General features: G+C 52.2%; 2 protein-coding genes and 1 long non-coding RNA gene across 5 annotated transcripts in view; all 3 read right to left on the bottom strand.

The window, feature by feature from the left end:
* Nucleotides 1–30784: 30784 nt before the first annotated feature.
* nicn1 (nicolin 1) lies at nucleotides 30785–51755 on the bottom strand. 3 transcript variants are annotated; one of them, XM_030091992.1, is made up of 7 exons: nucleotides 51667–51755; nucleotides 40990–41124; nucleotides 40593–40772; nucleotides 38960–39073; nucleotides 38464–38532; nucleotides 37571–37675; nucleotides 30785–31353 (listed from the first exon to the last, which is right to left on the bottom strand). In XM_030091992.1, the coding sequence occupies exons 2-7, from the start codon at nucleotides 41119–41121 to the stop codon at nucleotides 31312–31314; spliced, it is 642 nt and encodes a 213-aa protein (XP_029947852.1). In that variant the 5' UTR covers nucleotides 41122–41124; nucleotides 51667–51755; the 3' UTR covers nucleotides 30785–31311. The 3 variants fall into 3 exon arrangements, with proteins under 3 accessions (XP_029947852.1, XP_029947851.1, XP_029947853.1); XM_030091991.1 differs by having other exon boundaries at nucleotides 51680–51749; XM_030091993.1 differs by having other exon boundaries at nucleotides 51615–51729.
* Nucleotides 47436–48406, bottom strand: LOC115388727 (uncharacterized). The gene is made up of 2 exons (XR_003931495.1): nucleotides 48199–48406; nucleotides 47436–47623 (listed from the first exon to the last, which is right to left on the bottom strand). It is a non-coding gene; the product is annotated as an uncharacterized LOC115388727 (long non-coding RNA).
* A 13182-nt stretch (nucleotides 51756–64937) lies between the features above and the next one.
* Nucleotides 64938–70429, bottom strand: part of LOC115388516 (dystroglycan-like) — a 31696-nt gene continuing 26204 nt past the window's right edge. The window contains exons 3-5 of the mRNA XM_030091677.1: nucleotides 68582–68592; nucleotides 67042–67448; nucleotides 64938–66950 (exon numbers count right to left, since the gene is read on the bottom strand). Coding sequence (XP_029947537.1) covers nucleotides 65064–66950; nucleotides 67042–67448; nucleotides 68582–68592 — 2305 coding nt within the window. The 3' untranslated portion in view covers nucleotides 64938–65063. The remainder of the gene's footprint in view (nucleotides 66951–67041; nucleotides 67449–68581; nucleotides 68593–70429) is intronic.

The raw sequence follows: 70429 nt of genomic DNA, 5'->3' as shown, positions 1-70429 counted from the left end.
TCTGAAAGTCGGCGATTTGTACGGCCTGCAGAGAAATCATGAACAGCAGAACAACCGTTCTGTCGGCGTTCCGTCTGCAGAACGGAGTCACCGCAGCGTCTGCCTCTGCAGCCCAGCGGAGGAGGTTGCCAGATCTGTCGATCCAGCCTGTGAAAAAATCTGAAACTTGTAGAAAGCAGCCCAAACCTCCATCTCGGTTGAAAATGCAGGTTAAAACCGTATTTGTATGATAAAAAACACGTCATGAACACATTGGTGTCTGTGGGGAGGGAGTTACCTCACATTAGAAGGGGCGGGGTTGGTGACGTAGGGGTGTGTTGCACTGTCGGTGGGGATAGATAGGCGGGAGTGTTCCGTCATGGCGGCTCCCTGGATGACAGCTGTCATGGTCGGTGCAAAGAATAAACCACGCTCAGTCCGAGTCCAGCGTCCGTCTCCTCCTTCCGCAACCTCCACATTGGTGACCCTGAACGTTTCGGCAGCATGTCTGTGGAGTCGGGTGACGGTGCCGGAGCGCAGGCTGCTCCCGCCGTGTTCGCCGCGGCGATCAAGCCGCCGGAGTTTTGGCAGCAGGATCCAGAGCCTTGGTTCCAACACATCGAGGCCCAGTTCCGGCTGAGAGGCATCACGGCTGACAACACGCGGTACTACTATGTGGTGGCGGCTCTGGATTCGTCCGCCACCCGTCATGTGATGGGGTTCCTGCGGGGTCCGCCGGCCCAGGGCAAGTACGCCGCCCTGAAAGCGCAGCTCCTTCGTCTGTTTCAGTTGTCGGACGCGGAGCGGGCGGACAGGCTTTTCTCCCTGAACGGCTTGGGAGACGGCAAGCCCTCGGAACTGATGGACAGCGTGTTGGCGCTGCTGGGATCCGGGGACACGTCGTTGTCGTTCATCCACCTGTTCCTGCGTCAGCTCCCGGCCGCGGTGCGCACCGCGTTGGCCACCTCGCCGTTGTTGCGCACGAAGGACTACCGGGGTCTGGCGGAGGAGGCCGACAGGATCCTGGTCGCGTCACGCGCTCGGCGTCCATGCTGCGTGCCCGCCGGAGCAACAGCGTCTGCTGGAGGAGGATGCACCTGCGGCGGCTGCCGCTGTTCGGGATCGGCGTGCTGAGGACAGAACGCTGTGTTTTTCACTGGCGATTCGGCTCCCGGGCGAGGCGCTGCACACCGCCGTGTGCGTTCCCGGTGCAGGGAAAAGGCGGACCCAGCGCTCATTAGCGGCTGTGAGCGCTGGGGATGTTGACAAGCTGCTGTTCGTTAAAGACACGGTTTCCGGACGGCGTTTCCTCGTGGACACGGGCGCACAGCGGAGCATTCTTCCCGCTTCCAGCACGGACAGAGCCAGCGGTGAGCACGGGCCGCAGCTGGATGCCGCGAACGGGACTCCGATCCGGACATTTGGCACCAGGTTTGCGACCGTGTGTTTTGACGGGCGGCGGTTCAGCTGGGACTTTGTGATGGCTGATGTAGCTGTTCCGATCCTTGGAGCAGATTTCCTGTGTGCGCAGGGATTGTTAGTTGACATTATTAACTGCCGCTTGGTGGACACGCTCTCCTTCTCCTCCTATTCCTGCACTTTGGGGAGGGGTGGATTGCTGTCCCTTGCTACTCGGTTGCCCCCCGGGGATGTGTACCAGCGGCTCCTGGCTGAGTTTCCGGACCTCACAGTCCCCACCTCCTCTGCCTCCCTCGTCAAACACGGAGCAGAACTTTACATCCCCACGGCCGTGCCGCCGGTTTATGCGCGCCCTCGCCAGCTGGATGCGGCTAAACTGGGGATTGCCAGGGAGGAGTTCGCCACTATGGAGCGTCTGGGGATTGTGCGACGCTCTGACAGCCCGTGGGCCTCACCCCTGCACCTGGTCCCGGAGTCGGATGGCAGCTGGAGGCCGTGTGGTGATTTTCGGCGTCTGGATAACATCACCCAGCACGATCGGTACCCCGTTCCGCACATCCAAGATTTCTCGGTCCACCTGGCGGGGAAAGTTATCTTTTCCAAGGTGGATTTAGTGAGGGGCTACCACCAGGTCCCAGTCCACCCCGGGGACGTGCCCAAGACTGCAGTGATCACCCCGTTTGGGCTTTTTGAGTTGCAGCGGATGCCGTTTGGTCTTAAAGGTGCAGCGCAAACCTTCCAGCGGCTGATGGACTCTGTGCTGTGGGGGCTGCCTTTCCTGTTTGTGTACCTGGATGACATCCTGGTGGCCAGCGCCTCGGCCGAGGAGCACCTGTTACACTTGCAGCGGCTCTTCGGGAGGCTTACGGAGCACGGACTGATTATTACCGTATTGGCCCGAATATAAGACGATGTTTTTTTCCAGAAATTGCGTCCTAAAAAGTGGGGTGGTGTTATAATCGCGGAGTTGCGGTAGATGGTCAATACACATCTGCGCCGCTAGATGGAGCCAAAGTATCACTGAGCAGAGAGCGAGTGGAGCGATGAAATGAGATCAAATGATCTGATGAAAAATGGCGGATCATCTGGAACAAAGGGGCTGAACGCTGGACAACTGAGCAAACAACAGAGGAGAAGTTATGATACCAACTTTAAACTGATGGTGATCAACGCAGCAGAGTCATCAAACTACTGCCAAGCCGCCAGGAGATCTGGTGGAGCAGAGCCTCGTTCTTATTGGAGAGCACAGAAAAAACACTACAGATGCTAACGCTATGAGAAAAGCTTTCTGTGGTCCTGAGAGACGCTTCAGAGAGACTGATAGAAGCAGTGTTGCCAACTCCCCAGTAAGGAAAGTCGCTATTGGCTGTCCTAAAAGTCGCTAGAAGTCGTTAGATGACGTCATCACCTAATTTGCATAATTGGCAATTTGCATGTAATTGTAATGGACGCTGTAGGAGAGAGGAATGACGTCGTGGGAGAAGCAAAAAGTGAGCTAAAAACACCCTAAATATGTTTAGAACTACAAATGAACTGACAAAAGTGTGAGAGTGAAGAAACATTTACATGTCCGTCCCGCTCTGTGGCCCAGGACGGGAGCAGCTGCGGATTTGCGCACGCTCGATTCATTTGAAGTGTGGAGGAGGAGCGGTGTGTGTCTGCTCTCTGCTCTGCCTGCAGCAGGGGGCGCTGCTGAGACTGACCGCTGTGAGCGCTTTGGGACGGGGGAGGGGCTCACGCAGCTCCCGCTGCTCATTGAGGACAGCAACGAGACGTCCTGTCACGTCTCCAGAGCACCAGAAAAAGTCGCTAAATTTGTTGCTAGTCGCTTTTTAAAAAAAAAAAGTCGCTAGAGGGGTCTGAAAAGTCGCTAAACATAGTGACAAAGTCGCTAAGTTGGCAACACTGGATAGAAGGGTGAGTGAATACGTCTCTGAAAGACGGAAAGACGGAATGTCCACCACCAGAGCCTGATTCAGCTGAAGGACCTGGACAGTTATTTACATCATTTATGCAGTTTGGACCCCTTGAGGTTCTTATTTGTTGCTTATTGTTTCTTATTTTGAGAAAGAGAATATATTTATTCAATACTGTAGTAATATTTTTTCATTTTATATCTCGTGAAATGTTATCTCAGTTGTGAGTTTTTGAGTTTATAATAATTGGATAATAAAAAGTTGTTTTATGAGCGACCTTACTGTCTTCAGCATTTTTTTTTTTTTTTTTCACAAAATGATCTTTGAAAACTCGGGGTCGTGTTATAATCGGAGTCGTCTTATATTCGGGCCAATACGGTAATCCGGCCAAATGCCAGTTCGGCCTCTCAGAAATTGAGTTCCTGGGTCATCACGTCTCCTCACGCGGGGTGGTTCCGTTACCCACGAAGGTGGAGGCGATCGCCGCTTTTCCTCGTCCTCGCACCATCAAGTCCCTGCAGGAGTTCCTGGGCATGGTGAACCTCTACAACCGCTTTATCGCGCATGCAGCTCACCTGATGCGCCCCCTGTATGAGGCTCTGAGGGGGGCGAATGCCAAGGACGACGTGGACTGGACCGCCGAGAGACTCCTGGCATTCCGGAGGGCCAAGGACGTGCTTTCCGACGCCGCTATGTTGGCGCATCCCTCACCGGCGGCTCCGGTCGCGCTCACCATAGACGCCTCGGATTACGCAGTGGGGGCGGTCTGTGAGCAGTGGGTGGGTGGAGCCTGGCGTCCCCTCGCGTTTTTCAGCAAGCAGCTGCGGGACAGTGTGAGGAAGTGCAGCACATTTGACCATGAGCTTTTAGCTCTTTTCCTCGCTACGCGCCACTTCCGGTTCCTGCTGGAGGGGCGGCGGTTCACCGCTTTTGTGGACCACAAGCCCCTCACCTTCGCTATGGCCAAGACCGCGCAGCCATGGTCTGCCAGGCAGCAGCGCCACCTCTCTGCTATTTTGGAGTTCAGGACGGGCGTTCGGCATGTGGCGGGCAAAAGCAACGCCGTCGCGGACTGCGTCTCTCGGGCCCCTGTGAACTCTGTGCAGCTGGGGGTGGATTATGCTGCCATGGCCGCCGACCAGCCAGCTGATGCGGAGGTCCAGGAGTACAGGACAGCTGCTACGGGGCTGAAGCTGCAGGACGTGGCGTTTCAGGACGGCGGCGCTTCGCTCCTCTGTGATGTCTCCACTGGTCAGCCCCGCCCTATGGTGCCTTCAGGCTGGCGCCGCCGGGTGTTTGATGCCATTCACACGCTGTCGCATCCTGGGGTGAAGGCGTCGGTGAAGCTGGTGGGGGCGAAGTTTGTCTGGCCGGGCCTCAGGAAGGACGTCAGGGCCTGGGCGGCCTCTTGTGTGGCGTGTCAGCGGGCCAAGGTTCATCGCCACACCAAGCCGTTCTCTGTGCCTGAGAGGAGATTTGACTACGTCCACCTGGACTTGGTGGGTCCGCTGCCCCCCTCTCAGGGCTTTACTCACCTCCTGATGATGGTGGACCGGACCACCAGGTGGCCGGAGGTGGTTCCGCTGGCTTCCACGACGGCGGCAGAGGTGGCACGGGCCTTCATTTCCACCTGTGGCCCGTTTCGGCACTCCGCTGGACGTCGCTTCGGACAGAGGTCCTCAGTTCACCTCCGAGCTCTGGACGGCGGTGGCGAGGGGCCTCGGGGTGAAGCTCCACCGCACCACGGTGTTTAACCCTCAGGCTAATGGGCTGTGCGAGCGTTTTCGCCGCTCTATGAAGACTGCCCTCCGTGCCTCCCTCACGGGCTGCAACTGGCTGGACCACCTGCCGTGGGTTCTGCTGGGTCTGCGCTCGGCCCCGAAGGAGGATCTGCAGGCATCCTCTGCAGAGCTGGTTCTGGGTCAACCCTAGTGGGTCCCCGGAGAATTTCTCCCGGATCCATCGGGGCCCTGGTCCGGGGCTGCCGGGCAGCCCAGTTTCATGAATGCCGGTCGGGGTTTTGGCCCGCTCCCTGCTCACCACTGCCTTCCCCGCTCCGATGTCCTGAAGACTTTGATGGCGGCTCGGTATGTGTTTGTTCGCCATGACGCCCACCGGGCCCCGCTGCGGACTCCTTATGACGGTCCGTTCCTCGTCCCGGAGGCAGGGCCCAAGAACTTTGTATTGGACATGGGTGGTAGGCCGGTCCGGGTTTCGGTGGATCGTCTGAAGCCTGCTCATGTTCTGCCGGAGGAGCCGATGGAGGTGGCGCTGCCCCCGAGACGAGGGCGTCCCCCCAAGCCGCCTGCCATCGTGGGGGCTCCTGCCCCTGTCGCCCCGCCGGCGGGTTCCTCATCCGCCGCTGTTGAGGTGCGCAGTCGGTTTGGCCGTGTGGTTAGACCGCCCTTAAGAGACTGATGTTGATGTAGTGGTAGGTTTTGTTTTTGTTCTCCCTTGGGGCGCACGCTCCCTTCTGAATGTTCGGGGGGGGGGGGGCGGGGGGTGTTGCACTGTCGGTGGGGATAGATAGGCGGGAGTGTTCCGTCATGGCGGCTCCCTGGATGACGGCTGTCACGGTCGGTGCAAAGAATAAATCACGCTCAGTCCGAGTCCAGCGTCCGTCTCCTCCTTCCGCAACCTCCACAACATAATCATAATCAACCCGTCCAACGTGTTCAAAAAGAAGCTTGCTTTGGCGGAAATCCCACCTAATCTGGCAACACGAAGCCACTCCGGTCAGCTGTTTTGTTCTGAGAACAGCATGACGTGCGCCGTGGTTTGGAAAGGGAGATCCTGATGGAACGCTCTGACTTGTAAACGGCGAACTCTCTGTCTGCTACAGCTTGGAAACCAGGTTTTCCTGTTTCCAAAACCAGATATTAGCTGCATGTAAACGTAGTCATAGAAACTCACACACACACACACACACACACACACGCTCAAACTCACACACACACACACACACACATAGAAACTCACACACACACACACACATACACATAGAAACTCACACACACACACAGACACACAAACACACACACAAACACACACAGACTCACACACACAAATACACACAGATTCACACACACAGACACACAGACACACACACTCACACAGACTGGAGGGTCTTCTGGGACCGTCTGCCAGCAGGGTTCTCAACTCCCAGGTCCTGAGGGACGCTGGGGACGTGGTCAGTGGACCGTGTCCTCCATGTCCTCCACCTCCATTGTTGAAGCCTCCAAGGAGGCGCTACGTCACCAGGGGAGGGGCTACGTCACCAGGGGAGGGGCTACGTCACCAGGGGAGGAGCTACGTCACCAGGGGAGGGGCTACGTCACCAGGGGAGGAGCTACGTCACCAGGGGAGGAGCTACATCACCAGGGGAGGAGCTACATCACCAGGGGAGGAGCTACGTCACCAGGGGAGGAGCTATGTCACCAGGGGAGGGGCTATGTCACCAGGAGAGGAGCTATGTCACCAGGGGAGGGGCTATGTCACCAGGGGAGGGGCTATGTCAGCAGGGGAGGGGCTGTCACCAGGGGGAGGAGCTATGTCACCAGGGGAGGGGCTATGTCACCAGGGGGAGGAGCTATGTCTCCAGGGGAGGGGCTGTCACCAGGGGGAGGAGCTGAGGAGGACCAGCTCCTCTTTAGGATCCTCCAGGGGGACAGGAAGTCTGGGGACAGGAAGTCTGGACGTCCTGCTCAGACGGCTGCCTCTGTGGTCCTGGATCAGCGGGTGAAGAGGGTCTTGTTCTCTGTGTTCTGCTGCTGTTCCTCAGTTCTCTGCGTTCTGTGTTCCAGAGCCTGCATCAACCAACACCTGATGAACAACAAGGACTGTTTCTTCTGCAAGGCGACCATCACTGGAGTGGAGGACTACAGCAAGAACTGACACACACTCTGGAACACACACTGACACACACACACACACACACACACTATAATACACATATTACAATACACACATTACTACACACTGACACACACACACACACACACACAAACACATTAACACACACACATTAATACACTCTAACATGCACACACACTCACTAACACAGAGGAACACTCACACACACTATAACACACACACACACACACACACACAGGAACAGTTGAAGTGTTTTTTTCTGTGATGAAGAATAAAACTGAACGGTGAGAAACTGCAGCTTCTCCTCCAGCTGTGTGTGTGTGTGTGTGTGTGTGTGTGTGTGTGTGTGTGTGTGTGTGTGTGTGTGTGTGTTATAGTGTGTATGAGTGTTCCTCTGTGTTAGTGAGTGTGTGTGCATGTTAGTGTATTAATGTGTGTGTGTTAATGTGTGTGTGTGTGTGAGTGTGTGTGTGAGTGAGAGCTGAGGACAGGACGTGTCTCCGGAGACAGCAGCTAAATGTGGAGACGAGAAGGACAGCGAGTATTTATAAAGCGGAGGTTCAGGTTTCAGCTGATCCAGGCTCCAGGGGTGTGTGTGTGTGAGTGTGTGTGTGTGTGTGTGTGTGTGTGTGTGTGTGTGTGAGTGAGTGAGTGACAGAGAGAGAGAGAGATGTTGAACAGTTTCATGTTTTTCATGTTTTCAGTTTTTCCTTCACTGAGATGTTCAGTTCTGAAAACACACACACACACACACACACACACACACACACACACACACACACACACACACACCCTGACGGGTCCTGGTGGTCCTCCTCCAGAGACCCGGGTCTTTTCTCTGCTGCCTGCTGGACAGAGTTCTGGTTCGAGCTCGGTGGACCGGTTGGTCTGGAAGCGCCTGACTCCCCCGGTCCAGACCCGGTCCCAGATCTGGTCCCAGACCTGGTCCCACACCCGGTCCTACACCCGGTCCCAGACCTGGTCCCACACCCGGTCCCACACCCATTCCCAGACCCGGTCCCAGACCTGGACCCAGCTGGAAGGGGGCCCGGTCGACCTGGTCTCAGGTCTGGGAGCGGCTGATGTTTGAAGGCAGCAGCTTTCGCTCGACCAGGACTTTAGCTTTAGCTTTAGCGTTAGCTTTAGCGTTAGCTTTAGCGTTAGCTTTAGCTGAGCCACTCAGGAACCTTTCAGTCCGCTGACGAAACCGGCTCCGTCGCTGCAGGGCAGCGCCGAGCCTCAGGGAACCGTGGAGGACGGACGCCACGGCGCCAAAACCCGGGAAGAACTGCAGAAGCCGGAGCGCCGGGTCAGAGGAGGACAGAGGACCCAGCAGGACCGGATCCACCAGAGACCAGGAGGAGGACAGAGGACCCAGCAGGACCGGATCCACCAGAGACCAGGAGGAGGACAGAGGACCCAGCAGGACCGGATCCACCAGAGACCAGGAGGAGGACAGAGGACCCAGCAGGACCGGATCCACCAGAGACCAGGAGGAGGACAGAGGACCCAGCAGGACCGGATCCACCAGAGACCAGGAGGAGGACAGAGGACCCAGCAGGACCGGATCCACCAGAGACCAGGAGGAGGACAGAGGACCCAGCAGGACCGGATCCACCAGAGACCAGGAGGAGGACAGAGGACCCAGCAGGACCGGATCCACCAGAGACCAGGGTGAAGCCAGGAGGAGCAGCTCAGCACAGGCCGACAGCGCCCTCTGCTGGTGACAACACGGCTCTACACCAACAGGAAGGGTCCCAGACCTGGACCCGGGACCTGTTCAGTCTCCACAGCCGCCGGTCAGGATGCAATGCCTCCATTTCTTTATCCCTCTCTTTCTTTAGCTCCATCTTTCCGCCTTACCTTCAAAATAAAGTGAAAATTTTGACTTTTTTTTTTTTTTTCAAGGTTCACTCATCGATGGCCTTACCTTCAAATCATAGGCGGATCTGGGAGGGGGGGGGGCTACTTGGGCTCAAGCCCCGGATGTTTTGTCAAGAGCCTCAGCCTTCTGGTCTGAGTGTAATGTGCAGTTCTGGAATTCACCAGAGAGGGGCAGCATGCGCTGGAGAGCAGCCAGCAGTCTGTCTGTCCAGAAGAAGAAGCTTCACGTCTGCGCGCGAGCCGCTGCTCCTTGACTCTACTGCTGACCAGAGTCCACTCATCAAGGATGTCTGAAGCTTTTTCAACAAGCGGACGTCGCCGCCAGCAGCAGCAGCAGCTGCTACACAGACTGATGTTCCCGGTTTGTGAAACTCTGATTTTGCTGGCTGGTTATCAGTATTATCCTTTAATACCAACAACACAACCGCACTGAAAATGAAAGACAGCAAGATCAATGTTACATTCCAGGATCAGACTAAAAACCCTTTATGAAATATGAATGAAAAGTATTACTAGCTAAATGATGAAAGTGTTCATTGTGCAGGAAAGTGCTCCCTGTCAGTACTTTGCCATTATATAGGATGTGTTTGGATTATTATACTGTATATTACTACTGCAGATGTTTAAGCTTGTCCTAATTTTAGCTAATATGTTTTGGGTGGTTCAATCAACAGTTAATCATGATGTATTTTCCAGCTAATCCAAGGGAGTTTAAAACAGTTCATTTATTTGAAGAAGAGGGAGAATTTTCTAATCTCATCAAGAAACATTTCAAACATTTAAGCTCAATATATCAGCATGTTTCATAGGTTTTATTTCTAAATATATTTATTTTAGTTCATGTGTGAGTGAAGAGGAAAAGACAGGAGATGACCCACATTTAACATTCCAAAAAAGGCATGACGAGACATGAGAACAGCTCTAAATATTGTATTTAAAGAGTAACAGAGACAGAAGAGAGGAAGGAGTGAAAGAGAAAGTGAGGGGAAATGAACAGGAAATCATAAAAAATGTGCAGAGAAAGCAAGAGAGCAGAGACGGGAGGATTGAAGACAGGACTTGAGGACAGGACAGAGCAGTAAAGGACAGCAGAGCTGCCAGCCAGCATCACAGATAGCCTGCAGTAAGGACATACTGTAAGGAATTTTATTTCTTTAGTTTATGATCAGTCTGAATAACTTTTGTATTTTAGATTTTTTTTCATTCAGTGGACATGAAGCATAAAACAATGACTTCAAGGCTGCTGGTGGTCAGACATTTGCATCATTAAAGGGTCTGATTTTTAAGTGTTCTCCGTGCCTTTCTCAGCTTTCAATTGGTGGTAAGTTGATGTAAAAAAAATAAAATAAAGATAGTTTAGTGTGTGTGGCACAAAAAATGCAGGAAAAAATAAATCAGCATCTGCACCCTCAGGGCTAAGCCCCTGATCTCCTAGAATCCTCGCTCCGCCCCTGCTTCAAATTCATTCATTTTCTACCACTTCTCCCTTTCTTTGTCGCGGGTGGCTGGAGCCCTGGACAGGTCTCCGGTCCGTCTCGGGGCGGGGTCACCCTGGACAGGTCTCCGGTCCGTCTCGGGGCGGGGTCACCCTGGACAGGTCTCCGGTCCGTCTCGGGGCGGGGTCACCCTGGACAGGTCTCCGGTCCGTCTCGGGGCGGGGTCACCCTGGACAGGTCTCCGGTCCGTCTCGGGGCGGGGTCACCCTGGACAGGTCTCCGGTCCGTCTCGGGGCGGGGTCACCCTGGACAGGTCTCCGGTCCGTCTCGGGGCTGACATCTACAGACAGACAACCACACTCACTCACTCATTCACACCTGGGGCCATTTTAGGGTGACCTGACATTCATGTTTTTGGACCGTGGGAGGAAGCTGGAGAACCCGTAGAGAACCCATGCACACACGGGGAGAACATGCAAACTCCACACAGAAAGGCCCCGAGCCCCGGCCGGTATTTGAACCCAGGACATTCTTGCTGTGAGGCAAGAGCGCTAACCACTGCAGCACCGTGTGGCCCTACCTTCAAGTTAAAGCGAAAATTCTGAATTTTTTTTAAGGTTTCACTCATCGATGGTCTTACCTCCAAAATAAAGCAAAAATAAATTTTTTTCTTTTTTTACATGTTTCACTCTGCGATGGTCTTACCTTCAAAATAAAGCGAAAATTTTGAAAAACGAAAGGACTCTCGGTCCAGTTTTCTCCCAAGTAAAATCAACAACCTGCCTTCTAGATCCCATCCCCACACCACTGTTTAAATCACTTCATGGATTCCTGGAGGAACAGATTTTAAACATCATGAACTGCTCTCTTCAGACGGGCGTCTTCCTCACTGCCTGTAAAACGGCGGTGGTGAAGCCCCTTCTGAAGAAGAGCGATCTAGACCCCAATGTTCTCAATAACTACAGACCAGCATCCAACTGACCGTTTTTAAGTAAAGTTTTAGAAAGACTGGTTTTTAACCAAGTCAATGACTTTTTAATGATCAATAACATTTTAGAAAGACATCAGTCTGGTTTAGAGTGAACCACAGTACCGAGACGACCTTTAAAGACTTTAAATGACATCAGGTGGAACTTGGATACTAAAAAGCTCACAGTGTTGGTTCTGCTGGACCTGAGTGCCGCCTTCGACTCAGTAGACCACCACATTTTAATAACTAGACTGAGTGACCTGGTGGGCCTCTCTGGTACTGTTCTGAACTGGTTCAGTTCTTTTCTCACAGATCGATGTTTTTATGTAAGTCTGGATACTTGTTCCTCAGAAACCCATGAAATCAGGTGTGGGGTTCCCCAAGGTTCGATTTTAGGTCCCATACTTTTTAATCTCTACATGCTTCCACTTGAGGACGTCATCAGGAGACACGGCATCAGTTTCCATAGCTACGCTGACGACACTCAGCTGTTCATCAATTTCCATAGTTACGCTGACGACACTCAGCTGTTCATCAGTTTCCATGGTTACGCTGACGACACTCAGCTGTTCATCGCCGTGTCTCCTGGTGACTCCGGGCCAATAGAAACCCTTTTTAACTGTATTTCAGACATCAAGTCATGGATGCAGTGAATTTCCTGCAGCTCCACCAGGACCAGACTGAGGTTTTAGTTTTCGGTCCTGAAGGTCAGAGAGAGAAACTTTTACCAAAATGATCAGATTTTAAACCAGAACAATCAGTGAAGAACCTGGGCCTGCTTTTTGACTCTGAGCTAAATTTTATTCCACACATTAAAAACATAACTAAGATTGGATTTTATCACCTTAAGAATAAAGCCGAGTCGCCCGTTTCTCTCTCAGGCCAGCAGGAGGCGCTAATGCAGCTTTTATCTCCTGTAGGTCAGATTACTGTAATGCCTTGCTCTCTGGTCTGAAACAAAAAAAGAACATTTCAAACCTCAAACTGTTACAAAACTCAGCCGCCGTGCTGACGAGGACCAGGGGGCGGAGCCACATTACACTGGTTTAAAGTCCTGATAGGACCAGGGGGCGGAGCCACATTACAGCGGTTTAACGGCCTGATAGGACCAGGGGGCGGAGTCACATTACAGCGGTTTAACGTCCTGATAGGACCAGGGGGCGGAGTCACATTACAGCGGTTTAACGGCCTGATAGGACCAGGGGGCGGAGCCACATTACAGCGGTTTAACGGCCTGATAGGACCAGGGGGCGGAGCCACATTACAGCGGTTTAACGGCCTGATAGGACCAGGGGGCGGAGCCACATTACAGCGGTTTAACGGCCTGACAGGACCAGGGGGCGGAGCCACATTACAGCGGTTTAACGGCCTGATAGGACCAGGGGGCGGAGCCACATTACAGCGGTTTAACATCCTGATAGGACCAGGGGGCGGAGCCACATTACAGTGGTTTAACGTCCTGATAGGACCAGGGGGCGGAGCCACATTACAGTGGTTTAACGTCCTGACAGGACCAGGGGGCGGAGCCACATTACAGTGGTTTAACGTCCTGATAGGACCAGGGGGCGGAGCCACATTACAGTGGTTTAACGTCCTGATAGGACCAGGGGGCGGAGCCACATTACAGTGGTTTAACGTCCTGATAGGACCAGGGGGCGGAGCCACATTACAGTGGTTTAACGTCCTGATAGGACCAGGGGGCGGAGCCACATTACAGTGGTTTAACGTCCTGATAGGACCAGGGGGCGGAGCCACATTACAGTGGTTTAACGGCCTGATAGGACCAGGGGGCGGAGCCACATTACAGTGGTTTAACGGCCTGATAGGACCAGGGGGCGGAGCCACATTACAGCGGTTTAACGTCCTGACAGGACCAGGGGGCGGAGCCACATTACGTCGGTTTAACGGCCTGATAGGACCAGGGGGCGGAGCCACATTACACTGGTTTAAAGTCCTGACAGGACCAGGGGGCGGAGCCACATTACAGCGGAGTCGCTCATTGGCTCCCTGTGGCTTCAGGGTGGATGTTAAAGTTCTCTCATCAGTCTCCAGATGTCTGAACGGCCTCGCTCCTTCTTATCCAGCTGATCTGGTTTTACCCTGTCCACCCTCGGGGCCCTGAGGTCCTCTGGCAACGGCTCACTGTGTTCCTAAAACCAGAACCAAGACCAGAACCAAGACCCCCCCACTACGGCCCCGCCTGGGGAACAGCCTGCTGGAGAACCTCAGGACCTCAGAACCTCAGGACCTCAGAGACCGTTGATATTTTTAAAGGCAGGTTAAAAACACACCTTTTTAATCAGGCTTTTAATTAACCTTTCATAGTTCTGATCTCCATCATTTTTATTTTTGGTCATTTTAATTTTTAATCTACTCGTCCTGTTGATTCATTCCAGTTTTATCAAGTACTTTTATTTTACTTTTCTACTTTATAATCTGATCTTTCTTATTTTCTATTAGCTTTGTATCATGTCTTTGTTTTTAGCTGCTTAACTGCAGAGTTTCCTAAGGGGGGGGCCTTCACACTGAGGGGGGGTCCTTCACTCTGAGGGGGGTCCTTCACTCTGGGGGGGCCCTTCACTCTGAGGGGGTCCTTCACTCTGGGGGGGTCCTTCGCTCTGAGGGGGGGTCCTTCACTCTGGGGGGCGGGGTCCTTCACTCTGGGGGGGGGGGGGGGCCTTCACTCTGAGGGGGTCCTTCACTCTGGGGGGAGGGGGGTCCTTCACTCTGAGGGGGTCCTTCACTCTGGGGGGGGTCCTTCACTCTGACGGGGGGCCTTCACTCTGGGGGGGTCCTTCACTCTGAGGGGGTCCTTCACTCTGGGGGGGGTCCTTCACTCTGAGGGGGTCCTTCACTCTGAGGGGGTCCTTAAGTCTGGGGGGGGGGTCCTTCACTCTGAGGAGGGGTCCTTCACTCTGGGGGGGTCCTTCACTCTGGGGGGGTCCTTCACTCTGAGGGGGGCCCTTCACTCTGGGGGGGGTCCTTCACTCTGGGGGGGGCCCTTCACTCTGAGGGGGGGTCCTTCACTCTGGGGGGATCCTTCACTCTGGGGGGGTCCTTCACTCTGAGGGGGGGTCCTTCACTCTGGGGGGAGCCTTCACTCTGGGGGGGTCCTTCACTCTGGGGGGGGCCCTTCACTCTGAGGGGGGGTCCTTCACTCTGGGGGGATCCTTCACTCTGGGGGGGTCCTTCACTCTGGGGGGGGCCCTTCACTCTGAGGGGGGGTCCTTCACTCTGGGGGGATCCTTCACTCTGGGGGGGTCCTTCACTCTGAGGGGGGGTCCTTCACTCTGGGGGGGTCCTTCACTCTGGGGGGGGTCCTTCACTCTGAGGGGGGGTCCTTCACTCTGGGGGGATCCTTCACTCTGGGGGGGTCCTTCACTCTGGGGGGGGCCCTTCACTCTGGGGGGGGTCCTTCACTCTGGGGGGGGCCCTTCACTCTGAGGGGGGGTCCTTCACTCTGGGGGGATCCTTCACTCTGGGGGGGTCCTTCACTCTGAGGGGGGGTCCTTCACTCTGGGGGGATCCTTCACTCTGGGGGGGTCCTTCACTCTGGGGGGGGGGGGGGGGTCCTTCACTCTGGGGGGGGGGGGGGTCCTTCACTCTGGGGGGGGGGGTCCTTCACTCTGAGGGGGTCCTTCACTCTGAGGGGGTCCTTCACTCTGGGGGGGGTCCTCCACACCAGGAATTGGTCCCGGTCCTCTGCTGGGGTCACTGCGCTCCAGTCCTCTGGTCCTCTGGCCTGGGGGTCTCCACGCCTCGGTGTGGTCTGGCGGGGTCGGGGGTCGGGCGCTGGAGTCCCGGTATTAATGACCTTCGCCTTCTCCTGGTGTGGACGGCCCCACTGGTGGTGTTTTCCCATGATGCTTAGTGCCATGCCATGTCTCCTGTGCCTTGCTTTGGGCAAAAATTGGGTGTATGTCTGTTTGTGTGTGTGTGTGTGTGTGGTGTATACTTATTGATGGTGTGGTTTTTATTCTTTTGTTTTTTTGACTGTTTTTTACTGTTCAGCACTTAGCGTTGTTTTTATTATCATGAAAAGTGCTCTACGAATAAAGTTTGATTGATTGAAAAACTTTGTTTCTCTCATGTTTCACTCATTGATGGTCTTACCATCGCCTTCCCTTCAACATAAAGCACAAATTTAAAATATTGTTTTTACACGTCACCCATTGATGGCCTTACCTTCAAAATGAAGCAAAAATTTAGATTTTTTTTTTTTTACATATTTCACTCAGCGATGGTCTTACTGCAGCATTACCTTCAAAATAAAGTGAAAATTTTGAAAAACTTTGTTTCTTTCATGTTTCACTCATGGATGGTCTTCCTGTGCCTTATGTTACCAGCCAGCAGGGTCCCTTTAAGAAATACGCTGTGAAGAAAACGTTTTGGATAAACTTTGGATTGGATGAATAAAGCAACAATTTTGACATATATTTCTTTAAAATATATTTTACTCAGTGATGGTCGAACTATAGCCGTACCTTCAAAATAAAGTGAAAATTAAAAAAAAAAAAATTAACATAGCTCACTCATCAATGGCATTACCTTGAAAAAAAAAGTTTTTCCAAAATGTTCGCTTTATTTTGAAGGGAGAACCAGGAAAACGGGTTCTTGGACCTTTCAGAGTCTTTGGGACTGCAAATCTGTGAGAAAATGCTTGATTAAAACATGTCGAAGCTCGCATGGGACGGATCTGTGTCCATGACTCAGAGAGAGAGAGAACTGATTACTCATCAAAAAGTTAATCTAGTTACTTTACTGATTACTTCAATATCAAAGTAACTAAGTTACTTTAAAAGTAACTTCGGTACTTTTTACTGATTTCCTCCCTTTGCTGCCTCAACATAAGAATAACAACTGGTTTAAATAATACTTTATTGAAAGTGCACGAACCTGAAACATGAACATGTTTTGTTTCTGTTTCATTGGCTTTACAACAAGAACTGGTGTAAAACACGCTACAGCTGCAGGCTGGTCTGACGTCACGAAACTGGAACTGTTTCGGAAAATAAGCTTTATGAGCGAGGCCGATCAAAGACACCGTAAACAGAGCCGTGCACGCCCGGAGAGGAGCCATCGAGGCGTTTCCTCTGGAGAAGCCGTCCAGCAGGCAGGACGGTCTGGCGCATGCGCGTTTTTCAAAAAGCGAGTAACAGACGTTTGGCTCGACTTTTCTAGAAAATCCTGTATTACACCTTTAACACACGTGATCCAGCGTTCTGTCCTCCCCTGGGAAACGTGACATGCGACGTCACTCCCAGATGCCAGAAAAACATTTTCCCTTAGAAATCCTCGTGTTGTAATGACTCTTGAGTCAAGTCAGTTAAATGTGCTGTTGTGTAGCAGACTTGAAATGATTGCTCACACTCCTCAGGATCGGCACGTTTATTCTAGAACAGAGAGGCAGAGGTCAGAAACGGCCACACACACACACACACACACACACACACACACACACACACACACACACACACACACAGGCAACGGTGAAAGTTCTCTCTCCTCATCAGAAGCCGTCTGGCTTTTGCTTTTTTTTTTTTAAGACAATATATGTACATTAAACAGCAAATAAACTCAGGATCAGTTGCTACATTTTCATCCACAATATGGCCAAGAAACTCGACACTCCTCCTGAGAAGCTGACACTTTTTTGGAGCCAGTTTTAGACCATGAGCACGTCGTCTACTGAAAACTGTCTCAAGCGTCCTGAGCGCCTCGCTTCATCTGGGGCATACACAAGCACATCGTCCAAGTAGCAGAGCAGCGTCAAGAAGTTCTGGTCACCAAATATGCCCATCATGAGGCGCATGAAGCTTGCAGGGCTGATACGTAGTCCTTGGGGGAGTCTGTTGAACTCATAAAGGCGTAGTGAAGGCTGTCAGCTTCTTGTCTTCGTCTGCCACGGCGATATTATAGAAACCGGAGATGAGATCCATTGCACTGAAAATGGCACTTCCTCCCAAGGCTGCCAGACAGTCTGACTGATGGGGCAAAGGATGAGCGTCCTGAGCTGTGCGTTTAACCAGCGGTGGTCCACACATATCCTGAGGTCCCCATTCTTTTTCCATACCAGCACTAGTGGGGATGCCCGCTCACTGCTGGCCTTACGAATGAGCTCACGCTCCTCCATCTCTGAGAGCACTTGGCGGAGTGTGTGGTACTGCCCATGTGGGACACGCCGGTACGGGAGTCGGAATGGCCGCTCATCAGACAAGTGGATGCGGTGCACGAAATCCTTAGCTAGCCCACAATCTATGTTTTTCCTTGAGAAAACTTCCTCGTACTTTTGGATCAGCTGCAGAAGTTGTGATTTCCATTCATCCGACACCTCGCATGAATCAATGTCCAGATCGTCCAAACCCATGTTGTGCAGACTGTTACGAAAACTGGAGTGATGAGGAGCAGAGGACCAAACCAAACTAAACTAAACAAAACTAAACTAAACTAAACTAAACTAAACTAAATTACACTAAACAAAATTAAACTAAACCAAACTAAATTAAACTAAACTAAACTATACTAACTAAATACTAGTTTAAACAGTTAAGTATCCACAAAGCTGCCCCAGGAGCTAGAATGCTGTGGGAAGTACGGTGCACTGAGCCCTGTCCTCTAATGTCTGAATGTTATTCCCTTTAGTCCGTTCATTGCTTTTCACCTGTTGTCCCCCCCTTCGAGGAGGAGTCTTCTCCAGTTTCAGTTGCTGACTCCACTATTACGAGGGCCTACGAACAAGCTCCGTCCGGACCGGGAGGACACTCCTGTCGGTCCTGCCCGCGGACTGGCTTCGGTTCTACTGCTGGGATCCGTGGTTCTTGTGCTGGACCGTCCAACGGACTGTCCTCAACATTGTCCTAGGCTTTACTTCTTATTGTCTCATGCTAGCTGTTGCCAAAGCTGTCCGTCCCTGGGAGAGGGATCCCTCCATACTGTGGTTCTCCCCAAGATCTCTTCTTTTCCCACTGGGTTTTTGGAGTTTTTTCTTGCCGGATGTGAGGGTCTAAGGCGGTGGTTGCCTCGTTTTGTCTCGTTACTGTAAATATTGACATATTACCATTATGCTTATTCACTGTTTTTACTTTTACCGACCAATGTAACATCTTGAAGCCCTCTGAGGCAACTGTTGTTGTGATACTGGGCTGTACAAAAATAAATTGATTGATTGATTGATTGATTGAGGAGCCCCAGTATTAACGGACCCTTCGTTATGCACCTTCTGACTGTTCACTTGGGCTGTTGGAGTTGTTTTTTGCTCTGGCGTTACATCCAGCTCCTCAACAGCAATGCAGGTGGACGCATCAGCCAGCTTGGTATGGCGCCTGAAGGTGACTGCTTTATCTGAGGTGTTCAAAACCCTGACAGGGACCCATCTGTCACCATTCATTGCCACTACAGACCTGCAGACAATGATGTCCTTCTTGTGGGTCTGTGCTTTGGATGGTTCTACTAGAATCGCACTGCCTTCAGAAAGGGGTGATGAAGCAGTCATTCACCCCAGACCAGGTGTTCTTGTCCTGGGAGTAGTGTCACTGCTCTTTCAAGCCTAACTGTACCGATGTGGTCTGGCATTGTGTCGCCTTTCCATCTGTTGATGCCAGATAACATGTTGAGAAACTGCATTATCTCGGGCATGTCTGTGGACTCGGGCTTGGTCAGGACCTGCCAGAAGTGGGGAGACTGCTTGAACTGCTTTAAGATGTGCTTAATAACATTTGTGCCAATAATCATCTGATCTTTCTGTCCAGGAACAACCAAGGCAGGCACACTGAACGTACAACCATACACTTCCATTTCCAGGTTGTAAATGCATTTGGGTTTGACTTGAAATCCTCCACAACCAACAAGTACAACATCATTGTTGGCACGATAAGTATGGCGTTATATTTGTGCCACAATTCCGAGGCGAGCAAAAGATGAAGAACGCGAGCGCACCTACAATTTTGTGCGCTCGCTCGACCCGCCTCTCTCTCGCTCTCTCAATCTGCCTCCTGCGCTCGCTCGAAGAGCCCTGTGCGCTCGCTCCACGGTGTGCGGTGTTAGAATTCTGCCACGCTGATTGGTTGCTGCGGCTCCAATCAGATTTTAGCATTCCGGAAGTATGTCCAGAGCCAACGAAGAATGAGATGTGACTCAAGTTGCGGTAGTAAATATGTGTTATTTTGAAGTTACCTGACCTTTTATTGTTTGTTTTTATTGTTTGGTGTCTACTCAGCTTGCTGAAAATTTTTACATATACTGAAAGGATTGTGACAAAATCCATACCAACATATATGTAGGAACTTAAAAACAGTTTGAGTTTATCAATGTGAAAATTGTCATTTCATATTTAAATGCTTATTTGTGTTTGAGATGCGAAGTGATTATTTACAGGTTAAAATATTCACAGATGATTAGGTACAGTTCATGTTGTGGTAATTACTTTTGAAAATATGTGTAATAAGTTAAGGTTAAAAATCCATATGGATCAGGTTTGTTGGGTGTTATGGAGTAAACTGAGGTTTTCTGGAAGTTTGCATATTTAATTGCCTGTTTAAAAAATTAAGTTTCGTTTTGTGTGTGGCTGTCCTGCATCAGACAGACAGTTGGGCAAGTGGAGTGGAGCCACAGTTTTTTTTTTTTACCTCTCTCTTTTTCTTTGTATCTCTGGATATTACCTTTGTTATTTCATTTATTTTTCTGGACGTAATGTTTTTGTAACACGACTTTGAAGTTTAAACAGTTTGAGTGAATCAAGAGGATTCTGGGTCAGGGGCCAAAAGTATAATCTGTTTTTCTGACCAAACCAACAAACGAAAATGGAAAAAATGGCTCAATTTTCCTTTTTTCGTTTTCAACCAAAAAACGAAAAAACGGTTTTTTCTTTCTCAATTCAAAACCAAAAACAAAACCAACACAAGAAAATTACAGCCGAATTTTGTTTTTTGGATTTCAATTTTTAGTTTTTTCGTTTCAGGTCTCAAAACGAAAAAACGGAAGCACGTGACCCCTGACGTCACGGGTCAAATGGCCTCCCTACCAAAATAAAAGCCTTACTAATAAATGGGCAATAAAAGATAAATTGCGTTAAATAGCGTTTTTATTTTTGCACAGCATTTATTGCATACACTGCTAGGCTTGTAATAATGTTAGAAAATAATAATAATTATTATTATTAACAACAATGCTTGTGGTGTAGCTACACAAAAGCCAAATTTAAAAAGTTGCATGTGGCATACAATGATGCCTTTAGGCTTCTAATGAAGGTCCCTCAGTGGACCAGTGCAAGCCGGTTGTTTGTGCAAAATAATGTCAGAACACTGAATGCTGTTATTAGAAATTTTATTTTTAAGTTTATTAAGCGACTCATGGACTCTGATGATAAAATTATTCAAGCTTCTGTCAAACCTGGGCAGAGCAGTGTCTGGTACAATTCTGTGCTCTGGAGACACTGGAGGGAGTGTTTATTTAGTTTATATGTGTCATGCTGTTTTTCTGTTTTGTTGCTGTCTTTAGTATTTGTGTGTAATTTTATGAACCATTTCGAGTCTGGAATAAAGAATAAAGAAAGAGGAGCATGCCACTGTTTGTCCATAGGAGCATATGAACATTGTAAGATCCTTACGTCCCGAACGCACTGGACACGGAAGCGTAGTGGAGGCACCGCACGCGCCGCGAAGTCTCCGCGCCGGCGCTTGGCTGTTCGTATTGGAGGCTATCTGCTGCCTGCGCTCTCTGCGCTGGTCACACATCGACTGCACTCGGCTGGATCTGTCTGCTCTCGGTTTTCCTCTGTCTCGCTCTGCCAGGATGGATGTGTGTGTTCTGGTGACCTGTGGAGAGACTTTTTCTCCTTCTGTCCTCTTTTTTTCTGCATCACGCGAATCTCTGTCGCTGTGTGTGTGTGTGTGTGTGTGTGTGTGTGTGTGTGTGTGTGTGTGTGTGTGTGTGTGTGCGCGTCTGTTTGTGTGTGTGTGTCCGTCTCTCTTGTGATTAGACCCAGTGACAGACGGACGAGCAACACCGTAACTAATCGTCATTTAATTTATTTTATTTTGAAAATTGACCGGATTCTCTTGCCTTTTCTGTTTCCGACTTCCTGTCTGGTCCGATCTGCTTGATCCAGCTTGACAGTTGCCGCTCTCGACGCTCGCGGTTCGCGTGAAAAATAGAACGAAGCGGAGCGGGCGTGCGGCGCCACTGTGCGCATTGTGTGCGGCCAGTCAGATAGGTTAACATGGGAGGCGATCAGAAGCGCCGTGCGCGGCGCTACCGTGTGCGCGGCGCTTCCGCGTCCAGTGCGTTCGGGCCGTCAGTCCCTCAACTGAGTACTGGATTTTCTTCTAAATTGGCTCACACTGCCATCTACTGGGCGAAAAAGGGAAACGTTTCTCATCAGCACATGCCATGCAGCTGACCTGTCACAAAGTTAAAATGACCCACGTATTTTATGATCAACAGACATGTCACACTTATCGAAAAGGTGAACACTCGAATTAGATGTATGCAGGCCAGGCAGCAGACCTGTAATCATTATTATTATTATAATTATTCTCATAGTAGTAGTAGTAGTAGTAGTAGTAGTGGTATTGTTGTTAATAATAATAATAATTATTATTATTATTATTTCCCAACATTATTACAAGCCTAGTAGTGTATGCAATAAATGCTGTGCAAAAATAAAAACGCTATTTAACGCAATTTATCTTTAATTGCCCATTTATTAGTAAGGCTTTTATTTTGGTAGGGAGTCCATTTGACCCGTGACGTCAGGGGTCACGTGCTTCCGTTTTTTCGTTTTGAGACCTGAAACAAAAAAACGAAAAATTGAAATCCAAAAAACAAAATTCGACCGTAATTTGCTTGTGTTGGTTTTGTTTTTGGTTTTGAATTGAGAAAGAAAAAACCGTTTTTTCGTTTTTTGGTTGAAAACGAAAAAAGGAAAATTGAGCCATTTTTTCCTTTTTCGTTTGTTGGTTTGGTCAGAAAAACAGATTATACTTTTGGCCCCTGACCATTCTGTGGAGTTTTTTGTATTTCATGTGTGGATTTCAGGAGGAGATAGGAGTGTCAAGCTTGGGCTTCATTATTCAGGAACCTACAATATATGTGTCCAATGTAACTGGTTCTTACCTCTTAACTGTCCGTGAATCTGATGATACCAAATAAAGCTGTTTTTCGAGTGGAACTGTTTCTTTGCATTTATCATTCAATTGGTAACCGACTAAACGGAAGGGCATATTTTTATTTGGCAGCTCAAATACAAGTCATGTAAAACATGTTACGACAAAACGTAAAAAGCAGTAGTTTTCATGAAAAAGAATACAGCTGTTCTTTAATACTGCACAGAAACATTTACAGTTTAGTCAAAAGGCACAACGGTGTCACTGATGTTCATCAGTGCACAGCACAGGTGCACAATTTTGTCATCATCATCATCGTCATCATCATCAATATGGCATATGTTGGTAGCCCTGTATAAAAACGAACATTCTCGTCATCATCTTTAATGTTTCTTCTCCAATTTCAGTAGCTGTCAGTTTGTTTTTTCATTCTAAATTCTCTGCAGTGAGAGAGTTGATCTCATCCTGCATGCCAGTGACCAGGATGCCAGTGAGATCAGGCCTGACACTCCTGATCAGTTCCATCCTCTTCTGGCTGCAGCTTATAGGTCTGCTCCTCCAGTGGTTCACAACCACTGGTCACACAGTCACTTCATGACATGTTCTGTAAAGCCACCAAACTCTCAGCAGCTTCTGAATCTTTCCTCCTTTTGTTGCGGCTTCTAGCACGTTCATCACGGGCCTGGGTTGCTGGAGGTGGTGCTGGGACCTTGTTGTGGCCCAGATCCACTAATGGCAACCAGTCAGTTGTGTCTGGGGGAAACAGGTCTGATGGATGTCCTGGAGTGGAAAGATTAAAAAAAAAAGAAAGACATTTAAAAAAAGTCAATCTCACAAAGCAGGTCATTACATTAACTACAATTTACATCGACTCTACCATATCAAATATGAGCAATAACCCTGGACATACTGTCTTGCAATCATGGTCACCTTTTAACTCCCATAATAAATCATAGTCACTTCATCATACACACATTCAGTTGCACTAAAACATACTCTACATATTTATATATACATTAAAGCTCCTTCTATATTTTAGATTTATGTTGTATTTAAAGTTAGGTATTTCCTCCTTTTAGATCAATATTGTATTATCCTATTATTATTCTTATTAAGATTTGCACTATTACTTATTCTTATTCCTTACACATTCCCTCACTGTTTTGCCCCTGTGTGTTCTTTGAGCCTCTGTAATGGTAAATTTCTCCATGGTCAGATAAATAAAGGCTATAGTATTCCACACACATCCACACACACTCACAGAATTGCTCAAAACCTTGAAGACTAAGAAATGCTGAATGCTGAATTTTATCCTTACAATACCAAACAATTTATATGATGCTTTGGGAGTTGATTTGTTATTTTGGGACAGATTTACTTACTTTACATTATAAACGTGTTGGCATGTGTTTGTCTCGTTGACACGGATAGGCTAACTTAGCATTGAACAGCTAATGTAATTCAAAATGTAAAGAAAAAAAACCGCTATTTGATTAAGTTTGCGGTAGCGTAATAATATAATGAAACAAACTACTTACTTGTGGCTGTGGTGGTAAACTTTCCGTTGTCTGTTGTCGAAATCAAAAGGTTTGCTGTTTATTTACGTTCTCTTCTTCTTCTTCGTTGGTTCAAGACGTACTTCCGGAATGCTAAAATCTGATTGGAGCAGCAGCAACCAATCAGCGTGGCAGAATTCTAACACTGCACACCGTGGAGCGAACGCACAGGGCTCTTCGAGCGAGCGCAGGAGGCAGATTGAGAGAGCGAGAGAGAGGCGGGTCGAGCGAGCGCACAAAATTGTAGGTGCGCTCGCGTTCTTCATCTTTTGCTCGCGTCGGAATTGTGGCACAAATATAACGCCATAGATAAGTCTCTGACGCTAATCCAGCACCCACAAGCATCTCTTCAGCCTCTTCACTTATAGTACATGGCATGGAGCCAGTATCCAACAGTGCTCGCAATAAAATCTTATTATTCACCTGTGCATCGGTGTAGAACAGGCTGTCTGCTTTGTCGAGGTGAACTATGTTCTGAAATAACACAACGGTGCCAGGCGGAGCAGATTTCAGGCTTTCAGCATAGACGGATTGTGCATCTTCATCCAAATGGAGGGATTCATCAACGCCACTCACACTGTCCCCTCCAAAGTGTGAGCATTTTAGTTTCCCTGAACAGGTGTGCTGCCATCATGCTGTGCTTTAGGGGCTTTGGGACAGTCCCTCCTCATGTGACCTTGCTCTAGACAGCCTCGACACCTCCTCTCCCTCATGCAGTGTGTGCGTGTTGAGTGAGAGTTGTTACCGCAGACCCGGCAGTGAGTGAATTGAGCTGAGGGGGGAAGCTGTGAACCAGAAGCATGAACAGGTTGGCTGGTGTGTTCCAACACTCTCTCCATACTCAACACACGTTCCAGAGCACCCGGGTCTGAAGCAGCTGCGTCAGTTGGCTTGGTTGGATTGGTAGGTGTGTACTTAGCTGTGTTGACTTGAGCATAATCAGTTTCTGGCTCTGACGGGCTAATGGCTGCAACAGCTGTAGCTACCTGAAGGAGAGGCTTTTTAATCTTTGTGCTTGGTTTTTCTGGTAAATATCTTTGTGCTTGGTTTTTCTGGTAAATGGTAAATGGACTACACTTGTATAGCGCTTTTTACCCTGCTTGACAGAGCCCAAAGCGCTTCACACTGCAATATCACATCAACCCTTTCACACCATACTGGGTGGTGGTAAGCTACTATTGTAGCCACAGCTGCCCTGGGGCAGACTGACGGAAGCGAGGCTGCCAATCTGCGCCATCGGCCCCTCCGACCACCACCAACCATTCACTCTCACAACTTTCATACGAGGCAAGGTGGGTGAAGTGTCTTGCCCAAGGACACAACGCCAGTTTTACGCCTGCGGGTGCAGGGATCGAACTGCCAACCTTCCGGTTATAAGACGACCCGCTCTACCAACTGAGCTACTGAACAGCTACTGTTCGGTGCTCTCTCTGGTGTTCATCAATGGCCTCTTGCACCTCTATGAATGACCACTTACTTATAGGCTTGCACCTGAATACACAGGCGAGACTGGGATCAGGGCAGTTTTTGATAAACATCATGGCTATTTCAGCATTGATACTGTCCATTCTTCCTCCCTGGAGTCTGAGGTGTCTGCTGTTTCTGCGGCTGTGTTTACTCTCACCCAGTAGTCGATGGGAGCTTCCTAAGCTGTTGGCTGGGTGGCACAGAAATCTGCCAGTGGAAGACAGGACCCAGGGGTGTCAGTAAAATAGCGTCTTAGGATGTTATAAATTGTCTCAGAAGTAACAGCTGCGCCTGATGTTAAGCTGCTTTTCAGTCCCACTTTGATAATACTTTTTGCTCTGCCAAAAAGATGGCTTAGCATCTCATCTTTCTGTTCAGTTGATGACAGACTTCTTTTGTTCAGGTACACTTCCATCATATCGATCCATTCCTGAGCAGAGTACTAGTCTCCTCCATCTCCACCGTACATGGGAGGCTCCTTTATGTCCGGTCTGACTATCAGCCTCATTTTTGAAAAGTCAATGGTTGATCCTGATGCTTCAACTCCAACCGAACTCGGCGATGGGAGCGGTGCTGGGGCAACTGGAGATTGGCTAACCAGCAGGCGACTGGCCATGGAGTCCCCTATCTGACTTCCGAGCTCACCTATGAGATCACGTAACTGCTGTGCAGTATTCTCATTGTTGGAGACAGGAGTGAAAAAATGGGTCTCGGGTGGAGGGGTGTCACTGACAGTGTTCCCCAAACAGTTCCCCACTAGTTAACACTCTACTGCCACTATGTACAGTCTGATCAGCATCCAACAAACCTCGCCCCCTTCCCCACAACTGGTGTGAAAATGTTAAATGTGTCCCTGCCTCTTCCTGCCATATCTCACTATACACATGAACTTACAGCAATATAGCGCATAAAAACACTTAAAACCACATGAAAATTCTCATGAAATACTCTCACTTTTAGCAAAACAAGTCACACAAAACCAACGTTCTATTTACATATTTACAGTGTATTTATGAGCAATAATTTAAGCAGCTAAATGGATCCACAGATCTACCAACTTGGCATCCCAGAAGTCACTTGCACACAGCTGAACCTCGGCGATCGGCGGCGGCTGACCAATGGATCCGGGTCACGGCACCAGTTTTATGTAGCAGACTTGAAATGATTGCTCACACTCCTCAGGATGGCACGTTTATTCTAGAACAGAGAGGCAGAGGTCAGAAACGGCGACACACACACACACACACACACACACACACACACACACACACACACACACACACACACACACACACACACCTTCCATTGACTCCCATTCATGTCTAACTCCTAACCCTGACCCTTACCCTAACCCTAACCCACACCACAACAAAGCCTAACCCTAAAGAAATGTTTTTGCACTTTTACTTTTTTCAGTAACAACAACATGGTCAAGAAAACACTGTTTCCCCTCATGAGGACCCAAGAAATGTCCCCACAAATGACATTGTGCCTGGTTTTCCTATGTTGAGGGGACATTTTGTCACACACACACACACACACACACACACACACACACACACACACACACACACACACACACACACACACACACAGGCAACGGGGAAAGTTCTCTCTCTCCAGGGACAGTCAGACCACCCCGCTCAATGGGGTCCAGTCAGTATCAGAGGATTTACGGTGTGAATGAAAGAATCTTCTCTCTAAACACTTTTAAACCTGCCAGTGATGGTTCCTTCATGAGCACTGGACCCAGACCAGTCCCGGCCCCGGTACAGTGATGGTTCCTTCATGAGCACTGGTCCCAGACCAGTCTCGGTCCGGTTCAGGACCTCTCAGGGTCGGAGCTGCTGGACGTACCGCTGACGGAGGCTCCCCGGGGCAGGATGGTGATGGCTCTGGGCCGGTCCCGGTTCCCCAGCGGTCCGAACCGATCCACAGGAAGTGACCCGTCTGGCCCGCCCTCCGGGGGGCACCGAGGAGGCCCCTCAGGAGGAGCAACCTGGAGGTCAGGGGTCAGGGGGGCTCCTGTCACTTCCTGCCTCTCCCCCCTGCTCCTCCTGCAGACTGGGAGGTGGGAGGAAGATGCTCTACCTGATGCCTTGCTCGGAGGCCAACAGCACCACGGCTCGGGCAGAGCGGGTTTTCAGCAGCAGGCGGAGGATCTGATCACGGTCTGACTGACGGGGGTCCAGAGGGACCTGCAGGGACTGAGAGACACACAGCCCACCTGGGGGGGACAGAGCACACGAGGGGGCGCCTCCTGTCCGCTCCTGGTCCCTGTCTGTCCGTCTCGTCGTGTCTCCAGTGGGGACGATGCCACCAGCTACAGAAGACTGTCTTCCTGGATCACCATGGCAACAGCAGCCACAACCATCTGGACTCCAGTCCAGCTCCACTTCCAATCCAGGTTCTCCCGGTCCTGGTCCCGTCCTGGTCCCAGTCCAGGTCTTCCTGGTCCTGGTCCCAGTCCAGGTCAAAGTCAAAGTCAAAGTCAAATTTATTTACATAGCACATTTTTACAACTTAAAAAAGCTGAAAGTGCTTCACAGTGAAACAGCAGCAGTAACAGCAGCAGTGGTGGGCCGTCAGGGCCTGCAAAGCCTTCTCTGCTGGCCTAAAAATTACCTGAATTACAGACTGATGTAAATTATATTTTGTCCATAAATAATTACTAAATGATTCCAAACGGTATGTTCCAGTTCCTTTCATAGTTCTCGCGTGGTCGCGCTGCTTCCAGACATGTTTTTTTCATATTAAATCATTTAACCAATCAGATTTCAGGCATCATCTGTTGCTAGGGTGAAAGAAATCTGCCGAGGCCTTCGCTGTCCGTTCCTGATGGCGCAGTGAAGTAAAGTGAAGCGTCAAACAGACAGCTGCTTCAACCAATCAGATTTCGAGTTGGCGACTCAGCGCCTTCTAGCTTCTAACAACAGCAGATCCAGGCCCTCTGATTTACATTCACCAAGAGATACAGTAGGTGGCGGTATGCACATAAGTTGTTGGTCGCCTACCTCAATTATTCCAAAGAAGAAGAACAAGAAGAAGCCCTGAAGAGAAATAAAACTTGCCAGAAATCCCACAGGGCAGCTGGACTTTCAGTCCTGGCTTTATGGAACTGAAACGCACAGATAATCTATATGACAGAGCAGTTGAACTCTTTTTGAGGAAGGAAATTAGGATGGATTTTGTTTACAAATAATCGGGATTTTGGTGAGTAAAATGTTCCTCTTTTCCTAAATAATATTGCTGTTTTATTAAGTTGTTGATGCTCATTGTATGTGCACAGATGTAGTAGGAGAATTGTGCTCTTCAGCAAAGGCATTTATTCTGGCTGCACAAGTATCTATCTGCTGTGCAACAACTCTTTATGTGCATATCTGCATAATAAGATTTTTTTTTGTAGACAAAATAGTTATTGAGAGGTGGATTGGTTCAGGTGGATCTGTTCTGAAGGCCTTAGTGTGAAATGCACGGTCCGCCACTGAACAGCAGCAGCAGGTACAAGGAGGTGCTCAGCTCGACTTCCGTCTAAACGCCAAGGAGGAGAGACGTGTCTTAAGCAGAGACATAAAGTGCAGTGAGGACTCTGCAGTCCTGACCTGGAGAGGCAGACTGTTCCAGAGACGGGGGCCGGCCACGGAGACGGCCCGGTCCCTCTGCTCTTCAGCTTCGTCCTCGGGACGTCCAGGAGCCACTGGGAGGACGGCCTGTCCTGGGAGGACGGCCTGTCCTGTGAGGACGGCCTGGGAGGATGACCTGGGAGGACGACCTGGGAGGACGACCTGGCGTCTCTGGCCGGAGTGGAGCAGTCAGCAGGTCACACAGATAAGACGGGGCCAGACCAGCAGGAGAGGCTGGTCTGTCGGTGATCCGCCTCAAACTTTGTGAGCGTGGACAGTTCCTCCGTCTGGTTCCGACGCGATCGCAGGTTCGACAGCGTCGTGGCGGTAACGGTTGCGGTAGCGGTAGCGGTTGCGGTAGCGGTTGCGGTTGCGGTAGCGGTAGCGGTTGCGGTAGCGGTAGCCGGCTGCCCCACCTCAGTCTGGTTCCTGTCCCTCCTCTGGATCCTCGTCTCCCTCCTGTTGGCGTTGGGTTGGGTTCGGGGAGCAGCTCGGGAGGTGTAGCTTCAGAGGACGGACGCTGCTGCGACCGGAGGCGCCGAGCTCCAGCAGACACCCGGGCCGGTCCTGAACCAAGTCCGTCTACGGGCCTCGGACTGGCGATCGCGGTCCAGACCGGCTGAACGAGGTGCCGTCGGGATCAATGTCCCCATTTACAAGAGTTTCACCAAACCCCAGCGTGCCGAGCGTCTGTCTCCACGGTGACGTGCCAGACCCATGACCGCAGCTTTGTAGCCTCAGAGTGGCCGTCCTGCTGAGCAGAGGAAACCGTCCCCGTCCTCATCCCTGTCCCCATCCCCGTCCCTGTCCTCCTTCTGGCTGAAACAGGTTTGTGTGGGACCCAGAGAAGACTGTCCCTAACGAAGACCTGGATGTGTCTCCTCAGCAGATCCTGAGGACGGTCCAGACCCGCCAGGCGGTGCCGAAGCCTGGAGCCACCAAGCTGTTGGTGAGGATGTGCGCCCCCTGTAGGACACCCGGGGTAACAGCCAGTGCTCTTCAGCGCCCCCCTCTGGTTTCATCCATTTCTACAACAAAGTCCAGCAGCTGACCGAGACTCAGGCTGCAGAGCTGGACTCTGGTCCCAGGCGGTCCTGGAGGACATCTGTCCAAAGATGTGATATGTAGCAGCCTCTGAATGTCCTCAGTGTCAGTGATGTCCACCATGATGTCCTCTGCGTACACAGGAAGGGGGAGTGGGGACGCGAGCCTCAGCTTGACCCCCGAGGCTCATACCTGACCCGAACCAGCAGCGGGTCACCGGATCCAGATACAGGATCCAGACCTGCCAGCTACTGCCCCCCTACTGCCCCCTTCTAATGCCCCTCCCCCCTAATGCCCCTCCCCCTCTAATGCCCCTCCCCCCTCTAAAGCCCCTCCCCCCTCTAAAGCCCCTCCCTCCATTGCCCCTCTCCACCCTAACAGGAGCGTTCCGTCCAGCATCGCTGGAAGTCGGGAAAACCCCAAACCCTGAACAGGAGGGGAAGGTCAAAGGTCAAGGCACTCCCTGCATGCTCTGGCTGAATCAGAACACAAAGAAACATCTTTCAGCTGAAGCCTTTATTTACCAGCCGAGTCATCTCCAGACCGCAGAACACAGAGAACACAGAGAACGCAGAACACCAGAGGAGAGAACGGAGGAGTGCTGCTCCCTGAGCGGCCTGCAGGGGGAGCCCTCACTCACCTCCGTTCTCCTCCTCACACCTGAGGAACAACTCCGGACACTTCACTGGAAGACAGGGGTTCTGGAGACGTTATTCGTGTGTGTGTGTGTGTGTGTGTGTGTGTGTGTGTGTGTGTGTGTGTGTGTGTGGGTGTGTGTGTGTGTGGGTGTGTGTGTGTAATGGCTTCTTAATGTTCTGGAGGCAACGTGTTCTCAACAGAACTCTTCATGGATCTATAGAGAACACTAACATGCTGCACTGCTGCCCCCTGCTGTCCACAGAGCAGACTGCAGCCAGGAGGAGGAGGAGAGGAGGAAGAGGAGGAGGAGGAAGAGGAGGAGGAGGAAGAGGAGGAGGAGGAGGAGGAGGAGGAGGAGGAGGAGGAGGAGGTGTGGTTCTCAGGTTCTCAGGTTCTCAGGTTCTCAGTCCAGACTCAGCAGGGAGACATCGTAGCGTCCGTCCACCTGGAGGAACAAGAACAGCTTTCAGTCTGGTTCCGTTTAGAAAAAGAATCAGGTTCTGGTTCTGCTCTGGGTCTGTGTGTGTGTTTGTGGTGAGTGTGTGAGGTGTGTGAGTGTGTGTGTGTGAGCTATGGTTGTGTGTGTGTGTGAGGTGAGTGTGTGTGTGTGTGTGTGTGTGTGTGTGTGTGTGTGTGTGTGTGTATGTGTTTGTGGTGAGTGTGTACAGTTACAGTGTGTGTGTGTTACAGTGTGTGTGTGTTACTGTGTGTGTGTTCCAGTGTGTGTGTGTGTGTTCCAGTGTGTGTGTGTGTGTGTGTGTGTGTTCCAGTGTGTGTTCCAGTGTGTGTGTTCCATTGTGTGCAGATGTGAACGTACTGATCACCGCCAAGGAAAAGGTTCTTGACCGCTGGGCAGAATACTTCAGTAGTATACTCACCCGCCCCTCGGTCATCAACGAAGAAGCGACCACAAGGCTGCCTCGGGTTCCAATCAAACACTTTCTTGAAGACACCCCCACCGAAGCGGAAGTGGAAAAAGCAGTGAAGCGCCTCTCGAGTGGAAAAGCACCTGGTGCTGATTCCACCCCTGCAGGAATCGACGCCTCTGGTGGCCCAACCTTGATCAGGAAGCTCACCGAGCTATTCCATTCCATGTGGAACCAGGAGAAAATCCAGCAGGAACTCAAGGATGCTTCTATCGGCCACTTGTACAAGCGTAAAGGAAACCGGCAGGCGTGTGACAACCACCGCGGCATCTCGCTACTCTCCGTTGCTGGGAAGATCTTGGCCAGAGTCATGCTGAACCGCCCGATTGACCACTTGGAGGATGGCCTATTACCTGAAAGTCAGCGCGGGTTCAGACAGGGTCGCAGCACTGTGGATATGATTTTTGCGGCACGTCAACTCCAGGAGAAGTGTCGGGAGCAGAATGTCAGCCTCTACACCACCTTCGTGGATCTGACTAAGGCTTTCAACACTGTCTGCTGGGAGGGAATCTGGAAGATCATGGCCAGGTTCGGTTGCCCTGCAAAGTTCATTTCCCTGGTCAGGCAGTTCCACGACGGCATGCTAGCGAGTGTACAGGACGATGGAGAGCACTCAGAGCCCTTCCCCGTCACAAACGGCGTGAAACAAGGATGTGTCCTTGCTCCGACACTCTTCAGTATGATGTTCTCGGCCATGCTGACGGACGCTTTTTGTGCGGGTGACATTGGAGTTAACTTCAGATTCCGAACTGATGGAAGCTGTTCAACCTACGGAGACGGGACGACATCGCCCGGGACTTTCTTTTTGCTGACGACTGCGCACTGGATGCTAGTACCCAGTCTGACATGCAGGAAACCATCAACTGGTTCGCCAAAGCCTGTGACGACTTCGGTCTGATGATCAGCACAAAGAAGACCGAAGTGATGCACCAGCCAGTTCCTGCAGTTCCCTACACAGAGCCAACCATCGCAGTCAACGGCGAGATGCTGACAGTGGCAGACAAGTTTGTTTACCTTGGCTTCGCTGTCACGAACCGTCAGCATCGATGAGGAGGTCTCGTACAAGATCGCCTGCGCCAGCTCGGCCTTTGGCAGACTCAGGGACAGAGTTTGGGAGAGACGAGGAATCAGCCTTCAGACCAAGTTAAAGGTGTACCGTGCAGTTGTTCTGCCCTCTCTACTGTACGCCTGTGAAACATGGACAGTGTACAGGCGGCACGCCAGACAGCTGAACTCCTTCCATATGCGATGCCTCCGTAACCTGCTGCACATCAAATGGCAGGACGGAGTGCCAGACAGAGGTGCTCCAGAGAGCCCAGATGGAGAGCGCTCAGGGAGGACACCCTGAAAGCTTCCCTGAAGTGCTGCAGTATCAACCCTGACACCTGGGAAGCAACTGCGCAAGACCGCTGTGCACGGCGCGCCGTGCTCAGCTCTGGAGGAGCAGGAGCAGAAACGCCAGCGACGCAAACGCAGAGCGATCGCCACCTCTCAGCCGGGCTCGCCCCCAGCACCTGCGGGTCACACTGGGCCAGACTTTGTTCGAGCGAGGATCAGACTGGTCAGCCGTCTTCACACTCACAAGACCCGGTGATCCCAGAAGTGGTGGTCGTCTTCACCAGCGAAGGACGAACATCTATCAGTTCCAGTGTGTGATCCAGTGTGTGTTCCAGTGTGTGTGTGTTCCAGTGTGTGTGTGTTACAGTGTGTGTTCCAGTATGAGATCCAGTGTGTGTGTTACAGTGTGTGTTCCAGCATGAGATCCAGTGTGTGTGTTACAGTGTGTGTTCCAGCATGAGATCCAGTGTGTGTGTTACAGTGTGTGATCCAGTGTGTGTGTTCCAGTGTGTGTGTTACAGTGTGTTCCAGTGTGTGATCCAGTGTGTGTGTAACAGTGTGTGTTCCAGTGTGTGTGTTCCAGTGTGTTCCAGTGTGTGTTCCAGTGTGTGTGTGTGTGTGTGTTCCAGTGTGTGTTCCAGTGTGTGATCCAGTGTGTGTGTTCCAGTGTGTTCCAGTGTGTGATCCAGTGTGTGTGTTCCAGTGTGTGTGTTCCAGTGTGTGATCCAGTGTGTGTGTTCCATTGTGTGTTCCAGTGTGTGATCCAGTGTGTGATCCATTGTGTGTGTTCCAGTGTGTGTGTTACAGTGTGTGTTCCAATGTGAGATCCAGTGTGTGTGTTACAGTGTGTGATCCAGTGTGTGTGTGTTACAGTGTGTGTGTTCCAGTGTGTGTGTTACAGTGTGTGTTCCAATGTGAGATCCAGTGTGTGTGTTACAGTGTGTGTGTGTTACAGTGTGTGTGTTCCATTGTGTGTGTGTTACAATGTGTGTTCCAGTGTGTGTTCCATTGTGAGTGTGTTCCAGTGTGTGTGTGTGTGTGTGTGTGTGTGTGTGTTCCAGTGTGTGATCCAGTGTGTGTGTTACAGTGTGTGTTACAGTGTGTGTTCCAGTGTGTGTGTGTTCCAGTGTGTGTTCCAGTGTGTGATCCAGTGCGTGTGTGTTCCAGTGTGTGTGTTCCAGTGTGTGATCCAGTGTGTGTTCCAGTGTGTGATCCATTGTGTGTGTTCCAGTGTGTGTGTGTTCCAGTGTGGGATCCAGTGTGGGATCCATTGTGTGTGTTCCAGTGTGTGTTCCAGTGTGTTTCAAGTTTATGTGTTCCATTGTGTGTGTGTTCCAGTGTGTGTTCCAGCGTGTGTGTTCCATTGTGTGTGTGTTGCAGTGTGTGTTCCAGTGTGTGTTACAGTGTGTGTGTTCCAGTGTGTGTTCCAGTGTGTGTGTGTGTGTTCCAGTGTGTGTGTTCCATTGTGTGTGTGTTACAGTGTGTGTTCCACTGTGTGTGTGTTCCAGTGTGTGTTACAGTGTGTGTGTTCCATTGTGTGTGTGTTAGTGTGTGTTCCATTGTGTGTGTGTTCCAGTGTGTGTGTTCCATTGTGTGTGTGTTCTAGTGTGTTGCATTGTGTGTGTTCCATTGTGTGTGTGTTACAGTGTGTGTTCCAGTGTGTGTGTTCCATAGTGTGTGTGTTCCAGTGTGTGTTCCAGTGTGTGTGTGTTCCAGTGTGTGTTCCAGTGTGTGCATGTTCCAGTGTGTGTTCCACTGTGTGTGTGTTCCAGTGTGTGTTCCAGTGTGTGTGTGTGTTCCAGTGTGTGTGTTCCATTGTGTGTGTGTTACAGTGTGTGTTCCACTGTGTGTGTGTTCCAGTGTGTGTTACAGTGTGTGTGTTCCATTGTGTGTGTGTTACAGTGTGTGTTCCATTGTGTGTGTGTTCCAGTGTGTGTGTTCCATTGTGTGTGTGTTCTAGTGTGTTGCATTGTGTGTGTTCCATTGTGTGTGTGTTACAGTGTGTGTTCCAGTGTGTGTGTTCCATAGTGTGTGTGTTCCAGTGTGTGTTCCAGTGTGTGCATGTTCCAGTGTGTGTTCCACTGTGTGTGTGTTCCAGTGTGTGTTCCAGTGTGTGTGTGTTCCAGTGTGTGTGTTCCATAGTGTGTGTGTTCCAGTGTGTGTTCCAGTGTGTGTTCCAGTGTGTGTGTGTTCCAGTGTGTGTTCCATTGTGTGCGTGTTCCAGTGTGTGTTCCATTGTGTGCGTGTTCCAGTGTGTGTTCCAGTGTGTGTGTGTTACAGTGTGTGTTCCACTGTGTGTGTTCCAGTGTGTGTTACAGTGTGTGTGTTCCATTGTGTGTGTGTTACAGTGTGTGTTCCAGCATGTGTTCCAGGGTGTGTGTGTGTGTGTTTACTGACGTGGAAGCGGCCCATGGAGGTGGTGTGTGTGTGTGTGTGTGTGTTACAGTGTGTGTGTTCCATTGTGTGTGTGTTACAATGTGTGTTCCAGTGTGTGTTCCATTGTGAGTGTGTTCCAGTGTGTGTGTGTGTGTGTGTGTGTGTTCCAGTGTGTGATCCAGTGTGTGTGTTACAGTGTGTGTTACAGTGTGTGTTCCAGTGTGTGTGTGTTCCAGTGTGTGTTCCAGTGTGTGATCCAGTGCGTGTGTGTTCCAGTGTGTGTGTTCCAGTGTGTGATCCAGTGTGTGTTCCAGTGTGTGATCCATTGTGTGTGTTCCAGTGTGTGTGTGTTCCAGTGTGGGATCCAGTGTGGGATCCATTGTGTGTGTTCCAGTGTGTGTGTGTTCCAGTGTGTGTTCCAGTGTGAGATCCAGTGTGTGTGTTCCAGTGTGTGTTCCAGTGTGTTTCAAGTTTATGTGTTCCATTGTGTGTGTGTTCCAGTGTGTGTTCCAGCGTGTGTGTTCCATTGTGTGTGTGTTGCAGTGTGTGTTCCAGTGTGTGTTACAGTGTGTGTGTTCCAGTGTGTGTTCCAGTGTGTGTGTGTGTGTTCCAGTGTGTGTGTTCCATTGTGTGTGTGTTACAGTGTGTGTTCCACTGTGTGTGTGTTCCAGTGTGTGTTACAGTGTGTGTGTTCCATTGTGTGTGTGTTACAGTGTGTGTTCCATTGTGTGTGTGTTCCAGTGTGTGTGTTCCATTGTGTGTGTGTTCTAGTGTGTTGCATTGTGTGTGTTCCATTGTGTGTGTGTTACAGTGTGTGTTCCAGTGTGTGTGTTCCATAGTGTGTGTGTTCCAGTGTGTGTTCCAGTGTGTGTGTGTTCCAGTGTGTGTTCCAGTGTGTGCATGTTCCAGTGTGTGTTCCACTGTGTGTGTGTTCCAGTGTGTGTGTGTGTTCCAGTGTGTGTGTTCCATTGTGTGTGTGTTACAGTGTGTGTTCCACTGTGTGTGTGTTCCAGTGTGTGTTACAGTGTGTGTGTTCCATTGTGTGTGTGTTACAGTGTGTGTTCCATTGTGTGTGTGTTCCAGTGTGTGTGTTCCATTGTGTGTGTGTTCTAGTGTGTTGCATTGTGTGTGTTCCATTGTGTGTGTGTTACAGTGTGTGTTCCAGTGTGTGTGTTCCATAGTGTGTGTGTTCCAGTGTGTGTTCCAGTGTGTGTGTGTTCCAGTGTGTGTTCCAGTGTGTGCATGTTCCAGTGTGTGTTCCACTGTGTGTGTGTTCCAGTGTGTGTTCCAGTGTGTGTGTGTTCCAGTGTGTGTGTTCCATAGTGTGTGTGTTCCAGTGTGTGTTCCAGTGTGTGTTCCAGTGTGTGTGTTCCATAGTGTGTGTGTTCCAGTGTGTGTTCCATTGTGTGCGTGTTCCAGTGTGTGTTCCAGTGTGTGTGTTCCAGTGTGTGTTCCAGTGTGTGTGTGTTACAGTGTGTGTTCCACTGTGTGTGTTCCAGTGTGTGTTACAGTGTGTGTGTTCCATTGTGTGTGTGTTACAGTGTGTGTTCCAGCATGTGTTCCAGGGTGTGTGTGTGTGTGTGTGTGTGTTACTGACGTGGAAGCGGCCCATGGAGGTGGTGTGTGTGTGTGTGTGTGTGTTACTGACGTGGAAGCGGCCAATGGAGGCGGTGTGTGTTAGTGTGTGTGTGTGTGTGTGTTACTGACGTGGAAGCGGCCCATGGAGGCAGTGTGTGTTAGTGTGTGTGTGTGTGTGTGTGTGTTACTGACGTGGAAGCGGCCCATGGAGGCGGTGTGTGTTAGTGTGTGTGTGTGTGTTACTGACGTGGAAGCGGCCCATGGAGGCGGTGTGTGTTAGTGTGTGTGTGTGTGTGTGTGTGTGTGTTACTGACGTGGAAGCGGCCCATGGAGGCGGTGTGTGTTAGTGTGTTAGTGTGTGTGTGTGTGTGCGTTACTGACGTGGAAGCGGCCCATGGAGGCGGTGTGTGTTAGTGTGTGTGTGTGTGTGTGTGTGTTACTGACGTGGAAGCGGCCCATGGAGGCGGTGGTCTGGCTGCTCTGCATCACCTCGGTCAGAGCCCACATCTGCTGGATGCTGGAGGAGACGGTCCGGGGGTCCGGGAGTCCCTGAACACACCACCACCTTCATCACATCCAGCATCATCATCACCTTCATCATCTTTACCATCATCATCACCTTCATTATCATCATCATCACTACCACCATCATCATCATCATCTTCATCATCACCTTCATCATCATCTTCATCCCCACCATCATCCATCATCATCTTCAAAACCTTCATCACCATCATCATCATCACTTTGTTATCATCCTGCATCACTATCACCTTCATCATCATCATCATCATTGTAACAGCCCCATAGTGAACTACAGGCAGTGGAGTGTGTTGTAGTCGACTGTGGTGGTTCCCGGTTCTCCTGGTGGTTCCAGGTTCTCCTGGTGGTTCCAGGTTCTCCTGGTGGTTCCAGGTTCTCCTGGGGGTTCCAGGTTCTCCTGGTGGTTCCAGGTTCTCCTGGGGGTTCCAGGTTCTCCTGGTGGTTCCCGGTTCTCCTGGTGGTTCCAGGTTCTCCTGGTGGTTCCAGGTTCTCCTGGGGGTTCCAGGTTCTCCTGGTGGTTCCCGGTTCTCCTGGGGGTTCCCGGTTCTCCTGGTGGTTCCCGGTTCTCCTGGTCTGGCTGTGGGGTGAAGTGGGCGGAGCTACCAGCTGGTTCAGCAGCAGGGTGGAGGACAGGAGGACAGGAGGACAGGAGGACGTTCCTCTGGGTGAGATGACGGCTGGTTCCACCGGGACGTGGACTGCAGCAGGTGCCTTGCTCCAGAGCTCAGGGAGTGGAGGACTGGAACAAGGAGAACCGGAACAGGAACACAGAACCGAACAGAACCGACACCGACCTCCACATCCGGGTGCTGCTCCACCAGGGTCAGGTCTGACAGCCAATCAGAAAGCTCCTTCTCCGGGTCCTGGAGGAGACGAGAGGACAGGGGAGGACAGGGGAGGACAGGAGGAGGACAGGAGGAGGACAGGGGAGGACAGGAGGAGGACAGGGGAGGACAGGGGAGGACAGGAGGTGGACAGGAGGAGGACAGGAGGAGGACAGGGGAGGACAGGGGAGGACAGGAGGAGGACAGGAGGTGGACAGGAGGTGGACAGGATGAGACGACAACCACTTCATCCAAAACACTGGTCGTAAAGCGGGTCATCCAGTTCGTACTGGTCCCCCCTGCTGAGACCACCAGAACCTCCGAGTCTCTGTAGACCTCCAGACCACCAGAACCCCGAGAACTGCTAAGACTCTCAGGTTTTAAGGGGTTCTCATCAGAGTCTCAGGGTCTCATCAGGGTCTGAGGACTTTATTTCATGACCCACATGTTGAAGTGAGGAACTGACCGGGTCCAGGTGAGGGAAGACCTTGATGTCCTCCAGGCTGAAGGACAGCCAGGCAGAGGACGGCTGTCTCAGGATCAGTCTCAGCAGGACCACCCGGTCCGGATCCACCTCCATCTGCAAAACCAGCAGAAGTCTGAGGACCAGTTCTGGACCCCCAACGTCTGCAACACAACTGGTACAGTCCACAAGGCTGTGGAGAGGGTCTGGGGGGTCTAATTCGGTCTGTGGGGTTCTAATCCGGTCTGGGGGGGTCTAATCTGGTCTGGGGGGGTCTAATTCGGTCTGTGGGGTTCTAATCCGGTCTGTGGGGGTCTAATCCGGTCTGGGGGGGTCTAATTCGGTCTGGGGGGTCTAATTCGGTCTGTGGGGTTCTAATCCGGTCTGGGGGGGTCTAATCCGGTCTGTGAGGGTCTAATGAGGTCTGTGGGGTTTGATAGGTGGAAACTGGGATCGGACGGTCTGTGTTCTGTGTTCTGGGGCTGGATTGTCTAATAGGGGCGGGGCCACAGACGCCTGCTGTAAGACGGGGCGGGGCTAGACTTGTAGTTTCAGAGACCACTTTATTGTGGTCTTGGTCTCGGTCTTGGTCGTGGTCTCGGATTTGGTCTTGGTCTGGGACTCGGTCTGGGACTGTCTGAGGTCTCGGAGGGATTTGTACTTTGCAGCTGGTGGTAAGGTTCTCAGGTGTTCTTCACGGTTCTTCAGGTTCAGCGCGGTTCCTGAGCTCTTCCAGCAGGACTGAGATCAGAAAACCACCTGAAGACATCGAACTGAAAACTGTCCTCAGCGCCGCTCCCGTCCTCAGCTCAGACCCCCCTGGACACCCCAGTCCCCCCGACACCAGCGGGTCGTAGGCGAGCTGCGTTGTCTCGCGCTGATGCTGTCCCACGTTGATGACATCATCAGCGCAATGGAGCACAGCGAGGTAAACAATGGAGCGGAGCGGAGTGTCAGCTGGTCCTACCGGGTGTTAGCGGGTGTGAGCGGGTGTTAGCGGGTGTGAGCGGGTGTGAGCGGGTGTTAGCGGGTGTTAGCGGGTGTGAGCGGGTGTGAGCGGGTGTTAGCGGGTGTTAGCGGGTGTGAGTGGGTGTGAGTGGGTGTTAGCGGGTGTTAGCGGGTGTGAGTGGGTGTTAGCAGGTGTTAGCGGGTGTGAGTGGGTGTGAGCGGGTGTTAGTGGGTGTTAGCGGGTGTTAGTGGGTGTGAGCGGGTGTTAGCGGGTGTTAGTGGGTGTTAGTGGGTGTTAGTGGGTGTTAGCGGGTGTTAGTGGGTGTTAGTGGGTGTTAGCGGGTGTTAGTGGGTGTTAGCGGGTGTTAGCGGGTGTTAGTGGGTGTTAGTGGGTGTTAGCGGGTGTTAGTGGGTGTTAGCGGGTGTTAGTGGGTGTTAGCGGGTGTTAGCGGGTGTTAGTGGGTGTTAGCGGGTGTGAGTGGGTGTTAGTGGGTGCTAGCGGGTGTTCTTGGTCTTCAGACTTCCTGGTCTTGGTCTATGTTGAGGCAGTCTTAACAAGTCTACTAGAAGCTTCATGGTAGAGACACTGCGGCAGGGCGCGGGGCCTGTGGGTGGAGAAAGGCAGGACAGGGGGCGGGGCCTGTGGGTGGAGACAGGCAGGACAGGGGGCGGGGCTTGCGCGACTCACCTGGGTCCGGTGGATGTGGACATGGTCCTGCGAGCCCCCCTCGGTGTGCGGGTTCTCCATCAGCTGCAGCTCCCTGACCGCCGTGCTCCACCGGGGGGAGGAGTCCGGACCGGACCCCCGTCTGAGGAGGCGCACCGTCACCGAGGAGGTGTAGCAGTTCTGGAAGGAGATCTCCTCAATCTGGAGAGGAGGAGGAGGAGGAGGAGAGAGGAGGAAGAGGAGGAAGAGGAGGAGGAGGAGGAGGAGGAAGAGGAGGAGACAGGAGGAAGAGGAGTTCTCAGTCTGAGGCTCAGAGTGTTCAGGGTAGTACGAACACATGCACGCGTGCGCGCGCGCACACACACATGCACGCACACACACGCACACACACACACACACACTCCCCCAGCAGCCTCACATTGGCGGGTCGTCCACACGGCAGGCTGACGTCCACCACACACACTCCACAGCGAGATGCGTCCGTCTTGACGTCTCCGATCTGCAGGAAGACGGCGGGTTTGACGGTGCAGCTGACCGGAGACGCAGCCATGTCCTGGAGACACACACACAGAAATTTAACGGAAATATACCAGAAATATACCGGAAATATACCAGAAATAGAGTATTTGCAGTAACGTGACCCGGAAGTTGGAGGACCGCCGCCATGTTGGAAGGAAAACAACCAGCAATGCGCGCTGTCCTCCAGAGAGCAGTGCACGTTCGGTGTTCTTTAATGTTGAAACTGGACTGATCAGGAGAGCAGGGATGTTGTTGTGTTGTCAGATCAAGTGGACAATCTGGACGTAACACACCAAAGACTGGTACCGGGAGGAACGACGAATTTCAGGCTGCAGCAGGACCCGGATGCAGGGCCGAGACTCCAGAACTCCCGTCTGCAGGACGCGGATATTTACTGTTTTCTAACCGACAGTTCTTCTGCGTACAAGAGCCGGGATTCCTACAAGTATGTTTTTCTGGCTTTGTGGAGCGCTGGGACAGCATCGAATCGGCAACACGGACAACGTTCCTGTAGAGTCTAAGGTGTGTAGATCTGCTAACTTACATGTCAGAGTTAAACTCCAGGCCAAAATGGACTTGTTCATCATGTAAAGACTCACAATCGGCGCTTAAATATGTTCGTTTCTAAGGAAAAGCGATCATCAGCAACACTGAAATGGTCCTGAGTTGTTGGCAATACAGAACTGGAATTGTTTTTTATAATGCACTTCCCACATTTCACACATTTTTGTCTTAAAGCAACACGAAGGAACTTTCAGTTTTGGTTGATTTTGGCGGCGCCAGTGGACTTAGCGGTAGTGTTTTGCCTGAAGGAATACTACAGTTCCCATGAGGCCTAGTGCGTGCTGCTCCCGGTGGCGTGCTGTCGGACTGAACTCCCTTCATTTGTTTCCAGCGGCTGTGTGAAGGACGGATAGCGACGAGGTCATGAATCTGATGGTGGCTAAACGATGTTCCATCATGATGTGACGCACGCCATAAAGCAGTCTGCACATCTGGAGGTTTTCAGTGAGCAGGGTTCCTCCCACCCTCCTCACAGCTGCTCAGTCCAGGTGAAGCAACACTGACGCCGTCAGGCTGACAGAGGGTCATTCAGCTGGCTGGAAGTCGATGTATCATCACAAAAGATATTAAAATGTTTTATTAAGGTTGAAAAGTTCCTTAGTGTTGGTTTAAAAGACAGTTTATTTAACAAATTGGTGAGTGAAGACAGCAGCCGCAGCAACTCCCGGTTTTTTATTCATTCAGCATTTATTAATTCAGCTGATTGCTTTTTTTTTTTTTTAACTCTGCAGAGTGAAGCTGAGTGAAGAACAGAGCAACACACACTCTGGTCTGAACTCAGCCGCAGAGTGAGAGCAGGACCTCCCAGAATCCCTCCTGACCTTTACTGAAGAGAAGCTCCTTCCCAGAATCACACAGATTCAGTTCTGAGGCAACCAGGTGTGAACACGCTCACATCATGTCACTTCACCTGTGTCCGTTTTGAGAAATGGTTTGAAATCCTGACATTGAAACCACAGTGCCAAATGTATTATTACACACGCTCATGAATAATGGTCGATTTTTTTAATGACATTTCTTCTCAGGATATTTGGATGACACAAGATAAGTAGTTCATAAAATTGGTAATAATAACATATGTGGGGGAACTTCCATGGGAGCATAATATACCGGAGCCTGTTTGTCCTTTCCAGTGATGTCTTTAATGTGTTTATAAAGGTTTCATTGTTTTAAACTTTCAGGTGGGGGTGAGACCATGAAAACACAGCCTGTCACAGTCCCAGAATGCTGTGCAGCAGATCCACCAGGACACGGCCGGCCTGCACCTCCTGCCAGAACATCCACCCTGAGGGGCTCTCCAGACTCCTGATGAAATGTCTTTGTTGTGGACATTGATCCCTGGAATCAAGTGTCCCTACTACAGAATGAATGAATGAATTTATTTATTTTTCAAACCTGTATAAACGTATGTAGCTAATTTGTACATACAAAAGAAAAAAATGATTAAAAAAAATCAATGGAAATCAAGACAACAAAGAGAAAAACAACAACATAGTTGGAAAAAAGGAGCAGGAGGAAGTAAAGACTTTTTTAAGATTCCTACCCCTTTTTAAGTTTTAAAATCGTGCTTCAAAGAACATCCTATAATATAATGACATAGTATACTCCCCCGTCGCCGCCACGGCGTTCCTACGCCGCTACTGAACATATCTTGCTCCTGCGTCAAGGGAACACCCTCCTCTGCCAAGCCGCTAGCAGTCACAACAACAATGCGGCTTCCGTAGCTCCGGCTTTACCTAGACATAGATCTATAGACATAGATTTCTAGACGTACGTATCTAGACACGCGTGCATTTACCGAACATATATCTGCATATATGACATATCTGGCGACACCGGGCTGTGGTGGAGGAGAGGCTGAGCGGACCAGGAGGAAATATTGGTGAAACTAATGAGCTTTTCGACGATTAAAGCCGTTTGAGGAGCGGCTATACACGTAGCCCCGTCTGCTAGCAGTGCTAACACCGCTAACAGCATCGGGATGTGCGCCGCTCAATTTTGGATCTAAATTTCTCCCGAAGCACTGTTCGGATCAGAAAAGCATTCCGGGTGAGTTCTACTTTATTCTATAAACAACGCGAAAGCGGACCAATCACAGCCCTCGACGTTCACGTCACCACGCGTCGAAACGACGCGAAGTCACAATTTTCGGGAGGCGCACGTCAAGCCCCGACGTAGCCCGTCGTAGGGCTACGACGTCTACGTCGTAGGAACGACGTAGCGGCGACGGGGGAGTATACTGAGGCCTTGAGGCCTTAACGCAGCAGCCGCCGCGCTTACCTCGGATATATCCACTGTCTGCTGTAGGACTAGGAGGCTCTCATTTTCACCCGACAGATAATAGCGTGCACAATTAAAGGGGCGTGGCTTGGTCGCTCATGAAAGCAGAGGGAGCATAGGTGAAAGTAAGCCGGAACGCACCGGAACGCCGTGCTGGTAAGAAATATACTGGCCTCTTCTACAGGAACGCCCCGGAACGCCTCTGAAAAGCAACTTTCACTCATGCATACAAGGCGAGCCCTTCTTTTTCCAAGCAAATTTTACCGAAATAAGTGTAAAATTGATGAATACATAAAACTCATCTCCAGACTACATCTTCTGTGACGTGTTGAACAAGGTTAATGCGCCTGACGAGCACTGGAGCACTCGCTTACCGTGACAGGTTGCAGCTTGTAGCGGCAGTCACTCGCCGTAGCGTAACGTTAATCCAGTGTCCACTGTTGTGTGTTTTTTGCAGACAACAGGGGAGTCATTTTTGCAAAATAAAAAAAACATAAATCCACAAGTAATAAATTGTGAGGGTTCACGCGTCGTCTCTCTGTCATGCAGCAGCATCACTCCTTCCGCAAACAAGCACAGTGGAAGTGAGGTAAACTCAATGCGTTCTTTTCATTGGATGGCTGGTTGCCTAGGTGATGTAAGGACACTCCCCCCGTCCCCGTCTCAAGAGACAACCAGGACAGGTCAAAAATGCAAATAAAAAAAAAAAAAAACTAAAAACAACATATATATATTTTTGTGTATACATATATACATACATACATACATACATACACACATATATATATATATATATATATATATATATATATATATATATATATATATATATATATATATATATATTGTTGCGGTGGCAGGCGCCGCTGGGGGCCGCCATACTGTTTGGTGCCGCAAAGCATCATGGGAGGGGATTGTTCGGGCCGTTTCAAGATGTATTTTGTGTTAAAATGTGTTAAAATGTACTTCGTTTTGTTGTAGGTGTGTTAAGTTATTGTTTTTCTATGTGTTGATGCAGTTTTTCCGGTCTTTTTATGTTAAGTTTCATTTATGTTATGTTGGACCAACAGTGAGACGGGTCGGTGTGACAGTGACCTGGCGTCTGTGCGGAAATTGTTTGGTGAGAGTGACATATGACCCCGTATGTATTTGTTGTTCCTACAACAAAAGTGTTGAGCAACAGGGCAGCAGTCCTCGTCAATTGTTGCCTCCATCATGAAGAGGCCGCCATCACAATATGTATTATATTTACACATTCAAAATTAAAGCAGTTAAAAAAAAGCATTATGCTTTCAAGGATATCAAAAAAAGCAGGCTTTATCAATATCTGTTATGTACGATGCTCGCACGCTTTGCACGCAAACTAAAACATTTTTTGAGTTGCACAGTTCCTGCAAGAATCTTATCTTACTTTCACCCCTGAGAGGGAGGGCGGAGCCTCGAGACGCTGGATTAAAAAAAAACTCTCTCTCGCAAAACTCCGGACACGAGCTTTAAGTCCTCTGACCTGTGTGGTGACATGCTGGAAATTTTCTACAGTCTGTTGCTGCAGCTGCTGTTTTCTTTGGGTTGTCTGTTGGGGCGGCAGTTTGACAAAAAGAGACAGCAGTCGGCTGGACAGACTGACCAGGAGGTGTGCCTCTGTGACGGGAGGAAGGTGGACTCTGCTGGATCAGTCCTGGAGGGGAGGATGAGGCTCTAATGCAGGGTATCTGGAGGAACCCCAAACATCCACTGCAGGACAGTCGCAGCTCAGAAGAGTGACCGGAGTGACAGGCTGCTGTCGCCGCGCCGCAGAACCGAGGCTTCCAGAGGTCGTTCTACCCTCAGCAGTCAGGCTGTTCAACAGATGTGTCTGAGTCAAACCGAGTACATCAGCACTATTTTATTGTACTTTTGTTATTTATTTGTGTGCATATGATTTGTGTGCTGCTGGACATCTGAATTTCTCCCTTTGGGAGATTAATAAAGGTTTATCTATCTATCTATCTAATTTAGATACACTACATATGTCAATATACATTATGAATAATTTTGGTCCTAGTACTGACCCCTGCGGTACCCCACATGTAATATTCATCAGTTTTGATTTATAATTCCCCATCTGTACAAACTGTTGCCTGTTTCTTAAGTAACTCGATATCCAACTCAACCCCACTCCCCTAATACTCTAGTTATCTAATTTCTTTATTCATATATTATGATCAATGGTATCAGATGCTTTCTTTAAATCCACAAATAGTCCTATTGCTACTTTTTTATTGTCCATACAGTCTGTGACTTCCTCTATTAATTTCATTAGTGCCAGAGATGTTGCGTTCTGAACCCATACTGACTGTCCGTTATAAGGTTGTGCTTTTCAGTGAATTTATCCATTCTGTCTGTAAATAGTTTTCCAGTATTTTGGAGAATTGGGGGAGTAATGAAACAGGCCTGTAGTTTGTGAACTGATGTCGATCTCCGGTTGTAAACAGTGGTATTACTTCAGTTATTTTCATTTTGTCTGGGAATGTACCTGATTCAAAAGACAAACTGCAGATGTCGGTGAGTGGTTTTGCAATTCCTTCAATAACTGACTTTATTGTGGACATGTCTATATCATTCCAGTCTTTAGAGGTTTTGTTTTTACAGTTTCTTACATTCTCTACAATTTCTCTTTCATCAACTGCACCTAAAAACATTGTATTTGGATTCCTGTACTCCATGTCTTCTAAACCCCCCTTTCTGTCGTCACTGGTTTCTTTATTTTCGCTGCTAAATCTGGTCCCACATTTACAAAGAATCTGTTAAAACCATTCACCACATCCTCCATATTGTTAATGGTCTTGTTATTTTCAGTATAGTACTCTGGGTAATTTATAGTTTGAGATCTACTTCTCACAATGCCATTTAGAACATTCCATATGCCTTTAATGTTGTTTCTATTTCTCTCCAATAATTTATTATAATATTCTTTCTTACTTGTCCTCATAATATTAGTTAATTTATTGTTATAATTTTTATACTTTTCCTCTGCCTCTGTAGTTCGATGCTTTAAGAATTGCCTGTATGTGTTTTTCTTTTTACAGGTGTTTTGCAGAGAAGATGACAGAATTAAACAATTTGCAGCTGAGAGGCCATTCTGCTGACAAACCATGTTCTCAAGTCTCCACGTCTTTCAGAAGCAGATTAATAAATGTTCTGTATTGTTTAGAACTAAAAGAAGCATGTGACGAGAGAGAAGGACGCATCTTGTGTGTTTTTTTAACAACATTTATTGCAGTGTTTGTCATTCTTTACATTCTTTAGGGTTAAATGTCAAACTATAAAATCCATCTGTACTCCAAGTCTCCCCATCATTTCTCACCTGTTCTAAAAAAGTGTTTCTCATGTCTGGATTCCACAGGTAAACATTTAGCCATACAAACAGTGACTAGAAAAGCACAGTTGTTCCCATCAGCTTCCGTTTCCGGGTCCACCACTGTCTCTGCTGTGTCTTCTGGCTGGGGACGTCCTGAGAAGCTTCATGCAGGGTTAACAACACTCTGCAGCTTCAGTGTGTCTTTGAATCGCCCTTCTTTTTTTTTTGTTTGCATCCTCTCTGTGCATGTAGCCTGAAGAGCTCGCTGTCTTCGTGGTTTTTGGGGGATGGCAGGTGTTGGAAGATCGATGGTGTGTACGCAGGAGAGACGGATCGCTGCTGACAGGTCCTGAAACAATGTAGAGACGGGGAAAAAAGAAAATCAACATTAAACTGCATTTGCCACGCAGATATCAACGTTATGATCCCTGCTGAGGCTGATGTACCGAGTCCACATTACTAAATTCATTAATACGGATCACGATTGGTTCGTGATCCATAATAATTAATTTCGATCAAGTAAAATCTGAGCGGCTGCAGCTTTGAGACCAACATGAGGACATGAAACATGTGGAACACATTTACTGGGTGCAGAGGAGACCCGGGGGGCGGGGGCGGGGGGGGGGGGGGGGGGGGGGGGGGGGGCAGAGCCTCGATGAAGAGAGGAAAAGGACAGGTTGAGGCTCTGATCAGCATGGACTAACACAGGACGGACAATTCGGAATTCAGAATGCGTTTTTGAAGAGACAAAGCAGTTTTCAGGCCTGCATGCTGTTAGCGGATCTATGTTTGGTGTCAGAGCGGCCGTGGCTGGTTCTGCCGCCGGTGTGAGGTTTACAGAACAGCACCAGAGGAAGAGACGCCTGATCCCATCAGTCATCGGTTTAACAGAGGAAGAGAGCAAACATATAAAAGCTCACACACCTCCAACAGAACGTTCCACGGGTTCTTGCTGGTCGCCACTGCTCCGCTGAGTTCCTCACCAGCAGGCCGAGGGCAGCGATCCACTCCTCTCTCCGTTCTACATCGACCGGAAACCTGTGGAACGACCTTCCTGCCTTTTTCTCTCTGTAGTCGCTACACCAGCTGCTACACCAGCTGCTACACCCGCTGCTACACCCACTGCTACACCAGCTGCTACACCAGATGCTGCACCAGCTGCTACACCCAGCTGCTACACCCACTGCTACACCCAGCTGCTACACCAGATGCTGCACCAGCTGCTACACCCAGCTGCTACACCAGCTGCTGCACCAGCTGCTACACCCGCTGCTACACCCGCTGCTACACCCGCTGCTGCACCAGCTGCTACACCCGCTGCTACACCCACTGCTACACCAGCTGCTGCACCAGCTGCTACACCCGCTGCTACACCCACTGCTACACCAGCTGCTACACCAGCTGCTACACCAGCTGCTACACCCACTGCTTCACCAGCTGCTACACCAGCTGCTGCACCAGCTGCTACACCCGCTGCTACACCCGCTGCTACACCCACTGCTTCACCAGCTGCTACACCAGCTGCTTCACCAGCTGCTACACCCACTGCTACACCAGCTGCTTCACCAGCTGCTACACCCGCTGCTACACCAGCTGCTACACCCGCTGCTACACCCGCTGCTACACCAGCTGCTACACCAGCTGCTACACCCACTGCTTCACCAGCTGCTACACCCGCTGCTACACCCGCTGCTACACCAGCTGCTACACCCACTGCTACACCAGCTGCTACACCCACTGCTACACCAGCTGCTACACCCAGCTGCTACACCCGCTGCTACACCAGCTGCTACACCCACTGCTACACCAGCTGCTGCACCAGCTGCTACACCTGCTGCTACACCCACTGCTACACCAGCTGCTACACCCGCTGCTACACCCACTGCTACACCAGCTGCTACACCAGCTGCTACACCAGCTGCTACACCCACTGCTTCACCAGCTGCTGCACCAGCTGCTTCACCAGCTGCTACACCCACTGCTTCACCAGCTGCTACACCAGCTGCTGCACCAGCTGCTACACCCGCTGCTACACCCGCTGCTACACCCACTGCTTCACCAGCTGCTACACCAGCTGCTTCACCAGCTGCTACACCCACTGCTACACCAGCTGCTTCACCAGCTGCTACACCCGCTGCTACACCAGCTGCTACACCCGCTGCTACACCAGCTGCTACACCCACTGCTACACCAGCTGCTACACCCACTGCTTCACCAGCTGCTACACCCGCTGCTACACCCGCTGCTACACCAGCTGCTACACCCACTGCTACACCAGCTGCTACACCCACTGCTACACCAGCTGCTACACCCAGCTGCTACACCCGCTGCTACACCAGCTGCTACACCCACTGCTACACCAGCTGCTACACCCACTGCTACACCAGCTGCTACACCCAGCTGCTACACCCGCTGCTACACCAGCTGCTACACCCACTGCTACACCAGCTGCTGCACCAGCTGCTACACCCGCTGCTACACCCACTGCTACACCAGCTGCTGCACCAGCTGCTACACCCGCTGCTACACCCGCTGCTACACCAGCTGCTACACCCGCTGCTACACCAGCTGCTACACCAGCTGCTGCACCAGCTGCTACACCCGCTGCTACACCCACTGCTACACCAGCTGCTACACCAGCTGCTTCACCAGCTGCTACACCCACTGCTACACCAGCTGCTTCACCAGCTGCTTCACCAGCTGCTACACCCACTGCTACACCAGCTGCTTCACCAGCTGCTACACCCGCTGCTACACCAGCTGCTACACCCGCTGCTACACCAGCTGCTACACCCACTGCTACACCCAGCTGCTACACCAGCTGCTACACCCGCTGCTACACCCAGCTGCTACACCAGCTGCTACACCCAGCCGCTACACCCAGCTGCTACACCAGCTGCTACACCCAGCTGCTGCACCAGCTGCTACACCCAGCTGCTACACCCAGCTGCTGCACCAGCTGCTACACCCACTGCTACACCAGCTGCTACACCCAGCTGCTACACCAGCTGCTACACCCACTGCTACACCAGCTGCTACACCCAGCTGCTACACCAGCTGCTACACCCAACTGCTAAACGGCTAAGAACCATTTTTTCGCTACTTTGATACAGACTTCTCTGTCGAACACACCACAAACACCGTGGCGCTCCAGGTTTGTTTTCCTTCCAACATGGTGGCGACATCCCAGCATGCCTTGCGAGGCCGGGTGTGTAACATCAGCTGCAAATACTCTATACACTGGAAATATACCCGAAACGTACTGGAAATATACCAGGACTTTATCAGAAATAGGTTTATAGCTCCACGGCCCCAATTCAAGTCGTCACTGACTTTGCCGGTCCCAAGCCGAGTCAGCCCCCACCGACCCGGTGTCCTGCCGAAAACTGACTGCCCCCCCCCAGGAAAACTGACTGCCCCCCCCCCCCCAGGAAAACTAACTGCCCCCCCCCCCCAGGAAAACTGACTGACCACCCCCCAGGAAAACTGACTGCCCCCCCCCCCACAGGAAAACTGATTGCCCCCGACGGGACCACGCATCGACGTGCCTCCGTGTGTCTCCATGCTCTGTGCGGATGCTTCATAAAGTTTTCTGTATTCACGCCTCACATCACTCCGCTGCGAGGCGGCTGCTCCCCGTGACTGAGGGCTGTTTGCTGATGCGGTTAATTTGTAAAAAGATACTCTTAATATTCATGAAGAATACTTTATCAAACATTCGCACATCGTATGCGAGCAGTGGAGACAGAGACAGTCGATGCGTTCCGCTCGGGGAGTCACTTTTCGCAGGGTCGGGGGCGACCTGGCATGGGACGAAGTCAGTCACGACTTGAATTGGGGCCGTGGCAACTAGTTACCCCAGAAATATACCGGAAATATACCGGAAATATACCGGAAGACACTGATCACCGATCCAGACGCCCGGACTGCAGAATGAACAGGTCCTGGTTCTGAACAGGAGCAGGTCCTGGTTCTGAACAGGAGCTGGTCCTGGTTCTGAACAGGAGCAGGTCCTGGTTCTGAACAGGAGCTGGTCCTGGTTCTGAACAGGAGCAGGTCCTGGTTCTGAACAGGAGCTGGTCCTGGTTCTGAACAGGAGCAGGTCCTGGTTCTGAACAGGAGCTGGTCCTGGTTCTGAACAGGAGCAGGTCCTGGTTCTGAACAGGAGCAGGTCCTGGTTCTGAACAGGAGCAGGTCCTGGTTCTGTTCCTGGTTCCAGTGGAGTCCTGCTCTCAGGACCACGGACAGCGGCGGGTCCCCGCCGGAGAACCGGAGCCGCAGCTCTTCTACACACTCCTCACACACAACACACACACTCCTCACGCGCGACACACACACACCGGCTGAAAGCAGTCTGCCGGTCCAGAGGACTGACGGTGGAACGGGACTCACTGCGGGGACGAACCAGAGGACGGAGAACTTTCAGGGACCGAGACGAGCCGCCGGAGGACCATGCTAACATGCTAGCATGCGTGATGACGTCATGGCTGTAACCATGGAGACGGAGAGCGTCTTAAAGGGCCAGCAGCACGGAGAGCGACTGAGTGTGTTTCAGCAGGCAGACACGAGAGGGCAGCATAGAACCACAGAACACACCTCCTGCAGGAGAGAGGAGGAGGAGGAGGAGGAAGAAAAGGAGGAGGGGAAGGAGCAGGAGGAGGGAGAGGAGGAGGAGGAGGAGAGGAGGAGGAGGAGGAGGAGGGAGGAGGAGGAGGAGGGAGGAGGAGGAAGAGGAGGAGGAGGAGGAAGAGGAGAGAGGAGGAGGAGGAGAGAGGAGGAGGAGGAGGAGGAAGAGGAGGAGGAGGAGAAGAGGAGGAGGGGAGGAGCAGGAGGAGGAGGAGGAGGAGGAGGAGGGGGAGGAGGAGGAAGAGGAGGAGGAGGAGGAGGAGGAGGGGGAGGAGGAGGAAGAGGAGGAGGAGGAGGAAGAGAGGAGGGGAAGGAGCAGGAGGAGGAGGAGGAGGAGGAGGAGGGGGAGGAGGAGGAAGAGGAGGAGGAGGAGGAGGAGGAGGGGGAGGAGGAGGAGGAAGAGGAGAGAGGAGGAGGAGGAAGAGGAGGAGGAGGAGGAGGAAGAGGAGGAGGAGGAGGAGGAGGAAGAGGAGGAGGAAGAGGAGGAGGGGAAGGAGCAGGAGGAGGAGGAGGAGGGAGAGGAAGAGGAGGAGGAGGAGGAGGAGGAGGAAGAAAAGGAGGAGGGGAAGGAGCAGGAGGAGGAGGAGGAGGAGGAAGAGGAGAGAGGAGGAGGAAGAGGAGGAGGAGGGGAAGGAGCAGGAGGAGGGAGAGGAAGAGGAGGAGGAGGAAGAGGAGAGAGGAGGAGGAGGAAGAGCAGGAGGACAAGGGGAGGAAGAGGAGAAGGAAGAGGAGGAAGAGGAGGAGGATGAGGAGGAGGAAGAGGAGGAGGAGGAAGAAAAGGAGGAGGGGAAGGAGCAGGAGGAGGGAGAGGAGGCGGAGGAGAATAAATGATGTCAGAAGATTAAAGAGTGGAGCAGGTGGATTCATGGTGAGAGATTCCTCTGCTTCTGAAATTAGCCTGATTACACACACACACACACACACACACACACACACACACACACACACACTACTACATGCAATTAACATCCAGAGGAGAGAGGCGCAGTGGTATGCTGAGCAATTACTAGCATCCAGATGGAGAGAGGAGAGTGAGGAGATGAGACATTTCCATAGCATTACAGATGGAGAGAGAGAGAGAGAGAGAGAGAGAGAGAGAGAGACAGAGAGTTCTAGTACAGAGTGAATAAGGAGGACCGGACTGAGGACTGGCCCTCAGACCTCTATGATGGTGGAGATGATGGACATGGGAGCCTGACCATGTAGGGTCAAAGGTCAGCAGCAGAATCTGAACCTGGACTCACAGCAGGGGGCCAGCGAACATCTGGGTCCAGCCGCCAGGAGATGAACCAGGAACCATCATTTCAGCTGGTTCTGAGAAACCAGGACCAGACCAGGACCAGACCAGGACCAGGACAGACCAGGACCAGGACCAGACCAGGACCAGACCAGGACCAGGACCAGGACCTGGACAGACCAGGACAGAACAGGGCCAGGACAGACCAGGACCAGGACCAGACCAGGACCTGGACAGACCAGGACCAGGACCAGACCAGGACCAGACCATGTCCTGAGTATAAGTGAAGTATGCGAGGAGTTCCCGGATGCATACTGCATTCGCCAGAAATGTTGAGTAGACATCGTGGGTTCACTACTCATACTGAAATTACCCAAGATGCAACGCGACGGACGTGACGGATGGTTCTAGACAGGATTTTCCCTCCAGTGTTTGTGCCAGTCGGGATGTTCTATCAGAGACTTCTGATTGGATTTACACTGATTAAAAATAGTTAAAAAAAAACAACAAAAAACACTTAATCTGACACTGAGTCCCTGCTGAAAGCGACCGTGATGCACCGAAGACGGCGAGCCGATCTTTGTTGAAGAGCCGAAAAAACTCTCCGTGGGTAAGGCGTCGTAACTGGTCCAATTCCGTTAACGGGACACCGGTCCGAACGGCGACGTTAAGCGAGATGTATCGCTGAAAGGTTGGCTTCTTGTTTTCAAAGTAAAAGCTCAGATTCATCACTCAGGTTTTCTTGCATGAGAAAGGGGGAGGGGGGGTTTATTTTTATGAAAATAACTGGAAGTGCGTTGCTCACTGCGGCTGGCTTAAATTTCACCAAATTCGTCCGAACAAAATCCTAAACGGCTGATATTCAGACAGACAAACGCCACACTCGGCTCTGAACCACCACCTGTCGCCTGATTAAAAAGATCTGGATGAAGTTCTACATCTGAAGAGTTTAGAGCTGAAGTGAAATCAGCTTCAGCAGGTCGATTTCAGCTCGGGGAGGAGTGCAATGCATTGTGGGTTATTATGTAGTATGCTGTAGTGTAAACGCTTTGCATACTGTCTGATGGACTGAGTATGCAGTATGCAGTATGGACGGTATGGGTATGGAAGTAGGCAGTATGCGGTTTCGAACACAGCCCAGGAAAACCGTCTTTCAGGGTCTTTCAGGGGGAACAGGAAGCAGAAAGTCTGCTTACAGGATTTAAACCTCAGTGCTCGGTCCGCCCAGAGACCAGATCTGCAGTTAAAGCTTTTAATTTAAGTTGCTGCACTAAACCACACCTCCTGCCGTTCGCCGTTCAGATGGGTAGATTTATTGTTCCTGTATTCATGGAGAAAGTTAATAAGTTCAAATGTAAAATAAAGTGTAGTTTAAAGGGACTTAAGGCAAGATTTGTGAAAAACTACACATCCATTTCCAGTGTATTCAGTGCTACTGGGCCGTGAAGCATTAAAAACCTAAAACTAGAACTTGTCACTCAGAGAGGCAGCCCTCCGCCGCCGCTCACATCAGTCACCAACAACCAGAAGAACAGCAGATAAAATCACACTGTTATCGGAGCCGAGCGCTGCGGCGAGCGGCGCCTCTCTCTGTCGCCCTCTCTCCCTGTGTGTGTGTGTGTGTGTGTGTGTGTGTGTGTGTTTATCTGAAAAGGAAAACCGAAAAGCAACATAATTTATCTTATTTTACTTCATTTTAATTTGAAAATGGGCCGGATTGTGTCGTATTTTCCGTTCCTGACTTCCTGTGTGGAGCGATCTGCTCTGTCCAGCTGTACAGCCGGCGGTCCACGGCGAGCCGCCACCCTCCTGTGTGAACCGTCAGAGAGGTTAACAGGGCGCCGGTCTGACCGTCGGTGTGCGGCGCTTCCACTTCCGCGTCGGAAGCGGCGCGTCCTGTGAACCAGGTGTTTGTCGCCCCCTGTTGGCGGGCCTGCCCAACCATGTGAAAGACTCCCTATCTGTCAATGATAAAGAATCCTTTAAGAAACTCCTGGATCCAGACGGTGATCCGGATTCTCACCAAAGTTTAATGGATTCTAAGTTAGCCCAAGACCCACCTTTCCACTAAGTTTCATTGCAATCCATCCATTACTTTTTCCATAATCTTGCTAACAAACCAACAAACCAACATGATTACATAACCTCCTGGCAGAGGTAATAACAGGCCTACCGCCTACCAGTCTGTTGCCTTAAACAGGCCGTGGGCCACAGAATTTGTTGCAGTTCAGGGTCCGAATTTCCCGTGCAATCGTGGGGATGTGACGTAAATTGACGCTGCACGCGCGTTCCAGACAGCTCTGGAACAGGAAGAACATGGCCGCCGTGGGCGCGGACTGAAACACTGCAGGCAGGGTTTCCACGGCTCACATTAGTAGCATTCCCCTCAGCGCCACACGCCCCCCCCCCCCCCCCCTCCCCCCCCCAAAAAAAAAAAAAAGACACGCCCCTCCCATCCAAACTTCTTTCCTGCAGGAAACCTGCTGGGATACAAATGGATTCTTCAGCAGTCATCAAACGACCTGCAACCACTCAAAGCCCACAAAACAGTGCCACCACGAAGAAAAAAAGGACTTTATCAGCGTTATCTCCTGAGTCAAAAAAAAAAAAAAAAAAAAAGACCGAAGCCGGTGTGCGCTCCCGCAGTTCCCCACAGCGCCTATCGCGGCAGCGATGAGGTACATTTTGTAAAGTTGCCTTAAAGGTGTAATACAGGATTTTCTGGAAAAGACGAAGCCCCACGTCTGTTACTCACTGTTTGAACAACGCCGTGCTCCAGACCATCCGCCCGGCTCTCCTGCTTCTCCCAGGAAACGCGGAAGCGTGCGAGCGCGATCTCCTCTTCTCCGGCGTGCACGGCTCTGTTTACAGTTTCTGCAATCCGCCTCGCTCATACATAAAGCTTGTTTTCCGAAACAGTTCCAGTTTCATTGTGTCAGACTCGCCATCGGTCAGTACTAGCTCAGAAGCTCACGGCTACAGAAACACTCTGAATGCGCAAAAGGGAGAAGCTGATTGGGCGAGAGCACGAAGAACCGCCTTACGAAAGCAGCTCGTCAGAATGACTGACAAACAGACCCACCAGTTATGTAGGTGATCCACCAGGAAATCAAAATCCTGTATTTCACCTTTAAGTCCCTTTAAATAAAGTCTCAATAAGTTCTGTGATTGCAGTGACTGTTTCTCTGTGGCTCGCTGCCGTCTGAGAAAAGGGTTGATCTGTGTGTTTGATTCATCAGAGCTCTTTGCACCTGAGGGGAAAAAACAGGAAGGGGTTATTTTTTGTTTTGGCATCAAACCTTTTTCTTTTCCCAGCTGTGATACATCCATGTGTTTGTGTTGTGAATGTGAAGGTGCTGTGTCTCTGTAGCTGTTGGGATTGCTCACATTAGAAGGGGCGGGGCTTGCTGACATGGCGGAGGAGGACAAGATCCTGCTTGCGTCACCCTCGCTCGGTGTCCAAGCTGCGGCTGCTGGAGCAGCGGCGCCTGCCGGAGGAGGACGCACCTGCTGCAGTCACCGCCGCGCGGGGTCGGCGTACGGAGGACGGCACGTTGTGTTTTTCACCGGCGTTTCGGCTCCCGGGCGAGGCGCTGCACGCCGCCGTGCTCGTTCTTGGTGCAGGGAAAAGGCCGACCCGGCGCTCAGTGGCGGCCGTGAGCGCTCAGGATCTAACAAGCTGCTGTTTGTTAACAACACGGTGTCCGGGAGGCGGGTCCTGGTGAACACGGTGTCCGGGAGGCGGGTCCTGGTGGACACGGTGTCCGGGAGGCGGGTCCTGGTGAACACGGTGTCCGGGAGGCGGGTCCTGGTGGACACTGGCACACAGCGGAGCATTCTACCGGCTTCCAGTATCGACAGAGCCAGCGGCGAGCGCATTCCACAGGTGGACGCCGCTAACGGGACGCCGCTAACGGAACGCCGCTAACGGGACGCCGCTAACGGGACGCCGCTAACGGGACGCCGCTAACGGAACGCCGCTAACGGGACGCCGCTAACAGGACTCCAATCCGCAGGTTCAGCACCAGGTTCTGACGGTGTGTTTTGACGGTCGGCGGTTTGGTCGGGACTTTGTTTGGGCTTCTGTGTTCGTGCCGATCGGGGCTGATTTTCTGTGCGCGCATGGATTATTGGTGGACGTGGTGAACCGCCGCCTGGGGGACGCGCTCTCTTTTTCCACGTATCCGTGCATCTTGGGCAAGGGGGGGTCGTTGTCCCTCGACAACATTCTGTCCACCGGGGACATGTACCAGCGGCTCCTGGCAGAGTTCCCCGATCTGACAGTCCCCACCTTCTCAGCCTCCCTCGTCGAACACGGGGTGGAACGTTACATCCTCACGGTTGGGCGCCGGTCTTTGCGAGCCCTCGCCGCCTGGATGCAGCGAAGCTGGTGATCGCCAAGGAGGAGTTTGCCGCGATGGAGCGGCGGGGATTGTGCGACGCTCTGACAGGCCCCGCCCCTGCACCTGGTCCCACAGTCGGATGGCAGATGGCGGCCGTGTGGGGATTTTCGGCGTCTTAACGATGTCACCAAGCCCGATCGGGACCCCATTCCTCATATCTGGGACTTCTCGGTCCCCCTGGCGGGGAAAGTTGTTTTTTCTAAGGTGGATTTAGTGAGGGGCCACCACCAGGTCCCGGTCCACCCCGGGGCGACCACCAGGTCCCGGTCCACTCCCGTGATGTGGCGAAAACTGCACTGATCACGCTGTTTGGACTATTGGAGTTCCTGCGGACGCCCTTTGGACTTAAAGGCGCTGCTCAGACGTTCCAGCAGTTGATGGACTCGGTGTTGAAGGATTTGTCTTTCCTGTTTGTGTTCCTGGAGGACGTCCTGGTGGGCGGAGCTTCGGCTGAGGAGCACCTGTTACACCTGCAGCAGCTCTTTGAGAGGCTTAACGAGAAGGGACTGATCACCAACGCGGCCAAATGTCAGTTCGGCTCTGGGAGATCGGGTTCCTGTTCCACCGCTCCTCTCGCGGGGCGGTTCCTTCGCGTGCTGAGGTGGAGGCCATCGCCGCCGTTCCTCACCTCGCACCGCCCGGTCGCTGCAGGAGTTTCTTGACATGGTGAACTTTTACAGTGGCTTCATCGAACATGCTGCTCGCCTGCTGCTGCTCGAGGCTCTGAAGGGCGGAGAGGAGAACCAGGACGAGGTCTGGGCCCCGGAGAGGGTCCTGGCATTAGGGAAGGACAAGGCTGCGCTGTCCAACACCACCATGTTGGGGCATCTGTCACCGGCAGCGCCGGTCGGGCTCACTACCGACGCCTCGGACCTTGCGGTGAGGCCGGTGTGGAGACAGCGGGTGGGCGGAGCCGGCAGCCTCCGGCGTTTTTCGGTAAGCAGCTGCGGGACGGAGGAGGAGATCCAGCACGTTAGACCAGGAGCTTCTGGCCCGTCTCCTCGCCGTGTGGCATGTTCGGTTCCTGCTGGAGGGGCGGCGGTTCACCGTCTTCATGGACCACAGACCCCTCCCCTTCGCCGTGTCCAGGACCAGCGAGCCGAGGTCTGCCAGGTAGCAGCGCCGCCTCTCTGCCGTCTCAGAGTTCACCGCGGACATCTGTCATGTCGCCGGTGAAAGCAGGGCGGCGGCGGACTGCCTCTCCAGGTGGGGGGGGGCTCTGGGTAGCTGGGGCCGCTGGCCGCCTGGCTGAGTCAGAGGTCCAGGACGGTCCAGGAGTCCAGGATGGCCGCCACAGGACGCCGGGTGTTTGACGCCGTCCACCGCTGTGGCACCCTGGGGTGAGGGCGTCGGTGAAGCTGGTGGGGGCGGGGTTCATCGGGCCGGGCCTCAGGAGGACGTCAGGAGTTGGACGGCCTCCTGCGTGGCGTGTCAGAGGGCCAAGGTTCACCGCCACACCAAGACCCTGCCAGAACTGTTTTTTGTTCTGGAGCGGAGGTTCAACTACGTCCATCTGGACTTGGTGGGTCCGCTGCCCCCCCTCCCAGGGCTTCACACACCTCCTCACCATGGTGGACCGGACCACCAGGTGGCTGGAGGCGGTCCCGCTGGCATCGACAACATCGGCAGAGGTGGTTCGGGCCTTCACATCTACGTGGGCGGCCCCTTTCGTCACGCCGCTGGATGTGGCGTCGGACAGAGGCCCTCAGTTGACCTCTGACCTCTGGACGGCGGCGGCGGTGGCGGCGGTGGCGGCGGTGGCGGCGGTGGCGAGCCTCAGGGTGAGGCTGCACCGCACTGCGGCGTTCGACCCCAGGCTACCGGGCTGTGTGAGCGTTTCCACGGCTCCATGAAGGCGGCCCTCCGTGCCACCCTCAGGGACTGGGACTGGCTGGACCGGCTGCCGGGTGCTGCTGGGTCCTGCCAGGTCCTGCTGGGTCTGCGTTTGGCCCCGAAAGAGGATCTGCAGGCGTCCTCTGCAGAGCTGGTCCTGGGTCAGCCGCTGCGGGTCCCCGGGGAGTTCCTTCCTGATCCGGCGGAGCCCTGCTCGATGGCAGCCAGGCGGTCCGATTCCATAGAGGCTAGTCCACGTTTTGTCCCGGTTCCGGCTCATCGCTGCCTCCCCACCCCTCCGTCCCGAGGACGCTAATGGCGGCTGAGTTCGTTTTCATTCGCCACGACACCCGCAGGGCTCTGCTGCAGCCTCCTTATGGCGCGTTCCGGGTCCTGGAGGCGGAGCCCAAGAACCTTCTTCAGCGGGAAGCAGATCCGGGTTTCGGTGGATCACTTAAAGCCAGCTGCCACCCTGGTGCCCCCTGTGCCTGCAGTTGCCCCACTGGCCGTCCTGCTCCTGGTCTGGGTCTGGGTCTGGGTCCTGGTCCTGGTCCCGCTTCTGTGGTTCGGCTGGAGGTGATTATTGACGGCGCTTTTTCATTTTTTGTGCTTCCTTGGGGCGCTGGCTCCCTTCTGAATGTCTGGGAGACGGGGGGGGGGGGGGGGGGGGGGGGGGGGGGGGGGGGGGGGGGCGGGGCGGTGCCTCGTAAACCAGCCCCGCCCACTCCACATCCACATTTGGATTTAGTAGCTGGGGGGGTCTGGGGACGAGCCAATAGAAACTCCAGCAGGGGGCGTCGGTTCCTCCTCTGACTGACAGCTCTTCAGCCAATCAGCACTTCAAACAAATACGTCATCAGAATGCGTTAGCTTCTCTCAGGGTTAGCTTTAGCTCTTTGGGTCTAGCTTCTCTCAGGGTTAGCTTTAGCTCTTTAGCTCTAGCTTCTCTCAGGGTTAGCTTTAGCTCCTTAGCTCTAGCTTCTCTCAGGGTTAGCTTTAGCTCTTTAGGTCTAGCTTCTCTCAGGGTTAGCTTTAGCTCTTTAGCTCTAGCTTCGCTCAGGGTTAGCTTTAGCTCTTTAGCTCTAGCTTCTCTCAGGGTTAGCTTTAGCTCTTTAGCTCTAGCTTCTCTCAGGGTTAGCTTTAGCTCTTTGGGTCTAGCTTCTCTCAGGGTTAGCTTTAGCTCTTTGGGTCTAGCTTCTCTCAGGGTTAGCTTTAGCTCTTTAGCTCTAGCTTCTCTCAGGGTTAGCTTTAGCTCTTTGGGTCTAGCTTCTCTCAGGGTTAGCTTTAGCTCTTTGGGTCTAGCTTCTCTCAGGGTTAGCTTTAGCTCTTTAGCTCTAGCTTCTCTCGGGGTTAGCTTTAGCGCTTTGGGTCTAGCTTCTCTCAGGGTTAGCTTTAGCTCTTTAGCTCTAGCTTCTCTCAGGGTTAGCTTTAGCTCTTTGGGTCTAGCTTCTCTCAGGGTTAGCTTTAGCTCTTTAGCTGTAGCTTCTCTCAGGGTTAGCTTTAGCTCTTTGGATCTAGCTTCTCTCAGGGTTAGCTTTAGCTCTTTAGCTCTAGCTTCTCTCGGGGTTAGCTTTAGCGCTTTAGCTCTAGCTTCTCTCAGGGTTAGCTTTAGCTCTTTAGCGCTAGCTTCTCTACAGGTAAAGACACGTGAAAACGTGTTTCCTGTTAGAAACTCACCAAGCGCAGACGCTTCAGACCCTTCAGACCCTTCAGACTCTTGCTCTTGCTTGACTGTTGTAATTCTTGGTATTTTTGCTGTAACTTTACTTACGAGGGGGTACTGGAAAGTTCCCGGACTTTGACTGTAACTTTTTTTTTCTGACATTTCAAAATAAAACACCATGGTCGCCTTCAAAATAATCTCCATCCGCATTAATGCAGCGCTCCAGCCGTGTCTCCCACTTCACCAATGCGTCGTCAGACCCGTGCGTAATTGTGCCATTCTGAGCCGGCTGTGATTTTTCTGTCCCCTCCTCCACATCTGCAAACCGCTGTCCCTTCAGCTGCTTCTTCAACCTGGGGAACAAGAAAAAGTCACTGGAGGCTTCATCTGGCGAATCAGGCGGATGGGAGAGGAGATTCATCTCATTCTTCTCCAGAAACTGCGTGAGGCGCAGCGCCGTGTCCGCTGGCGCTCTGTGGTGGTGGATCAACCGGCTCCACGACGCTCTGCTTCCTCCTCACATCCTCACGGAGCGTCTGAGGACTTCCTGTAGTAGTCCTGGTTTACAGTCTGACCTGGAGGGACAGACTCGCTGTGGACGAGACCCTGGACAGCCAAGAAGCAGCTCAGCATTGTTTTCACGCTGAGCGGACCTGACGCGCCGACATCTGGCCCTTCTCAAACCCCCGGACCACTCATGGACCTGAGTCTTCCCCAGAGCTTCATCCTGTAGGCTTGCTGCAACAAGCTAAGTGTTTCTGCTGCTGTTTTTCCAGCAAGAAGCAGAATTTAATGTTTGCGCTGCTCTGGCTTCACAGTCAATGTCGCCATTTTGGAAAAAATCGCAGACCGCCTCTGCACTCTGTTGCTATAAATAGCGCCTGACAGGCGTCAGTGTCACTCTGGGAGCTCAGCTTTTTCACAGATGTGCACGAGGCTTACCTGCAGCACATCTGACGGCCAGAAGTCCAAACTCATTATTATTAGTATTTTATGACCAGAGTCTGGGAACTTTCCAGTACCCCCTCGTATTGCAGCTTTCAGACGATGGTTAAAGTCCGTAATCTCCGCTACACTTGGTGATGATGTCATTTCCAGTTTCGCCGCCGGAATTCGCCAAAAGAATTTGAAAACAAAAAGCGGCAACGCTGATTGGCTCAGCCGTTTCATGGCCGAGCTGCAGTCTCTTTCTATTGGCTCGTCCCCAGACCCCCCAGCTCCTAAATCCAAATGTGGATGTGGAGTGGGCGGGGCTGGTTACGAGGCTAGGGGGTGTGCACTGGCGGCGGGGTTTATGAAGGCGGAGGTATCCTGTCAGTGGGGTTCCTGGAAAAAACTGGACCGGCAGCAGATCCCTGGTCTGACTCCGCCTCCTAGCTCCTCCCCTGACTCCTCCCCTGGCTCCTCCCCTGGGTCCTCCCCTGGCTCCTCCTCCTGCAGCCGCCACTGTTTGTCCTGTTTGGCCTAAAAACATCTGATGCAGAACAGCAGGTTTAGCACATCTGGTTCAGGGTGCGGTCAGATGCGGTCAGATGCGGTCTGATGCGGTCTGATGTCGTCTGATGTCGTCTGATGTCGTCTGATGCGGTCTAATGTGGTCTGATGCGGTCTAATGTGGTCTGATGTTGTCTGATGCGGTCTGATGCAGTCTGATGCAGTCTGATGCGGTCTGATACGGTCTGATACGGTCTGATGCGGTCTGATACGGTCTGATGTGGTCTGATGGAGTCTAATGCGGTCTAATCCCCGGCCCCTGGTCCTGCCAGCTCAGACGACTCCTCTACGGGCTGATACACTGAAAAACCTGGTCCTCCGAGTACTACAGTCCACCAGAGTCCATCAAAGTCCACTAGAGCCCACCAGAATCTACCAGAGTCCACTGGAGTCCATCAAGAAGAGGTTCTCTTTGGTTCTAACATTTCCACGTCTGAAGTTCTCAAGTTGGTCCATCAGTAGGTTCTGATGCGAGAGCAGGACCCGGACCAGGACCCAGACCAGGACCAGGACCAGGACCCGGACGCATAGGTGGAGAAAACGTAACGGAGCAACACAAAAACAGAATCCACAGATCAGCGGTGCTGATCCAACATGTCCAACAGCGTATGGTCATGAACCACGTGGCTCAGAAGCAGAAACAGTAACAAACCAAAAGATCAGATCAGCAGCTCTCCCCGTCAGCAGAGCTGGACTCTCCTCCTTTTTCGAATCTTGAACAGCACAACACTTCATATTGATTTGACCAGGCCAGCGGAGTTTGCTGTTTTTTTTAAGCACATAATACTGAAATCTTTATTTTCTGAATGAAATACTGGACTTTGACTGAGGGGGGGCGGGAGTCTGTCGCCAGGTCCGCCAGGACCAGGAGCAGCAGCAGCAGCAGGAGCAGGACCAGAGTTTCTTCTGAACCTTGTTGCAGGTTCTGGTTCCAGTGAGTCCAGCTCTGTTGCCATGGCAACAGAGCCTGAATCAAAGCTGCAGTTTTCTATTGAAATCATCACAGTGAAGGTTCTCAGGAGAACATCCAACAAAGAACCCATCAGAGGGAGAGAGGGACGGATGAGTGAATGGATGACTGAGTGACTGAATGACTGAATGAATGAATGAATGAATGAATGGATGGATGGATGAATGAATGAGTGAATGAGTGAATGAGCAGAGCCGTTCTTCTTTCAGGTACCAGTCGGTTTATTATTACAATGCACACTGCAGTCAGAAGCAGAAAAGGCCTTGGCATCCTGCGGAAAGGCAGCTCTGCCCCAAGAGGGCGGGGCCTGAGAACAGGCTCCACCCTCCAGGGGGCGGGGCCTGTTCACAGACCGCCTCCTGAGCCGAGCGCCACGTTATTGCAAAGAGTCAGTTCAAGTCGTCACAGCAGACAGAAAAATAAACTTTGATTACAGAAAATATGGGTCATAGGAACACACACACACACACACGCACGCACGCACGCACACACGCGCACGCACACACACGCAAACACACACACTCGCACACACACACGCATACGCACACACGCACACACACACACGCACACACGATCCGTCCGCTGCAGAACGGAGCTGCACCGTTAAAATCTGAAGGATGTCAGAGTTTTATCAAAAGCTGGTAGAAAAGGAGCGGCTGTGTCGGTTCCTGCTCGGTTCTCCGTCTGGACGGTTCTGGACTGCTGCAGAAGACACAGAACAGCCCGCCCGGTCCGTTCTGCTGCAGAACCACATGGAAACGGAACGTTTGGTCAAACTGACAGAACGTTTGAGAGCTGAGCTGAGGACCAGAGGACGGTTCTACAGCTTCTTCCAGTGAGGCAGCAGAACCGCCGTTCCACCGTTCTCCAGACAGAGAACCCGTCCGGTTCCTTCTCCTCCTCTTCACTCCACTTTGTGAATCAGGATCCAAACACACTCTGGTTAAAAGACAAACATACTGACCACACACACACACACACACACACACACACACACACACACTGTGATCTGTGCCGACGCTCCGCTCTACGGTGGTTACACGCCGTGTTAGAGGAACCGTCGCTCGGTTCGAGTCCAGAAAAGCAGATCTTGGGGGAAGAATAAAAAAATAAAATCGGTTTAGAGATGAAGAGAAAAGAGGAGGAGCTGCTGTCAGCCCCGCCCACTGACTCCTCCCACCCGCCGTGTCAAGCCCCGCCCACTGACTCCTCCCACCCGCTGTGTCAAGCCCTGCCCACTGACTCCTCCCACCCACCGCCATCGAGCCCTGCCCACTTCCCCTGACAAACCAGACCATCGTGAGCTGCACTAAGCCCCGCCCACCTCCCCCCACGTGATCTATTTAAGCCCCGCCCAACCCCCTGACAAACCAGACCCCTGTCAGCTGTGTTAAGCCCCACCCCCTCCCCCTGTGAGCTGTTAAGCCCCGCCCCCTCCCCTGAGCCAGACCCTGTGAGCTGCAGTGGACGTTAGCACCTCGCCGTCCCTTCCTGTCCAGACAGACAGACAGCAGGGGGGACAATGCTGCGGGTCCTCGGGCGTCCCGGCCCCGCCCCCCAGTCTTAGGGCGGCACGTAAGGGGGCGGCGACCTGTAGGGGGTCATGTTCTTGGGCCGGGAGCCTTTGCCCTCCATGGGCGTGGTGAAGGGGGGCGGCGGCTGGTAGGGCGGCGCGTTGGGGTCCTCGTCCCGCAGGGCGGTGTACTCCCCCAGCAGCTCCGGGTTGAGGGGCGTGGTCTCGGGCGTGGCCACGTTGGGGTACTCGGGCGGCGGCAGCGGCGGTTTCTCCTCCTGGAGGATGAGCGGGACGCTGGAGGACGGCGGCGGCTTGGAGTCGTCCAGCTCATCGGCGAAGATGATGGGGACGCCCTTCTTGATGAAGGTGGCCTGGTCCTCCAGCGTCAGCTGGCCCTTCCGCTTCTTCCGGTAGCAGATCATGGCCACGACCCCCGCCGTCAGCAAGATGGCCGCCACCACCACGGCGGGGATGACGGTGTGCAGGTACACGTCGTCGGCGCTGTCCCGGCTGGACCCCACGCCGGGGGTGACGGCCGGCGGCTCCGGGACGTCCAGCTCCCCGGGGGGGACGAAGGAGAAGGCGCGGCAGCTGCCCCGCCCCCGCACCGCCACGTCCAGCGGCCGGAACTCGGGCTCCATGGCGTGGCGGAACGCAGGCGAGGGCCGGCCCTGGGCGTCGGCCAGCGCCCGGCTCATGGCGGCCAGCTGGTCCCGGGGGCAGGGCTCCTGCGGCAGGCTGCTGTTGGTCCACTGCACCACCACCGAGCCCTTGGTGATGTTGCGCAGGCTGACGGCGCTGCTGTTGCGGTCGCCCAGCGCGGCGGCCAGCTTCTTCACCAGCAGGATCTTCCGGTGGACGTCGCCGGTGACGGAGCGTGGCTGGCCCTCGAACCGGGCCGTGAACAGGACCGGCGTCTTGTCGTTGGCGGGCCAGCGGCCGACGCGCACCTCGATGGCGTCCACGGCGGTCAGGCCGCCCTTGTCGGCGGCCTGCATGAAGTACTCGTGCTTGCCGACGTGCTGGACGTCCGGCAGGCCGTACAGCAGCTGGCTGGTGGCGTTGAACTGGATCCAGGACCCGTCCCCCACCGCCTCACGGTGGTTCTGCCGCAGGCTGAGGCGCAGCTTGTCCGTGGTTCCGTCCTCTTTGTCGAAGAACGTGTCGGACGGGATCTTCACCTCGAAGTAGGTTCCCACCAGGGCGCTGACCTGGTCGATGGGGTTCCGCAGCACCGGCTTCTCGTTGTACGGGTCCGGGACAGCGGGGGGCGCCGGCGTGGTGCCGGGGGGCGTGGTGCTGGCGGGCGTGGTGCTGGCGGGCGTGGTGCTGGCGGGCGTGGTGCTCCTGGGGGGCTTCGGGGTGGAGGTCTTGGGCCCCCTGGACGGCGGGGTGGTTTTGGATCCTTTATGTCTGCGGGTGGACTTGGTGGTGTTGAGGGGCGGGGCGGCGGTGGCCTCCGGCACCGTGGGCCGGGTGGAGGTGGGCCGGATGGACAAGGTGCTGGTGGTCTCCATCAGCCTGGTGGGGGGCGACGGCGCGGCAGTGGGGGTGTGGGCGACGGGGTCCCGGACTCTGATGGTGGGCTTCCCCGGCAGCGGCACCGGGCCCCTGACGGGCGGCGCCGAGCTGTCGGTGGGCCCGGCGACGGCCGGCGAGGACGGGGACGGGACGACCCTGGCCGGGGGCTCCGCCGCCGCGGTGGGGGGGACGGCGGCCAGGACGGGGGTGGGGGTGCTGCCGAGCTGCCGCCGCACCCGCCGGGGGAGGGGCGGCTTCTTGTTGGCGACGTGCCAGCCCACCACCGGGAAGCCCAGCCGGGCCGACATGCCCCCCTCCCGGGCCGGGACCTGGACGCTGCTGAGGTCCGGGACCGAGGTCTGGTCCAGACCGCAGCCCAGCTTCCAGGACAGCAGAGCGCCGTTCTCCACCACCTGCAGGGGGCGCAGCACCGCGTTATAGAGCATCTTCCTTGTTGTTTGTTGAACCGTCAGAAGGTTCCGGTTCTGTCCGGCTCCGGCTCACCTTCTTGGCGTTCCCGGGTCCGGCCATGAAGGCCGTCATGTCGAAGAGCCGGTTGTTGACCACGGGGAGGATCCTCATGCGGGGCGGCTCCACCCCGGAGAAGCCGCTCATGCGCCGCAGCAGCGCCACCCGCTGGCCGGCGCTCATCTTGGTCAGGTCGGCGTCCAGGACCACGGTCAGCAGCGTGACCGGCTCCTCGCCGCCGCACGGCTCGTCCCCGGCGGCGTCCCCGTCCGGCTGGTCCTCGGGACGCACCTCCAAGGAGAAGACCTCCGTCTGGGACGGGGACGAGACGGAGATGTAGTGGACGCCCTTGTCCTCGTCCAGAGGAAGACCCTGCAGCAGCTGGAGGCCCGAGTCCCAGTGGAGCCAGGAGGGGAGAGAGACCCGGCCCAGCTCCGAGACCTGAACCACACACACACACACACACACACACACACACACACACACACACACACACACACACACACACCAAGACACACACACCGAGACACACACACCGAGACACACACACACACACACACACACCGAGACACACACACACACACACACACACACACACACACACACCGAGACACACACACACACACACACACACACAGCCACACACATGCACACACACACACAGACACAACGAGACACACACACACACACACACACACACACACACAGACACACCAAGACACACACACACACACACACACACAGACACAGACACACCAAGACACACACACACACACACACACACACACACACAGAGGAAACACTGTGAGCTTCATCGATCCATCAGTTCTACTTTCAATCAGTTTCTTTACTCCGGGATTCACTCTCGCTACTAAAGTAATCAGATTACTTGTAGATCTCCGGCAGAAACCAACATAAAAGTAAAGTAACTGGTCCAGTTACCAGGTACTGAGTAACGATGCATTCAGAGGACTGAGGAAGGAGGAGGAAGAGGAGGAGGAAGAGGACGAGGAAGAGGAGGAGGAGGAGAGGAGGAGGAGGAAGAGGAGGAGAGGAGGAAGAGGAAGAGGAGGAGGAGGAAGAGGAGAGGAGGAGGAGGATGAGGAGAGGAGGAGGAGGAGGAGGAGAGGAGGAGGAGGAAGAGGAGGAGGAGAGGAGGAAGAAGAGGAAGAGGAGGAGGAGAGGAGGAGGAGGATGAGGATGAGGATGAGGAGGAGGATGAGGAGGAGGAGTAGAGAGGTGTGAAGGAGAGGAGGAGTAAAGAGGAGGATCTCTGCTGTGGAGATTGAAGGTGAAGTGAAACGTGATGCGAGGAGGAAGAGAACCAGAAGGTGAGGAAGACGATGAGTGGAAAGAGGGAGGGAATGATGGATGATGAGAATAAAAAGAGGAAAAGATGGAGTGGGTGGGGCAGCGTGAGGAGGAGTGGGGGAGGGGAGGAGTGGAACGCTCCCTCAAGACAGACAGAGAGGATGATGAAAAAGAAGGGAAGAAGAACGGAATGAGGGAAGTGAGGAGAAAAAAAGACTACAAAGAACGATGGAGGACGAAAAACGTTTGAGATAAAACCAGATGATGACTTGGTCCGTCGGTTCTCCAACAGGTTCCTAGATCCAGACAGACGGATGGAAGCTGAGCTCAGGTGGTGGAGAGTTCCTCTTCATTTCCTCTCCACTTCCTGGTTGCATCCTCTTCACTTCCTGTTTGCATCCTCTGCACTTCCTCTTCACTTTCTCTCTGCTTGTGTTTTTTTCTTGATTGATTGTGAATCCCTCCACAAGAGTATGTAAATGTTCTTTCTTTTAATTATTAAAAAAAACTTCTTCTACACTTCCTCCTAACTTCCTTCTAACTTCCTGTCTGCATCCTCTACACTTCCTGTTTTTGTCCTTTTGACTTTCTGTTTGCATTGTCTCCCCTCCCTGTTTGTGTCCTCTTCACTCCCTGTTTGTGTCCTCACCACTTCCTGTTTGTGTCCTAACCACTTCCTGATTGTGTCCTCTTCACTTCCTGCTTGTGTCCTCTTGATTTTCTGTTTGTGTCCTCTCCACTTCCTGTTTGTGTCCTCTCCATGTCCTCTCCACTTCCTGTTTGTGTCCTCTCCACTTCCTGTTTGTGTCCTCTCCATGTCCTCTTCACTTCCTGTTTATGTCCTCTTCATGTGCTCTCCACTTCCTGTTTGTGTCCTCTCCACTCCCTGTTTGTGTCCTCTTCACTTCCTGTTTGGGTCCCCTCCACTTCCTGTTTGTGTCCTCTCCACTTTCTGTTTGTGTCCTCTCCACTTCCTGTTTGCGTCCTCTCCACTCCCTGTTTGTGTCCTCTCCATGTCCTCTCCACTTCCTGTTTGTGTCCTCTCCACTTCCTGTTTGTGTCCTCTCCATGTCCTCTCCACTTCCTGTTTGTGTCCTCTCCATGTCCTCTCCACTTCCAGTTTGTGTCCTCTCCACTCCCTGTTTGTCTCCTCTCCATGTCCTCTCCACTTCCTGTTTGTGTCCTCTCCACTTCCTGTTTGTGTCCTCTCCACGTTGTGTTTGTGTCCTCTCCACTTCCTGTTTGTGTCCTCTTCATGTGCTCTCCACTTCCTGTTTGTGTCCTCTTCATGTGCTCTCCACTACCTGTTTGTGTCCTCTCAACTCTCTGTTTGTGTCCTCTTCACTTCCTGTTTGTGTCCTCTTCACTTCCTGTTTGTGTCCTCTCCATGTGCTCTCCACTTCCTGTTTGTGTCCTCTCCACTTCCTGTTTGTGTCCTCTTCATGTGCTCTCCACTTCCTGTTTGTGTCCTCTTCACTTCCTGTTTGTGTCCTCTCTACTTCCTGTTTGTGTCCTCTCCATGTCCTCTCCACTTCCTGTTTGTGTCCTCTCCATGTCCTCTCCACTTCCTGTTTGTGTCCTCTTCATGTGCTCTTCACTTCCTGTTTGTGTCCTCTTCGCTTCCTGTTTGTGTCCTCTCCATGTCCTCTCCACTTCCTGTTTGTGTCCTCTTCATGTGCTCTTCACTTCCTGTTTGTGTCCTCTCCACTTCCTGTTTGTGTCCTCTTCATGTGCTCTTCACTTCCTGTTTGTGTCCTCTCCACTTCCTGTTTGTGTCCTCTTCACTTCCTGTTTGTGTCCTCTCCATGTCCTCTCCACTTCCTGTTTGTGTCCTCTTCATGTGCTCTTCACTTTCTGTTTGTGTCCTCTCCACTTCCTGTTTGTGTCCTCTCTATGTCCTCTCCACTTCCTGTTTGTGTCCTCTCCACTTCCTGTTTGTGTCCTCTCCATGTCCTCTTCACTTCCTTTTTATGTCCTCTTCATGTGCTCTCCACTTCCTGTTTGTGTCCTCTCCACTCCCTGTTTGTGTCCTTTTCACTTCCTGTTTGTGTCCCCTCCACTTCCTGTTTGTGTCCTCTCCACTTCCTGTTTGTGTCCTCTCCACTTTCTGTTT

This window comes from Salarias fasciatus, chromosome 5 (genome assembly GCF_902148845.1).
Source record: "Salarias fasciatus chromosome 5, fSalaFa1.1, whole genome shotgun sequence".
Classification (NCBI taxonomy): domain Eukaryota; kingdom Metazoa; phylum Chordata; class Actinopteri; order Blenniiformes; family Blenniidae; genus Salarias; species Salarias fasciatus.
Note: the sequence above shows the minus strand (reverse complement) of the source record. Positions and strands in the feature narration are given on the sequence as shown.

Bases quoted from the DNA above. Each gene is read 5' to 3' on its own strand.
- nicn1 (XM_030091991.1), bottom strand. From the start codon at position 51,736: ATGTTAGCATGGTCCTCCGGCGGCTCGTCTCGGTCCCTGAAAGTTCTC. The intron at 40,773-40,989 runs GTGAGGCTGCTG...CCTCCTCTCCAG, and splicing joins CGTGTGGACGACCCGCCAAT to ATTGAGGAGATCTCCTTCCA. The intron at 38,533-38,959 runs GTCAGTTCCTCA...CGTCTCCTCCAG, and splicing joins TCTTCCCTCACCTGGACCCG to GACCCGGAGAAGGAGCTTTC.